Source organism: Mya arenaria, chromosome 5, assembly GCF_026914265.1.
Source record: "Mya arenaria isolate MELC-2E11 chromosome 5, ASM2691426v1".
NCBI lineage: Eukaryota > Metazoa > Mollusca > Bivalvia > Myida > Myidae > Mya > Mya arenaria.
Genome location: NC_069126.1, coordinates 59825084 through 59897172, shown reverse-complemented (window position 1 = coordinate 59897172; position 72089 = coordinate 59825084). Strand labels below are relative to the sequence as shown.

The window sequence follows — 72089 nt, the reverse complement described above, 5'->3', positions numbered from 1 at the left end:
TTGTTAGAACAAAACAAAACAGATAGAAAGTATGTAACACTTCGGAAAAACAGATACACACACAATCATATCAGCAAAGAACCCAGCCAGCTAAATCCAATATCATTTGTAAGACAACAATAAATTACAACATTTACGTGTTAAAAATTTACACAAAACAAACGTATTTTAGAATAGGACAGATACTTAATCCGTCTAGCAAAAGCTAGTTGTTTAAAATCCCTAAAAATGATTGTTATAATGCATACACATTTTCATGGGATGAGTCAGATTTCACACCAGATGATGTATCAAATAAAATGTCAGAGTACTCTGTCGGCTTGTCGTCATTGCACGCGTGATGTCCTACTCGGAATTTCTCCAAATGCTGACATCCACATCCGCGTACACAAGCTTATTGATGGAGCTTTGGGATCTGATAAGGTATTAATGAGATCGCATTATGAAGAACCTTTACAATTCAAGTCAATTAAAATAATCAATTTCATAATTTGATTTAATTTCAATATAGAACAATTTTCGAGCAAAAACAACATGATAGTAGCTTAAATTTAGCTTATTCCTGGTTTAGTTATTCATATCATATGGCCGCTGTGTTTCATGGACATTGATAATTATTTTAACGTAATTATTCTTGATGACATTACACATCTCATCAAACTAATTCGAGATGGATTTTTTTCCCAGTTGTTATTTCATGCATCCAAAATATCAATCGTGCAAGTGCTTCGAAAAACATAACTTGCCCTAGCCATTGTTGTGTCTGCGTTGATGATATGTTTCTGTTTAGAAACACCAGGGTCTTCTTCCTTGTCTGAAAATATTTAAATGAGTCCCTATCTGAGAATATCATAATAGTCGTGTAATAAATGTATTAAGATTACTAAAGATATCGGGAGAACAGGTGTGTCCATGTTTTATTTTTGTTTTTATTATGAAAACTTCTGATTGTTGTTAAAACGTAAGAATTCCTTTCTGATCGATTTTTTTTGTTCTAAATCAAAGTGAAATTACACGGTTATATTTATTTTCAAATGTCATAATTATTTAAAAAAATGACGGAAAACGGTTTATCATTCCTTCGATATAATACGGTACATGTTCAATAACAAATTAAATCAGGTATAAAACGTCATTTCCATATAAATACCACTATTTAACAATGGCTGCTAACGATCATTTCCTTGTAAATTAAGCAAATAATATATTAAACTATCTATAAATTTATAATTTCGGCTGATCAGCGGTGTCGCATTATGAGTTAATCGAGTTTATAATTTACTTTTAAGAAGAAAAAAAATCACAATACCTGTTGTATTTATATCTTCTTTGCTTTGACATCCACTGAAATATATTCATTGAGTTGATTTATTATTTATTTGTCACACATTCAACATATATTGTAATTATATTATAAAACAAACCTTTAAGTAAAAACATACTTATTTATTACGTCAAATCGTAGAGCGTCATTTGAAAGACTGTTATAGCAATAACCGTTTTGTAAAGCTAGACTGTACTCCATTGAAAACGTCGAAGTCTAGTACAAGACAGCCGACATGAATTTGACAGGTTTTTTTTAATTACTATACATTCCGTAATGAAAATGTTAAATGGCTCTTTAAGAACCTGTTACATATAGTTTTAAAGAGTTATTTTGGTGATAATAAATTAATTGTATGATACATCAACGACATTTACTATCACCCGTCATATACCTACCGAGCATCATGTTGTTTTGAAGATCCTCTTTCCGTTGAAATAATACCATCTTCGTTTGATGGTTGTTCTACGTGCACTAAACGTTCAGTTGCTGCCTCTTCTAAGCATTCTTTCGTGACATAACATGAATGCATGTTCTTAGACGGCTGTAAATATGAACGAAAAGGGCGTTCAGATACCGTGAACTTTCAAAATTTATATAAATCAAAACTGAGATTGGTTTCTGCCATTTTTGTTTACAAATTTATGTTTCACTTGATTTAGTCGATATACTTTACATATCGTTTATCAACCAAGTCAGATTTACACCCTTGGTCACAGAGAGTCCCAAAGACGACTAAGCAATGACCTTTCAATTATCTGGATGGATTTTCAATTTTAGCGACTAACGGGACTACCGGAATGTTAGCGAGAAATTACTTTCTTGTCTTAGATTGTTCGTGAAACCATCACCAGTTTGCAATGAAATGGTAAGTAAAGACAGACTAAGTTGTTTTGACAATTAATTCAATATACAGCTTTTGTGTTTAGTTCACTTAAAAGCGTCAAGAATAATGTTTTACCTTAGCAACGTTTTCCCGCTCTCTTCGAATCTTGTGGATGTCAGCATATCCAGCACCGTCAGTATCAGCATGTGTTACGTCTTTGTAATATTTCATAGAAAGTTAAATGAGTGTGATACATGTTACACGTTTCATAAATTACAAACAGAATGACCATGCAATCAAATCGAAATGAATCGTCATCAAGCATGAACTGTGAGTTTCAGCTTACATATACTATTTGAATGAGCTGAATACCACTAAACTACCAGCACAAAATTCAAATAAATCATTAAAACGAACAATATTTCCCCGTTATACTAAATATTTACCATCTCTATCTGGATTTGGCCTGAAAATAATACTGAGACATTAACAGTTTATCTATTTAAGCTCTATTCTAAACCATCTCATAAACATATGGTGTCATATTAATTATTTTATGAGGAAGTGCCGTGATAGAGCTCGAATTCACGACATTTTGTCTGTAAAGCAGAATCCTACACAACTATCATCCTTTGCTAAGACATATGCAACAGTCATTCAAAATGATCTGAAAGGACTATTGTCTTTCCTTTTATTAATTCGTAACATTTCGTTTTTACTTTGATTTTGAAATTGGTATACGTACGGAGGCTGAAGTTGGTCCAATTGAGTATCCTCTTTCCTTATTTTATGCCGCGCTAATGAAGGAATATAAATAAAAAGTGGAACAAGAATAACAAAATGCAATGTTAAATAACCTCCATCAATTCAAATACAGTTTGAAAATAATCACTGAAGTCATTTATAAATATTTGAAATATTAAGAATGAAACGTTTGTCATACCTTGGTTTCGACGTAGACGTAAACACATGACAACTATCACAATAAAAAGAAATGCAATTCCGCCCGAAACACCTATTGTTACGCCCAAGATGCCAGAAGCTTTTCCTGTCAGATCTAAAATTAAGGATATTCTGGCATAGGAAATATTTTATCAAATACGACATTCAAAACCTGGTTATTTGCGAGCGTTAAAAAATTAAATAACTACAATTTGTTTGATAAGATTGATTAAGAGTTCGATATTTGTTTCACTATTTAACATATAACCTGTTTAGAGGATCATTTTCGGATAAACGCACACGTAACAGGAGACACAACACATTTAACAAATAATTTACCTTCTTTATAGTTATGCTCATGAACAACTATAATTGACCCTTCGTCACTGCCATGTACGTTCTTTGCATAACAGGAATACACCTGTTCATCGTCAGATGTAATCATTTCATAAGCGCATGTTGATGCATTCGAACACTTCGAACACGTCTTTGTTTGTGGTGATATTGAATTAGACGATTTCTCCATCGTCCAAGTGATATTTCCAACAGGATAGGCATTTGCAGCGCATATCAGCACTATGGTGGTATTTGGAGGGACGGGTAAAACGGGGATTGAATAGACAACCACTGTCGGCTTTTCTGTACAGATTTAATTATAGAGTATAGGTACTTGTTTTATTGAAATGTGCATTAGTGGCACTTCATTAAACCGGCTAAACAACCGAGTCGTTGAGGCAACTCTTCATAAGATGTGTAACAAGTAATACAATTGAGCGAAAATTAATCACTAACTACCATTTCAAATGACAATTACTTTGGAATCATTTCAAATAAATAAATATTCACGCTATAACCCGATAAACTATGTGTGTGGAACCTTGCATTAGAGCATACCACAGGAAATAAGAATTCGAAATGTGGTGAAATGTGTCAGTCACATACTATAACATGTGATGCCCATCTTTTCCCATTTATTTCCGCACTTACTTGCGAATATGACATTTGTTGCGTTTACAAGAGCATTCTTGAAGTATTGACATTCAGTACTACATCTTATTTGTTTTCCATAATCTTCATTGGTAGCATTGAAACTAATTATTGACTCTGTAGCTTCCTTAAATGTACGATTTTCAATTGAAGTGTACTGAAAATGTTCAATTGTTGACTCCCATTTAATATCGCATGCTGGGTTTGCGAACATCGATGTACAAATTGCAGTTATAACTTTTGACAGTTTGCCTTGATCAATAACAAGATCGAGACGTGATGGGGGATCTAAAATAATTAAACCCAAAACATGAATCATTCCATAAGTATCCGTCAAAATAACACAAACACTACTACATTCAGTACGTTTGTCATCAAAATGACTTAACAAATCAATACATTTTGAAAGGCATATTTTACTAATGTTCATCGTCATCCAACGAATAACATCACCGGTTCCTGTTTGATTGAAACTTACCATTGTTGAAATGTTACTTAATAACACTAACACACATAAAACAAATTTTACATTTTTTTCATACACATACTGTTTTTATACATTTTGAACAATCATTATTTAGTTTAATAAGTTGAAAATCCCCTCTCGGTCATATTATTATTATATGTGCAGAATAACATCTATCTCGAAGTTAGCGTGTGTTTTTCGGTCGTTAATAAGTACATTACATAATTATGACTGTTAACCCTAGATATTTATAGAGCCCTTCAGAAGCAGAATTTTTTTTGTCCTCATATGCAGTGGCGTTTGCAAAAACAAGCTTAAAATACGGCGAGTTTTAAGATTAGAGGAAAAATAAAATCATTTTTACACTTACATTTGTATAATATGTATACACTGTTTGACACACTCTCATGATATAATCCAATCATCTCCGGAAACTGTTGACAAGACATGTTCTTGTTTCCCCATTCTCTCTTAAACGAATGCAGTGTGGATACAGATGTGTACAATCCGGTCGGGTCTTCAAGCATTGTTGATACATTGGTATTGATATCAGTTTCAATATCTTCGACAAGAAATCTCAGCAATGGTGGCGGCCTTGCGCTCGATGAAGTGCAAGTTATATCCATTGTTTCTCCCTCCAAAAGTTCTCCATTCACCGAGATATACGGTGGACCTTTGGGACGTACTTGATAACGGAAATTTCAAAAATAGGTCGGAATTAACAAAACGCCTAAAAATTAGATTAACTAGACTAAGTTCAGTTGTTTTAACCATAATAAAAAAAACGATACATTGGGTTTATATAGACAGTTTACATGCTTTCAATTTAAGAACAATGAAACGCATATTTCAATGACATTAACAATGGCACTGCTTTCCAATTCAATTTAGATGCAATGTCTGTGTAGAGTTAAAGACGGCACTGTAGCCGAGTCACATGCCATTTGATGCAGATGTCAAACGAAAGCGTTCGTTATATCTGAATTGATTTCTGTATTTCTGTTATGGAAGCTGTGTATGAAAGCGAAATAACGAAAACAATAAATGAAAAACCAACCCGATGTATGCTGTTAAGACAACTCCGATGTAAACATCAATTACAAGTCAAGCACCATTCATGTTACCACATTATATGCGAAAACTGAATAGTACATATAAATATAATGCAATACGCTTTTTAGCATATCTCAAAAATAGTATTATATTATTGATAGATTCATGTTAAAAAAACGTCTTATACACATTTTAGTAATATATTAATTACGAACGCCACAAAGCTCAATTATTGATTGATGGAAATCTTAAAAAGTGTTCTTGTAATGGCATAAACTAGGTTTTCTCAATAGAAGAGATTGAAATTATCTTTAGGTTATTTAAGTACTTGAACATTAATAATACAAAGCTCTACTTAATTGTTAACAATTGCCTTAAGGAAGCAGTTAATATTTTGTAACTTTGATAAACGAAGACAAGCTTTATCTTCATATTTAATGAGTACTAATTCGCTATATCAAAATGATGAGCCAAATGATAACTACATTTATTTAACTTAATCATCACTGGCAACAAATACTTCATAGATGTGAACGCGAAAAATATTTTATCTAAAGTAACCTCTTTTAAAAAAATTGAATGGCCTTCTCCTGACAAGATGGTGGGAATATTATACATAAACATTACATAAGTGCAAAAATAACAATCACAAACATGTGCTACATTACAACTGCCATATTTACCAAAGGGTTATAATTGTGAACCCATATTTATCCTCTTTAAATTGCGTTTAATAATAAATTCGAATTGTTATTTATGTTTAGGAAATTTAAATGTAAAGCAGCAAAATCCAAAAGTGTTCCGTTTGATTTTATAAAACTTTAAACCTAATTCATCATTTACCATGTTATTGGGTTTATACACCGGAGTAGACATGTATGACTGATGATGGAAAGCTTTTTGAATATCATGTATTGCATCCTCGCCCTCGTTAGATTAGGAACTATTTTCACATTATTCTACTGTTCTTGTTCATATAATATACAATAATGCTATATGATTGACTTTTGCAAACGTGGGAGGGGGGATAATTCGCAGTGTGATAAAGTAAATCATATATTTACAAGTACAAACACATATGTTAAAGAAGTAAAACTTTTCAGATCCTATTGAATTTTAAAAGAGTTTGTTTTTTTAAAACACATGCAGTAAATGCAATTGATTAAAGATATGCAATGAAAGCTTTCACTATGAGAATTTACGTTCGATTTAACAAAACTATATTTCAAGCAACTTTATAGTAAAACAGCATAGTCAAAGTATAATATCATGTACTTTATGTCTCTCCTTGATTAGTTTAAAGGCAATTTTTATTTATAAGGTAGAAATGGGTATGCATATTACGGATAATTTTTATTCAGCAATATTATGTCACTTTTTAACGCACTGGTCAGATTTGATCTACACTAAAGATGAAAGAGGTCGTTTCTAGTTTAAACATCTTAATAAAGAGATACAGGGTTGAATGTTTGCAGACGAATATACGTCAATTCCATCAGAGAAATGTACTTAATTAAGAACTATTGATAATGTTTTGCAACCATCTTCAAGCCAAGGTAATCCTAACATGATTTGGAGGCCACAACTATTATAGAAAAAATATAAAACGATTTACCGACAACAAATATTGAAGCTTTTACTGACATGTCACGGTGTACTCCAAAGACTGTACAAATAACATTCAGTTGATGTATTGCATCTGCTGGTTCGTCAGATGAATTCAAACCAAATCGATTCCTTGGCAAATTGCGTGAATCATACGGATTTATTCCTATTTCAAACTTGACATTGGTTTCATTATACTCTTCCACTGTTTCATCCATTTGGCAGTACACTTTTGCAAGTGTTTCGTTTGGCCTTAAAATAATACACTCTCTGCATGTAGAAATGTTGGCCAAGGGACCTATTATCGGCTTCCCTGAAAATATCATTAACATTTGTTTAAAACAGCAAGCATATCCATAGTGCAATATTAATGTATGGTTTTGAATAAAACTCACTGACCTTTAATTGACACAGTGATAATATTAGAGTTCTTTGCAGAAACTTCACTGTACCCACACTGTATCCAATACGTTCCACTGTCACTTTTCTTAACATTGAACATAGTAAAGATATACTCAGCGCCCTCCTGGTCAAGCTCTACGACTCCGTTTGCTAGTTGAATGGGCGTCAGGTCTTTATTATTGCCTTTGATGAGTTCTACAGAAAACTTGTTTGCATCTTTTTCTTTTGCAACTGCCGGTGACGAAACATATCCAAGATTTAAATTGTCTCCCGCAAAATACGGTCCCTTCGATAAAAAGTACAGTTCTCCACAGCTGTTCGCATTTGTGTAATCTGGAAAAATGCGCAATATATAATGAGATAAGCCATAAAGTTTATATTTTGTTATGTTATACCGTATAATTTGTTAAACTTTAAGACAAAATTAAAATACAAAAAAATAAAACAACTAAACTCAAACTAACCTTTTAAATTCAATTCGATTAATGACGATATTCCTTTATTGCCAACTGATGTGTATACAGAGGTACCATTGAAACTCCGATCTACGTCAGCTATGGTAAGTAAGGTAGAATTCACTTTACGTTGAACACGTAAATCATCCTCTTCAATTGCTTCTGCACGTGACCCTGGTTGTTTTATATAATACCACCTGACATCGCCTATTGAAGTCGGTGTAGTCGGTATGAATTCGAACGTCACGTTTCTCCCAACAAATGTTGGTTGAAATAATCTAAGCATTCCGACATCATTTTTAACAGTGATTGCAGGAGTACCTCAAATAAGATAAAAGTTCATTATAATTAATCTTTTATTTGGCCAACTACGTACGCTGGTACAATCTTAGCACATTGACATCATTTCAACAGTCAAGACAACATTGAAGAATAATTACGTTTTATTTGGTCATGTACATAGTTTTATTGGTGTTTGGAGAACGTATCGAAATATTATCACATTTATCCATTAAAATAGCAATGCACTGGTAGCTACAGGAAAAAGCCCGGTAGATTATGTTTATCGAAGCACGAAGCATTGAATCACAAGCTAAAGGCCTCACAGACGGTAATCGACTGACAGAGAACTTACAAAACAATATAGATATATTACACATGAAATAAACACTTTGATAAGTATAAACATTTTGCAAGCTAGTACAAAGATAAACACAATAAAGAATGATGCACAATTTTAAAGAAAACTGTAAATGCCATCAAAACAGACACTTACCTAATCCCTCACAATAGTGTGAAATACAAATAAGTATCCATAACACCATACTTTTACACGCGCAGGCTAATAAGAAAATCATAGCCTTATTGCGATGGTTAACGTGACTTCGGTCATTATAAATCAGGCACGTGCAAGTAAGAAATTCTTAAATGAATACACACTGTTTATATCCGTGTATATAATAGTGGGTTTTAGAAAAATAATAATTATCAAGCTTGGACTTGTGAGAAAATATACATATAAGCAAAAGTCAAGTGACTTTGCATTGAACTAATAATGATAAAATTGCCTGTAAAAACCACATGCGACGCGCGAAACATCTTAGTTGAATACACATCATCGAATGCAAACAATTTATGCATGAGCCATGAGGAATTAAAATAATGTAGCCATAGAAACACTGTTTTTATATTATTATTCTCAATACAACTAAACACTAGTTCGTCATATTGCAAGTTACTATGACAGTAATGAAAATTGAATTAATTCTATTGATTCTGGGGACAAATGCCATGTTTTGTAGACCATTGCTAACGGGCTTTTTATATTTCACAAGAATATGGCAATAACACGACGATGACCCTGATTTATTTTTGGTCACTTATTCTTGCATTTAAAAGTATCCATAGAATGGACACATTTTTATTCCATTAGCTTTAAGTTCGGTTAGGCCAAATAAAAAAAGGTCTGTTTCAGGTTACCCGACCGAACCTATTTTTTCCCGCCGACCCTAACCTATTTTTCCCTGAAAAAAAATGTGATTTGGGTACGAAAAGCATTTGTTACGAAATGTATGTACGTAAAGTTGACAATATTAGATTTAGGATTTCTGAATGTATTTACCGCTCTTCACCTTAGAGTTCGGACACCTTAAAATAATTAATTTTTCGCTCTACGAATTCATAGAAAATAACCAATTTACATTTTATTTACATGTATGGTAAACCTGCCTTTTTTCTTCATGTCTGCATTTTACCACTTATTAATTTATCCGTAGTTATCAATGGTTATTACGCCTATAAGTCACTGTAGCTCCTTCATCAAGATAATTAAAATCCCATTCAACACCATTTTATACATGCATTGAAATGAATAAACACCTTTTATCGGCTTCAGATCAAACAGTCACATTGTGTGACGTCACATAACTCAGTTATACCCACGAGGATCTCATGGAGAGCATGGATATTGTTATGCACGATTAATGTGTCTGGTGTCGTTTTATTGTAACTTAAGTATTGCATTTATAACTTTAATTCATCACATTTAATAGTTACCTGTATCATTGAATGTGTTGACTTTATTGTTTTCATGCCAAGAAATCCTATCCAATTTTCGATTAAGAAGGAAACCCCTGTATGCCAGCATATAACTGGATTTTAGCAGCATATGCATTATGTTCCATTCAGTGGTTTTGTGCTAAGGGTTAAAGGGCTGACTTGGTTCTCCATGAATTTTTTTATCAGTTATCTGCTGTTACAGCTAATTCATTTCATTTAATGGCCATTACGACCAGCATGAAATTCAGGGGAGCAATAATTTTGGTCATTTTTCGGAAAAATCTTTCTATAGTGCATGGTTCTTAGATTTAACGCTTCATCTCATTTTGTTTATTACGACACTTGTCAAAAAAAAAAATCAATAATAGTTTATTATTAAGTATTGACATGATTTTCTTAACTATAAAAAGTATAATTATCAATTAACTAAGCTAAGCATTACATCTTTGATATTGTTTATGAACAATCTCCTTCATAACAATATTTAACTATCTAAACCACACTCTTGTTATTATGTTTAATTATGTTTAAAGATTGAAATTTGATTGAAATAGCCTCTTATAGAACAATACCGTAATCAAGTCGTTTAATTTAACAACTTGAGTACGGTATTGTTCTATAAGAGGCTCTTAGGATTTGGCCGGCGTGAGGATGTTTTTTTGAAACAAATAGAATCACAAACCCCAGTCAAACTTATCAACTTCCGGCTCAAAATGTTATGACTCATGTATATTTAATAAAATGATACCGGGGAGTTGTTTATCTGTGGATGTCGAAAATCTGCTTAAAGGGGCTATACTCCGTATGATTAAATAGCGAAAAAAAGAGAATATTTTCGAAAACTGTAATACACTTGGCATCGATGTGTACAATGCATTGAAACTTACTAACTGAAGAACCCGGTCTCCGACACAGTTTTTTTTTTACATTTTGGTACTTTTTTTACAATTATGATAAAGCGTAACACAGTCCATTAGATAATTGTCCTGAGATTCGTTACAGAAGAAAACTTTTTTGGTGCGAATCTGGTGAACAGTCCCTTTAAGGGTTCATTGTACTTTGCGCTCATTATAAATAGATAAATGAAGGGTCTTCGCATAAAAGCTTAGTTTCTTCATTCACAGCAACATAGTTGATTAATGCAAGATTAGCAGCACCAGTAGAAGTTATATGATAGTTAGTAGAAGGAATAGTAGTAGCTGTTGTTGTAGAAGTGGCAACAACAACAACAACAATTCAGCAGGAGCGGCAGTAGTTTTAGGGGTATCATCATCATCATCATCATCATCATCATTATTAATTATACGTATTAAATGACCAACATAGTCGGTTCTGTTCGGTGGGGTTAAATACCTATTTACAGTAACGATCGTTTTGAGTCATGTTATTATATGGGATGGGGGGAGGGGGTCAATATTTTACAGAAAAGGAGTCACTCAAGGACAGCGACCATTGTCGTGAGTTTATGTCGGTCAAAATATGTTCTTTCACAGGTCACGGTATGAAGACAATGCCAGATGAACACAAAACTAAGCAATTTTTTAGATTGAAACATTGCAAAAACAAATCCCAGTTATACGAAAATGCATTTTAACCGCCTCAGAATGTGTTCATGATAATATGAACAAAATTGAAGTAAATTTAACATTCGGAGATTCAGTTTCGCCAATGTGATATATTTTTTCAAGTTTCGTTTGTATTTCCCATTTTCCATGGTGTATACGTATATTTACAAACTCAATAATTTTTACAGTAAAAAAAAACAACAAAGCTTTAAAAATAAACAATAAGAGTTTGTGTTTTTGTTAAAAAAATGTGAACTCAATAAATCTGACATTTTAAAATCAATATCCATACGCTTAGTAAAGCATACCCTTAAATGTAATTCGACCTATGAGACGGTCAGATTCATATATAATGTAATATAGGTTACATTTTCATTCCAAATAAAACGGTTGGTTAAGCATACCATTTTCATTAACATAATGTCATATGTCTAAAACGATAATGTTACTCATTAAAAACAACATATTTTGGTTTAAGAATAAGTAAATAATAAGGTTTACTAAATTAAGTACTCTGTAATTATGTCTAACACTTGATACTTCTTCACGTCTTTCTGGGCAAAATTAAATACATTCTTCCAAATCTTGACCCAAACTACAGCAACTCCCTAGATATGAAAACATGAATAAACACATGGTCAGATTCTCGGTCAATTAGGGGTTAATATGTAGCTGAAATTGGCTCTTGTTTAGAAATGAAAAGTGGAAAAATTGGCTGGTATTTCTTGGCATGATTGATGTTTCAATGAGTATTACTGTACGATTATTGCTTCATAAAGTCTATATTAAAAGTGTGATACAAGTTTCAAAGTTAATTGGCGGATCGTTTTACAAACATGTCATGTCTGTGTTTTCTTAATCTCTGCATTGCCCTTGTTGTTTCTTTAATCCTCCATTAAATATATCACACATCCTTTTCACCAGGCAATAAATCGTTTAGGATGGGTAGTAACCAACTAACTTATCACAGTGATGTATACGGTTAGGTAATCTAGCCAGGCATTGTAACGATAAAGATCAATAACTTTTGTCTGTGAGACTTAGTAACTGTAAATGTTCAGTCGATGTCCTTTGGGTGTCCGAAAATTAGGTACCTAAAATAAATTATTTTTGAAAATAATAATGGATGTCCGAATTTATAGAATGTCCGAACTCTTAAGGTGAATTACGTTTGTGCTTGTGTTTCAATTCTTGAACTATATTTTCTTGTCAGATACAAATGTGTCAGATACTGACTTTCGGATTGATATGTCAGACTTAAGTGTGCAATTTTGGCAATAAAACCTGCATGTTACTTGTTCTTCAAACCTGAACCCCCAGGTCCTCTTGACAGCATTGAGGATTTCTTGGCTGATGGCTTATATGGTAAATTTGCTGTCCAACTCTTTATGTAATTATGTTTCAGGGAGGTTAGTATTCTACAGAGGGTGACTGAAAGCAAACGGGTGCATAAAGAAAAGTAAAACCGTTCCTGGAAAGTCTTAAATAATAGCAGAGTGGTGTACCATAACTTAGTTGAAATCCAACCATCATTATCAAAAGTATTTAACCAGACAAATAAAGAATGTCTCCTTTGAAGCATGTAACATGTTTGAAAACTACTGATAAACCTGAAAATTGATGACTTTTATTTTTGTTACTTTCTGAGTCAACAGTTACTGAAATCAATATATCAAAAAAAATAAAAAAATAAAAAAAATATATATATATAGGCCACAACAAATTGATCATTTGTTCTACGGATTTTGCCCCAAAAAAGTAGGAGCGAGCGAGCGAAAAAAAAATAAAAATACTTTTTTTTGAATTTAAGGCAAATCAGAGGCGAGCGCAAGGCGAAAAATTTAAAAAAAATAAAAAGTATATTTGTTACCAAATTTATCATACAATTATGTCAAGAAATGCTTTTTAATTGCAAACATATGTTCAGTTATTAATGAAAAGGTTTTGATTGTATCACAGTGACATGCAAATCTCTCTCAATATTTAACAAATGGCAATAAGGTCCAGTGCTTTACTATTAACTTCAATTTAAACGTGGATTATTGTAAAGACAACATTCCTCATAGTAACATACAATTATTCGAAGACCAAAAAGAAAACTATTGTATTCAATCCGTAACTTACTATTACAAAAAAAAACATTTTAGACTTGTAAGAGTTATTCATGATTTGAGCATTTCTAAATATTGGGTCAGGTCTAAATTTGAACCTCTTGAAGCACATGATTAAATTGGTGTCAACTACTAGTGACTTTGACATTTCAGAAGATTGAAAATGTAAATAACACAGAGAACATTTCTAAAAGAGACACTGTGGATTAAATTGCGGGACAACATAAATGAAGCAGTATCAAACAAATCTGCAAATGTGGCACCAGTCATTATATTAGAGCAGGTGGTGGAATAAAGATATTTCCCTTTAAAGAACCCGCCTTTACCTCGAACCTATGGTTTATAGGTCCGTGCCTTGAAAAAGAATATCATGTCGGCCTCCATAGCTTCAATGCCCATAAGAGGGTGAGAGTGGTCTAGTGGTATAGGTGTCCACCTCTCACCTAAGAGGTTGTGGGTTCGATCCCCACCAGGGGTACTTTCTCATAGCTTCTCAAAAAAAGGACACAGTACTGGTTTCTGCCCAGGAAACGGACTCGAGAGTGATTCTATACGCTATCAGCTTTCGTCACAATCGAGCTAAAAAAATAGTATAAACCAATGCCCATAAGAAACAGGCCACTTTAATTACAGGCCATTTTATACAAATGGATCAAAGAAAACAAGTGGATAAAAACGAAGAATTGAGAAAATTAAAACAGTCATTTTACTTATAAAAGGTTTTATTTTCTGATTTTACTGATGTTTTTTTATACTGTCCATGTGTATGTAATGCACTAGTCAATTGTAACCACGCCCCAAGGTCCGGGGAATAGCGGGGACTTTGATTTTCAGTCCAGCCAACCCCGGGTATATCCACTGCATTCACCCAGCACTGTGGGGCCACCTGGAAGGTAAAAACTTGGCCCATTTCCCCGACTATCCCTGGTATACCCCAGGACCTGGGGGGGGGGGAAGGGGGCGTGGATTGACTGGTTCATAAATTCAATGTACAGGCTGTTTCTAAAACATTTACAAGTCCTACTATTTTTATCTGTTTATAACGATTATGATTATATGAAAACTGAGAAATGCATTTTAGAAAATTTAAAAAATAACTCACCAAAACATGTTCAATTGTGTTAAGTCGTGTGTCCGTGTATTTTAATATAAGTTTTGCACTCAAAATCCGATTAAGTTATTATTTAACACAAAATTTTGAGTACAAAACAATGAATTACTTAAAACACACATAGATAATTATTGACTTCGAAGCTGTGAAACTGTTGTTGTTTACTGAAGACTGTAATCCATTGACTTTGACACTGATTTTCATTTAAAACGTGTATTTTACATTACGAAAACTGAAAGTAACCCGAAAATTAATACCGGAAATAAATAACAACGGTGCGTCCTGCAAAATATTCCCGACAAAAAAGACTGTCAACAAATATCGGCTGTTTTGCGGTTACCCGGACCTGATTTTGTCCTGACACGAGGAAATTTTGCTCGCGAAGAATGTAAAGCATGGAAATACCTTCAAAAAAGGCGAAGTTGACGTTGAAGGATTAAATTCTTAGTAAAATAACTTCAGAAAATAGAGGAAATTCAGAAGTAAACAAAAAAATAATATGTGCGGCCAAATAGTAAGTGCGGGCGCAAAAAAAAAGTTTTTTTTATTTTTTTTTCGTTTTTCGGATTTTAGGTGCGGCAAATCCGACGAACAAATGATCAATTTGTTGTGGCCATATATATATTCCGACCTACCTTCCCTATTTTTTAGCAGTGTTTTATTTGGCCTTAAGAGAATCAGTGGTCGACTGTTTAACATATATTTGAAGTGGTTGATTTGTACAGTATGTGCGTGTTCTTTTAGCAATAACTGTTGAGAGGTCAGATGTGATTTGACATAAAATGAATACTAAAATTTCAGAAAATCCCACTCGATCTCCCGAATCCTTTTCATAACCATCTCATTTCAATAGTTGATACAAACTCAAGTATTCTTTATGACAAATCAATGCATTGTATTATTTATTATTTGGTTATCTCACTTGTGTTGACCTGTGTATATTGCAGCTTATACTAAGTTACCACACACAATACCTATGAATGAATCACCATTCAGTGTTCATTAGCTTAATGTTAAGTAAATGTCTATCAATCAGGTTATTCTTGTTTAAACCATTATATGAAGCATTCTTGCTTTGAGTATGCATTTGACAACTCCCCTAGGATACCGTGCCAACAAATTCGCCAGCATTTAAACGTATAATTTCGTTTTAGTTAACAAAAACTAGTTTGATGCATGTGTTTGTTTGCTTAATGTTGGTGTTGTTTGGTACGTCGTGCATCCCGTGTTATGCGTAAGTTGTGCTTTGGCATTGTACCATTGTTTTGTACGTCGTTTGTCCCTCGTTTTGTGTCTGCTTGGCTTTGACCTTGTGACCTTTATAATGATGATCGTTATTTGTAAGCATTGTTTTGTACGTCGTTTGTCCCTCGTTTTGTGTCTGCTTGGCTTTGACCTTGTGACCTTTATAATGATGATCGTTATTTGTAAGCATTGTTTTCAACGTCGATTGTCCCTCGTTTTGTGTCTGCTTGGCTTTGACCTTGTGCCCTTTAACATGATGATCGTTATTTGTAAGCATTGTTTTGTACGTCGTTTGTCCCTCGTTTTGTGTCTGCTTGGGTTTGGCCTTGAACCCTTTAACATGAGGATCGTCATTTGTAAGCATTGTTTTGTACGTCGTTTGTTCCTCGTCAAGTGTGTGTTGGGCTTTGACCATGTGCCCTTAAACATGTTCATCGTTAAGAGGCCACACGGCTCACCATTGTATACCTCACTTAACATTATTATTATGAATTTACTGTGTTTTTATATTAACATGAACTATACACTCACACACAAACATGCAGTACCAAGGTTGAACAGACAGAGAATTGTAAAATCTAGATACAAATGCATTATGACTGATTACCTCAAAAGCGACAATTGTATATGATTGTTTCTCAATGTTATTCTGAATTAGTCTATAGCGATTCGGGACAATGACCAGTGTATGTGTATTATGCTCATATTTATATACGTAAAAAATACCATGAGGACATCACAATATTTTTTTGTTTTAATAATAAATTACCCAGCTTTACAAACAGTGAACGTCCAGGATTCGCGACTTGCTTGTTGACAGAGATGTTCATGAACAGCTTAATTGTATTACGATTTAAACACAATTGTTCATTAGTATGATGATACTATACAAATGAAAACTTACTCAAGAATAAGAAAATATATTATTTTTTTCACAAGTGACTATTTGTTATACATTTCAGCTATAAACATTTATGTATGTATGTATATGTTCGTATGTTTGTGTGTGTTAAAATTCATGATTCTCTGATACAATGCTGGATATCACATTCTGAATTTAAACATGTATCTGCCGTCATTTCATTAATGTTTATTTTGTATACTTCATTTGCCATACATAGTGTGAGAGTAAAAAAGAGTTCTTTGACTTGCTTTTGACTTGACTTTATTTTGGATGATACAGTATTTATGTCGTCTTATTAGCAAATGATTATGGTGTATATAATGATGTCTTAGCCAACTATTCTGGATGATGTAATGTCTGTGACACTTAGCCAATTAACGTGGATGATAAAAATGTCTATGTAGTGTTAGCCATTACTGTTATGGATGTTGTATTGTTGGTGATAAAGTCATACGACCCAACTGCGGGTTTTCTCCTTTTGAAAAAGCTTGTCAAAAATGCATGAATCTTCTTTTATCTTACGTTTATTTACGATGAATAATTTATTATTGATAACCACCCGTATATTCAGACAGCTTAACGTGACACTATTTAAAATCAATACATTTGCATGTATGAAAAACGTTAATTTTGACTGATAAAACTTTTTCTACTAACTAAATGCATTTATGGAAAATATTAATTACTGAAAACAAGATTGTAACCGTGTATCTAATAGGTGAAAACGCACACATATCAAATTACCCGTGGGGCCTAAAAGATCTACAGTGATCAACTATCGACTAATCATGTAAACATACAGTGTTTCTGCATCAAATTTGGTATCCTTTATCAAAATAATTGTTTTCAATAATTAAATATTAAATATTTAATTTTCATTATTAAACAATTTGATATTTGTTTATGCAAAAAGCTCCGTTGACATACCTTTAATGTATTATTTTAAATGTTGAAAATGTGTACATCGGCTGAAAAGACTACCTGTATTTTCTATAAATGTGGAAAGAACCCGACATTTTCCTTCGATTATTTGTTGATTCAGAAAACAGTGAATCCAAAGTTAATGTGAACAAAACAGAAACAGTAATCCTAATTATGTTCTCCTATCTTTGCATTTGTGTCTACTTTCGTATAATTTGTATTATTTGCGAAAATATTATAAACTGAATCAACCTTATAAAGCTCTTGACTTGAGCCTGTTACGTTATCAGAATATTTACGTTACATTTATGAAATTAACTTTGAATTGAATGTATATTTGTCATACATGTTTTGATACTCAACACTTATTAATAGTAGGGCATATTTGATTGATATATTATTGTCAACTTATGCGTATGTGGTTAGCAGCAGATTGTATACAAATGTACAGTTATCAATAAGTTGTCATGTTTAATACAAATGGGTGTGGGCTTTGAGTTGTCACGTTGTCACATTGGCCCCTTAATCTGAGTTTATAGCTGGAACATTTCTCTGTGTTAGAGAGTCCGGTTGAGTCAAGAAGCTGAGATTGACTGAGATGTATTGAGTGGGGTTTTGGGAAGCAGACTTGTTACAATTATGTCCACTGAAAATATATCAAACTAATGAAATATGAACCTATACAGTATATATGAAATCGTTATGTTTTGTGTTTAAATTGAAAACTTGGAGAGTTTCGTAGCATGACGCTAGAAGTTGAAATTTTATAACGTACTTTAAGTGTTTAGACTGAAGCCCCCCGACCATTAGACTTAAGTACCGCGAATCGAAATCAAATATCGCCAGATTTTCTTTCTGACATTTCATGTTAAATTAAAAAATACACCGGGTTTTTTGGACGTATGGTGTTTTGCGGTTGAAAAAACTGCAAATTGAAACAAACATTATTTTATTCAAACACATTAATAACATTGCAACCGAAATGTGAATTTGAAAGCAAGCTAAAGAATCTTTAATATAGCTTGATGAAAAAGTTATGGATAATGGATATTAATACATAAAAACGTAGAAAATGGAAATGTGTTGACTAAAAGCTCTTTTCTTGCTTTACTTTACTTTGACTAACAGAAAAAACGTTCTCAAACAATGTCTGGTCTCATTTGATTAGCCTTACACAAGCCAAGTCAAGTGATGACATTTTCATATATTATTCTAATACACATTGGTTAATCCCTGCCTTTGGACACAGGTCAAGTTTGATATCTGAGACATGTGCTTATTAAAATAACGACAATAGGTGAAGGGGATGTTTTACATTAAAGTCACAAGGGCAAGTCAGGACAGCACTCTTGTCAGATCTTTATTTGACTGTGATAAAACACAAAGGCTTCTAATAAGAAAGGGTTACATACATATGTTATTTATTCTTCAAGTTAATATAGGGCGACACCTTATAGCCAAAGATTAACTGTCATCCTGTTTAAAGACCCACGTATAAGGCCTTACGTATTCTTATGTGACACATTAGTTTATGACTCAGTTTAAAATCATTTTTCACATGCATTGGAAGAACGTAATTTATATTGTTCCTACTCATATATAAAATATATGAATGAAGATTGAACGACTGATAATGGCATAACGCATATAAAGTGTGACCCAGCACGAACAAAGAGGTCGCTGCAGACACCGTCGGCGTGAGTCGGTCCTTCTGTCAGCTTGAGGTGGTACACTCATGTGGTCGTAGGGATTAGTCCAGATTATTATTCCGTATAAGGTATCGTCGTCAGATACATCACCCGGCTTATCAGTCTTAAAGCGGTAGGAATTGTACTACTCTGATTTTCATGGTTTTATCCACGTGTTATAGATTGAGACATGACAATATTTATATCGTGTATGTCAACCCGCTTTAAGCAATAGCAGAGACATTCAAATGTAAGCGAATACCGCCTTAACTGAAAATGTTTTTTTTAAGTGTAACATCCGCCCCCTCAAAAGTAAATGTGCACAATGGACAATCAGAACGAAAGCTCTCTTGGTTAGAACGTAGTTTTGTTAATGTTCAAACAGCCAGGTGACACTAAAAAAGAACCGAATTTGCATGGCTATACGTTTGCGTCTGTGCCGATCATTTAAATGTTTGTCTTATTTACTAAATACTAGCTATTTACTAAATACCCTTTGTAGCTAATATTATAAAAATGAGCGTTTGGGTGTGTTGCTATGGAGGTTAAACCGAAATCAGTCATTAGTATGGAAGCTTTACTGTTAATGGTATGAAGGCTATGGGGGATAACTCGAATTAGCCAAATACTAAAGATGCTAAATGTTTATGGTATGGAATTGAACTCGAACAAGCCAAATGTATAAATGTTATCATGTTTATGCTATAGAGGTAAACTCGAACTAGCAACCTATTATGGTTACTACTATTATAACTAGGGAGGCTAACTCTTACCCGTCAATTTTATGGAAGGGTAACTCATACTTGTCATTCAGTTTGAGTTCTGTTTTGTTAATGTTATGGAGGTGAACTCAAACTTGCCAATTACGGTATATATACCTGTTAAAGTTGCTTACCGTACTTGTGTTTATATTCAAACATTTACTACCACCCTTATTTTTACTAAAGCTTATCATAGAAATATTTATATATCCAAGCATCGTCATAAATATTACAATAGTTATTTTCTATATGGATGAAAGTGTACATTGTCAGCAGGGGACTGTCCGCATTATGTAAAAATATAAAAACAACGACGATTCCCTTTGGAAATTTATTGATAATATTACAATGAATCCACAAAAAAACAAGACATCTTTTTTTTTTTCAAATTATGTTTTTCTTCATTGCATTGGTGTTTTTTATTGATGGAAATATAATAGTATTAATCAAGAAAGTGTAGTTCCTCATTGGATGTTTGAAAAATAATCCTACGATGTTAAAACCAGGCTGTATAACTTAAATCTGAAAAAAAAAAAAAAAACTACACTGTTGTAAACGTTAAAGTAATGTTTTACAGATAAAATAAACTCCAATAAATTTCTTGATAGAGAAGATTTATTTACAGATGAGAGTATTGAAAACATGTCAGGAGTTTTATATACATTTTAATGTATTAAAATAATGTAGATAGGACCAGGAGTTGCATTTACATATGGATTTTAAAACATTGTTTGTACAAATAGAATCATGATAAGTGTCCCGAGGATTAAGGAGTGTTATCTACTTACATTTTTATTTGCCAACTTTAGTCTTACACCGTTTCTGAAAAGAAACTTTTATTTTAACCTCCGCCCGAAATCGGCCATTACTGTCAAACCGTAGACAGGGTACACAAAAAAATGTCCATGGCGCAAGTAATTTATTTTAAGTTTGGACATCCAAACATTAGCAAGGTTTGCGTTTGTGTTAAAATATGAATATATATATTGAAAATGCATTGAAGCAAACAACAATCACATTAAAAGAAGTCAGGCGAAAACTTCAAGTAACACGTGTTGGCTTATCTCTTCTTTTAAAGAGGTTCCGAATTAAAATATTAATGATACCATTAAACCATTTAAATGCGTGGGATTAACTCACCAAAGGCATCATTGTCCCGTCGTTTCCACCCACGCAGCCACATTCTATCCCACACACGTCACAAATATTTGAGTATTTTGCTAACAGAGGAGCGTAAAACACTGTCATCTCGTTACCTGAAACAAACCATATTCAGATGACTATGTGGTACCACTGACAGAAAAAAACACTTTTCTGACTTCATTCTTATAGTCCGTTTACTTGAAGAAAACGTCATGTTATTTTAATGTTGTTATCATCGCTGCTTTGAAATTAGTTTTTTTTTATATTTGTAGTGTTATTGTAGGTTTGGGTTACTTCTAAAAATTCATAGCGTGTATAATACCGGCGAAGTGTTAAGTAAATGAAAAGAGTAATATGACATCAGGAAGTTATTTTTTCACGCTGTTGTCTAAATAACGCATACATAATCGACATCATTTTATAAATGAACAAAAGAACAAAAGGATAAACAAAATTGTAACGCAACATGTTATAAAACAATTTCAATCTTCCTGGATGATTCATCAAATATTCCTCATATCACTGTAACCGATATGGTACAATTACAGTGTCTAACTAAAACACTGCGTTTGGTAGAACTTCCTAATGTTTTTTTTCATTATAGCTAATATTTTTTACTTCACAGTTCTTTACTTCAAATAAATGTACGCATTATTATATGAATATCAATATCTTAAAGTCAGAGTCAAAATCTTGAGACGAAAATAAAATAACAATTTTTATTTGCATTCAAAATAAAATAGATTTTGACAAAAAATGAAATTAGGTGTTTTCATAAATTATTGTTTCACCATCGTCGGATACCCCCGGAACACACACTACGCTATGCTTTAATGTGTACCATGGGAAATTTGGCTAAGAAAATTTCGTAATGATTAATAGTTTGTGAGACAGTTTCATTGGTTCCGCAAAGTACCAGATGCTTTACGGTTGAAAAAATATTCTGGCGATTGCCGGAGTAGAATTTGGTCCGCCATCTCAGTACAATAATATTTGGCAGTAGTCAAGACCTCATAGCCACGGGGGCTACTGACAATGTTATGTTATTGAACGATATTTGCGTGTAAAATGCGAAATTATTGGAAATAGTGTTGTCTTTCCTGCTACATGCATATTCATCAAAACGAGATTTTGTCAGTCAATTGTCCCACGGAATGTATGAAGTGTAACGGAAGAAAGTACCGTGAATGCCGACGATGTTGTTTTTCACAAGCACCTCATATTGTCATTTAGAAAATGAATACAATAGCATCAAGGCTCTTAGCTCCAATATTCCTGTATATAATATGCTTTATGATCTTTAGTGACTTATTGCTGTCTCACTCTCTTCGAAAATCATGTATATATTTGCTTCATGCGAAAGGTATAAATTGCCTTTGCGACTTACCTACACTGTTTTTAACAATCGTTCTAAGAACTCAACACAAAGAACGTTAGACAAATGATAACTAACTTGGTTCGTAGTATTCATACACTTTGCATGGGACCTTCTTCACTGAGGCCACCATGGTGTCTCGGACCATGCTTATATCCACACATACCTTCGCTTGGGTAATCTATAGTATTTAAATAATAAATAAACAAAATGAAATATATTAAGAACGTTATGTAAATGTACATATAAGTGATACAATACAAACTGTTGGGACAAGCCAAAGAGACTAACAAATGATGAACAAACCTTTTTATGCACACGGTCCAAACAATACACGCTTGCTACTTAAACGAATAAACACCACATACTCAACCTTAGTTAGAACAATCACATGAATCAATATAGTGTACTGGTACACGAGTCAACTGGGGACTTTGACACGATAGTATAACACAACTATGAAAAAAACTAAAATGATACAAAACATGGAATAAAATAATAATGATGAAGACAATCAATAGTTGAATCGTATTCAAAATATTACAGACACATGTAATATATCACTTAGTTTACCTCATCAAAATACAGTACAACTTTTTTCTCTTCAATTTCTGACCGCATAAGCAGCTCATGCCCCGCTATTCCGTATTTAAATGCTTGAAATCCTGAAGAAATTCCTATCTCAGCAACAACCATACCGCTAATGTCTTCTTCCAACCAACTGTAAAGTATCATCAAAATATTGCTTGTACCATATAAATCGGAACGCTCGGGACAAAATCAATTATAAAGTTAGTTATATTATTTGACCTGTCAACAATCACAGATTTTATCAATATGAGTTTACGTATCCACCAGTTATTTCACGAATTCAAGTCCTTGTAGGTCTAGCTTACTAACATGCTTTCATCGCCTGTTCAAATGAACGTTTCACTTGCATCATCAGCCTAAATGTAAATAACAGCCTAAATGAATACATATCCTCTTTTAGACGATATCGCTTTCGCTGGCAATAAATCAACACCGAAAATCTGGTTTAACTAAAGTGCACGGTTAACCTTGTGGACAACATCGTGTTTTTTTCTTCATAAAACTACCTGCACTTTAAAACGCAATTATTAAAGCATTCATTTGCTGAGTATAAGTCAGCTCTTTTGAAATGTTTTCAAAATCATTATGATGCGTTTTAAACTGTTCTTAAATGTTTCACGACATTTCTCATCTCACTTATAATGATATAAGGTCTTTAAATTCGTGATGTCAAATGAATTTTCTTTCTTTTCAGTAATTCTCAATTTCAGTGTTATAGGGAAATATTCTAAAGAATCCCTTCCACTAATTTCAAGATGACCAGTATAGTTTAAAAGCGGTATGGAGTTAGTATATAGTCTACTTCACTTTTCCCGCCATTCAAAGTGCATGTGTTCTCGCCCATTTTATCATCGCACAATCGCATGTTCCGCATAGGTATATCATAAACACAACAAAGTTTAGCAAGAGCGATACCAAACCTATTTATGTTTAAGTCCTTATTGTTTCTCTATGTACAAAACACGTTTATAGGGTAAGTGAATTCACAAAATATGAAATTGACGTCACCATTAGATATATAGTATAGTTAATTACTGGTTCTTGCATTGAGATCACCTGTAAATAACATATACGCCGAGGGAACATTTCGAGGCAATTGCAAGCAATTTTCATGTAGAATTTTAAAACCTTTTACATTGACATCATCGTAAATCGGAGACATACCCGGGGCTAAGTATGTGAAAAACATAATTTAATTCTGAGAAAAACCAGAAATTTTCTTTTGAACAAGTAAAACTACACATTCATCAAAATTGTCATAGATTTGTCTGAAATGATAGCTTATTTTCATTAACATTTACCATGACGCCACCAGAGCCGCTATTGTTTTTAAAATTCCGTATTTTCAAAAGACATGAGTATCCACTTAAAAATATTGAATTGACCACAAGCTTCTTTCCCAAATTGCGTATAAACCAATTATATCAAATGTTTTAAGGAGTGAAAAATTTCCATATTTCTTTAATATCTAATTTATAAATGAGCTAATGTTTATATAAATATCTTTAAAACTATGTACATTATTTGAAGTTTGACCTAGCACCTAATTTGGAATTAATACTGCCTTTTTTGTTCAAGCCTTGATGCATGACCGTCAACTGCCAGTTTGTCGAACTAAAACCAAGCAGTTTTCTCTTCTGCTATGCAATGTTGTTAAAATGGATAAAGTCCGGTCTGGGATTTTACTTCATTCATACATTTACATGTAATTGCTTCCGCTTTTGCCGGAAAGCATAAATGATTGCATCACGACTCCTAAGTGTGAAGAATAGCGTCAAAATAACGCTTCCTGTCTGTTCACCAGCCAATAAGGGAAATCGATTTGCAAATCTTACTAATTTAAGTTTAATTCCTGTAAGAAAAAATCGCGTACCTTTTGATCAGTCTGAATTGAGTTTTCTTTGTCCGAAAACGGTATACAATAAAGTTTAGGTTATTCTTTCTAACAGCCATATCCAAATTATCCTGTTGTTTTTCTGAATTGCTATTTTTTCTTCATAAAATATCATTTTCTCTGTTAGCTAATTTTTAGAGCCATTGAGCTGTTCATTCTCTTTTCTTTTATCATTATTTTCGTTTTTCAATGAGTTTACTAGCTGTTCGAAACCTTTTGTTTACTTTTTTGACATAAGTTCAAACTTCAAGTAATATGGAGGCACATTTATTTCCGCGGTCGCACAGTCCGAGTCAGACCTGTCCGAAAATACCAATCTCGATCCGAGGGTCCGAGCTGCTGTGCAGTACGCAGGGTGTGGTTTGTGTTCTGTGAGGGTTAAATTATTGTCGTCTGTCCGGCGTCATACTCGAACACTGTCGCAGACTTCCCTTTGACAGCCGAGGTTCACCTTTTCGAACCGTTTCCGACGTTGTGCCCGTTCACGCAGATCGGGACCTGTGTTCATCTCTTTGCATTGTGCCGCGAACAGAAGAATCAGCAGTTTGCGAATACAAAGTGATCCCTTTTTTATTTTGTGTGTATGCAAATGTAATTTTGTTTTATTGGGCAGAAAAAAGGATAACTTTCTTAGTGGAATTTTCCATTGTTTATGTTTGAGATTGGACGATTCATTGTGGAGAAGTTACAAATGTTAAATGTTATTAGAAACCGCTTTTCGAAAAACATGTCCAACTTTCGCACCGCAGCCACACTTTATCAAGTAATAATTAATGGTTGTCGGTAATTGGCCAACACATATCACTCCGCATGAACTCGACAAGCAAATATTCGGTGATTATATTCCCTCCATTAGACTTGAACGATGCAAAGAGTTGAATTATTAAATATCTGAATTTAAAGTCCACATTTCACGTTGAAATTCATCATATGCACAACGTTTAGCAATTGTACTCACAAAATGTGAATTAAATTGCACTTCACACAAATAACTATTTTAAATAACCTCATTTACACATAGCAACCAAATGTTCGTGTGGTTGCCATGCAACGGTAAAAACGCCATTGTCAATCCACATCCATTGTCACTGTACAAACCGATGTGGTATACATAAAAGGCGAAAATACATCAGAAGGGTCGCATGTAAAGTTCTGAGGCATTTCAGTGGAAATACCCTTCGTATGTATTGCTATATGCCCCTATTTGTATTCATTCAATAGCTTCCAAATACCTTTAAAAACGGCTACTTAAATGTTATTCTTTTTCGGAATGTATTATAATGATTTAAACGATCTCATCAAGTTCGTTTGTATAGCTTTAGTTGGATTACATACCGATAACCCTCGTATGGAACATCTGAAGCGATACAACAAACAATTCGACGTCAACTTGAACATGTTCTGTCTATGTAGTGTTATGTTCTATAAAACTTACCTTACACAAGAACGAACCGTAAAACCGTTTATCGACTCTTTTACAACATCAACATCCAGACGGAGATCTTTGTCTTCAAGGTCCATGAATATATTGTAAAACAGCGATACCTGTAAACCATAAATCTGCATAAATTGCGTAATATTTTCGAGAAAAAAATAATCATCTCTGAGATTTCTGAATTGAATATAAGTTTTGAATTCCAAGTCCAATTATTACCTTGCATAATTTCAGGTTAAAGAACAATCATTCTCCCGAACACCAAAGTTGTAGGCATTATTCAGATTCAACTTGTACTCTTTGAACTTGTCCCAAATCTATTGCGGAACATAAAAGTGGATAGGTAGTAGAAAGACCGACCGACCTACGGGCACACGCACAGGGATGGTCAGACGGATAGACAGTCAGACAGACTTACAGATGCAAAAATATATGGAATAAATTAGATACACTTGTTCATATGTATTTACTATATTGACGTTGAACTCTATTTTATATAGTAGCGCTAGTTTGTTGACATTGCATTGGATAACCCGTTTAGCATTTGAACACGTGCAATTGCTTATCCACATCGGGTCTGGAACGTTTTGATAAAACCTTATTCTTTGATACCAAACGTTGTTTACAGTAATTTGTTCAGTTTTGTTCTGAAAATACTTCAAAGGGGTATGGCCCTTTGTTTATTTCAACACTAGAATGTATATAGAAATATTGTGCGCTCTTCATATTTAAAACCTCCGTTCGGATTTGGTCCAAATTTCAATGGTGTTACAAGCATCAAACGTGTCGGGCGTGCTGTCGGAAAAATTCGATTTAATTTCTTAACAAATTTAAGGCTCTGTTTTTACCATATAAGTTTTGACAATATTTCATCTTGTTTGCTTCATGTCCAAGATGAATTGCTTGATCTAAAACAAATCATTCATAAATGATTTATGTCTGGCCTATAATAAAATGCGTAAGCTTGGTTTTTTCGGAGTATTTTTTTTGTGTTGAGATTTTTCAACAAAAAAGCGTTATCTCCATAAAACCGTACCGGATCTGGAGTTGCGGTCCGTTGACAGTGTCCATGGACTATTTATAAAAGAGTAATATCCTTTTTTATAAAAAAATAACTATATAGCGATTATTTCGAGTGCTTCATCTGAAAATCCCCTGGCCTTCTATGCATTAAACCTAGTAGTAGCAGAGATTCATATCAAACCCAGTAGTGCATGCCTTCACCAGTGTTTTGTCGGGTTACTTGTAAGTAAAAGTGACTCTGTTCAGTCCTAGCAAATACTTTTTTATATCGTGTCAAGGCGCTGTGAAGGGATTGGTGTAGCCATATCATTCCTGTGACAGCTCCAGTTTTAACGCTTCTGACAAAAGTCACGGGGAAACAAGATGGTACATGTGGTATAAATTATAAACAGCGAGGCCTACCGTAATTATGGCTTTCGAATGCCCAACTGCATGCACGTTGAGTTCGCTGGTATCTGCCGAAAGCTGAAAACATTGAAAAGTGAAAAAAGAGGTTCCAAATAAACATGTAGGTCTTTACAACATAAAAATTACTCTAGCAGATTGTAAAAACAACAACAATTCATTTAATGTTGAACATAAACATTTATAAGACTAAACACCAAGTCAAAATGTTATTGACAAAGAGGCCGGACAACGTCATCCATAAGATAATGCAATCTTCTAAGAAAAACTATAAAAGTTAATGCAATCTTACAGTAGCTGTCTGCAGCACCATTTCATTTTCCGGCGTTATTCGGAATTGCAGTTTATTTTTACGCTCGGCCTTCGAGACCAAGATAGTCATGTTAGCTGACGATGACATAAGTGCACCAAAAGCAGCGAGTGCCTCTAGTCCAATCACTGTATCCTTTGAGTAAAAACATAGATTCTACGTTTGAATAATTGTCGAAATTGCTCTGATAACATTATATAATATATGTTTAAAATGCGCGCCATATGGTATGAAGGTATGAAGCGGACTGTCGCTATAATTGAGCATTCGCAAAGAAAGATATGGTGCAATGTATATAGCTTTTCGGAACAACCTCGGATGTATATCGACGGTTTACAGTGTCAGAATCGGTACACTTTAACTACGTTACAAGTAGATCGCGTATAATTTCAATTTAGCAGTTAAACTTAATGACTTACATAATGCAAATCTTAATTATGTTTGTACTGTTATTCTTCACTGGCAATCAATTACAGCTTAGATCTACAAAAACAAGCTTAAATACTACAATTAATTGATGATTAGTTAAAATTTTAAGATTTTTTTTCTACAGATGTATAGGATACATCCGAGGCTGTTTTCGATTTAAGGGTTAAAGAGTTGCGAATGGTATATAGCAAGGCCATATTGTTGGCGATGTTTTATTACAAAATCTATCGTAATTAAGTTTTATTTAAACCTGAGTAAAAATGAATCCACCGTATGAACTGCGTTGGCTTATTAGCCATTTGTTGACACGTGTTCCGTCCACCATGTCACCGGCCTTTGAAATTGCTAGAAGAGCGTAAGCTGTCATTTCAATAGATACTGCCGTAGTAGATGGTCCATAGTGGTATTTTGAGGGGACAGGCGCCGTCTCTTCCCAGTAGAGCATGTCTGATTTGCATATATAATATATAGCGTTCAATAAATGAAATGATTTGTTCATTTATAGCACGGAAAATGTATTTGACACACATGGGGAAAATAAACTGAAGGAGAAATAACAGGGCAAATCAGTGGTTGTCTATGAAGTGATTTAACATCATCTTTATATAGTATAAACTTTTAGACGGAAGCGAAATTTTAACAGTGTCAAAAGAAAAAAATACTACCGCCCGAGGACTTTCCTCGGCTCTTTAAAATCTGTAAAGCATCAGAGGCTATTTCAGACTCTCCAAGTCCAAGTGCATACGTGGTAATGGCGAGCGAGAAGTCGGATCTTATCTTTTCTATATTTCTTTCAAGAAACCGTAGTCCATTTGCTATTCCTTTTTCTAATTTCCGTTTCTGATCTGTGTCAAACTGTAAACATACATTTTCAACGGTTGTAAATAGTATGAAATATCTAAACTAAACAAATTTATAATTGCGAATTGCATCATTCTGTTTTTCCCTAAATTAAAACTGGTTTATATTTTAATATCTATCCATTTATTAAAAATAAAATACTTCTCTCTTGGCTAAATATTTCAATTTGAATTTATCCATCAGTTTTTAACTAGACATCGCTTGGCATTCAACTTGTCGTACCTTTTCCTCTGTTTTCATTTAATGAATGTGTGATATAAAGAGAAAATGTCATTGTCACAAATATTGGTTTATAAATTGTGGAAAGTGTGTTATTTATGCTTTTGCTTTGTGTACCTGAATATTGTCTTCTCCGGCTTGCTTGGCTTCCAGCAAAGCGATCAAAACGTACGCCGTCATTCTTTCTATAGATCCATGTGATCCTCCCTGATCAAGAATGCCATTTTTAGTGAAACGGACTTGTTTGAAAGAACTATTCTCTATTTGTATCCTTCTTACGCCTTTATTGATAATACCAAATTGAACAAAACATGCGTTGCTTGTTTTTCGTCTTTTTTCAACCCATACATACAATAATTAGGCATTGGCTTCTTATTTAAAAACGAATACCTGCATATTTCGATTCATCATTTATCCAAGTTCTGGAAAACTTCCGTCATCGTTTTGAATTGAAAGTAGATACGCGCTCGGTAACGTTATTACGCGGTCTTCGACGTCCACGTAAAATGTCGCCATTGAGAAAACCTTCAGAACAATGAAGTTAACCTAAAAAAAGAGAATTAGAGTAAACGTTGAATTAATTTAAGTGTGGTCTAATATTTTTAAACAGTAAACAAATACAAAATGATATTTAAAACAGTAAACAAATACAAAATGATATTTAAAACAGTAAACAAATACAAAATGATATTGAGGTTTATGAAACAGTGAAATATTATAAGTATCACTTATATATTTATATCTTTATTTCACACGAAGCATATGGTAAATAGCATTTAATGTTTCACTAACAGCACGAAATGCGATAAAATGTTGCTTATGTTATATAAATGTACACGAACAATTTACATATATCGAATATGTCAAATACTACATATCAAGGACTGGTTTGACTATGTCAATTGTTGAATGACCTATTCGAGAATCAATATGTGTCTTTAGTGCAGTTACCATGAACTTCCTGATGTGGACCCACCCCAAGCACTGAAAGACCAGTCTGGGTGTTTGTACTTCATTTCACGCTGTATTCCTGCGACAGAGACGTCAAATAATCGCTTCATAAATATCAGCTTTGATCAAAAGGTAAGGAATAGAAGAAACCTCAACTTAAATATATGCATTGCATTTTTGTACGGACTGTTTTATGAGGACAATATAACTCTGTGTGATCTCTGTACCGATTTATTGCGAATGATTTCCAGTTTAAGCTGAGTAGTCCATTTACTTTGACCAAACTTCATGGGTTTGTCAGACGATTTCACAATAAAGTACATTGAATGTTTGAATGACAAAAGTTACCTATTCTTATATAGTTTTCTGCCAGTTTCTCAAGATTAGCATCAGAGCGGCCGACAGCAGTTAGGTATTCTAAAACGAACACAGACGGTGCTGTGTTGATCATGATCTGCTCTCCGCAGCCGTGAGGCTGTCTTACAAGCCTGTCTAGGTTGTCGATTGTAGGCCCCATAATATCACCTTTTTAATATAAACACCAAATTTCTATACTTTCAGCAACCTTTATTCCGTTAATGCCCGCTACATGAGAAAGTGTAACACCGTATGTAAAGAATTTGTATTACCATCATTATTTGTACTCTGATATCGAAATATAATTTATTGTGTATGCACTTAGATCCTTCGACGTTTAAGGAGTATCTAAGTTTAGTAAAAAGGATTTTATAAAATTCACTCGCCATTCAATGTAAGTTGCATGCGCTGGGAACCTTCAACTACATTTGGAGGATATGCCAGCTGAAAACTGTAGTCAAACGTGTTTGTTTGGGTCAGGTCAATAAGGACAGGATACGCCACACTTTGTTCCAATCCTTCCGGCTAGGATAGAAAAATAACCTGTTTGGTTATATTCATGTAAAATGCTGTTACGGTTTGAACGATCAATATTAGCATTGGACCAAACACACCTTTCCGTTATTTGGTTGCTACTACCGGTAGAGTATGCTTTATGAATCAAGAAAACTACTGACAAAAGTATCTAATGAATGACAATCTCGATAATATCATTATGGCTAAACGATTTTGGAACTTACTTCCACTCGCAGATTCTTTACCACAGTGTCTTTTGCTATTTTTGAATCGACCGTAATTTTCAATTTGATGTCACCGATTTCTAAAGGAACTATCGGAAAAAATGCAGAGGTTGCCCTTCCTGATTTCGCCCGAAAATATATTTGGCATACTCTGATAGTTCAATAACATTGTATCAAACATTTCTGATATACGATAAATTATTTGGGCTCGACACATATGTTTTATATATATTTAGACCCTTAAGCGGAGGGAAAAAAGTGGGGTTGCATTAGTAATAGTAACGATTTTCAAAAGCATAACATCTACTCACATAATAAATGTTGAATCACCATTTATCGAGAAAATTGAATCAGTTTTATAAGTATGCAAAAACCGAAATATATCGTAGTTATCTATGTACATAAATGTGGTTTTTTTTACCAAAATACACCTAACAATGTTTCCGCATTTTTCTTTCAGTTTCAAACTCTTCCCACGTTTAGAAACAGCAAGTCCCCTAAACGAGTCGCTTTTCTTTAATGTGATGAGAATCTGTTAACATAAAAAAGTGTAAGAATTGAATGTTTCAAAGGACGAAGACATCTAGTTGACAAACATAAGGAAATACACGTGCATACAAACACGTTGTAATGTTATTAGCATATACATATGTAGCGAAACCGCCTTGATATACCTTGTAAGAAATTCATCCTAATTGAACATTGATTTGAAGCAAAAAATAAAAGGTATATTAATACGTCAAACACAATAAAATATGAATACACAGACTACTACTACACAAAGAAAAGTACTTACATAAAGATCTTCTGAGTGATAGTTGAACACATTTGCTTGTATTGCAACTTGCTCATTGCGAATAACGGAAAAGGGAAGCTGAACACTAACAAAGAATGGCAGGAACACCCGCAACTGAAGCAAAATATCTATATGAGGACTTGTATTTAAATAGTATTAAAATAGTATGTCATTCTGAACATTACAATACATTATATTTGAAAGACATTATGGATGTGCATCGTTCAATCAGGGAGTTTTTTTTTATCTTACTTAAGTTGCTCTGAATATCACTTTTCTATGAAAATATTCTATAAAACATATTTTCAGGGTGAATACGTTCGAACTTGTACAAACAGAAATGATTCACAATATTTTGTCCAACTTGTTAAAACAAAGCAAATTCGGACTGAGTAACCTCAAAATAATTGTCTCTGTTTATAGAAAAAGATATTCTAAAATCGCAGCAAAAGTTTATCATGAAATTTCCTGTTTTCTGTAACCAAATTCCTATACATTGAATAACGCAATCTAAAGACTCAAGCCGGACAATATTGAATTTTAACTCAAAACAGGCTTATTACACTTCCATTTAGGACATGAAACTGGTAAACTAAGTATGAAAGTTGTCAAAAAAATGTCTCACATTCAGTCAAAATGTGTGATGATAAAGCTGTACTCAAACGAACGGAGATAAATATTTGCTCCGTTATTTTTCAATAATTTTGGTTATAATTTCTTGATAATTTTATTCTTTTTATTCCAGAAACCTTTTAGCGCATTGTCAAAATATGCACGTACATCGGGGATGGCTTTCAAAAATACGATATACAGTGAACTTTATAATGCATTAATTTTGTTACACATGGACCAACATGCTCAGGACACCATGTTAGAATTTCTCAGAATACCGATCGTGATTCGCTGCAAGTACCAAGTGAGTTGCCACGTTTCTGAATAACGTTATGCAACAAGAAAAGAAGAATCATTCGACGAAATATTTGTTCTGATCCATAATTTTAAAAGAAACATTTCAGGATTCGGAACAAAACATGCAAACACCATTACTTTTAAATAATTCAATTGACATTCAGTATTATAAGAGGCACCTCTTTCGAACATCTTGACTTAAAATAAAAACGTGTTTATATATTCATAGCTCGTTTTATTTACAACATTTAATTGGTCATATTAACTTTGGTCAAATTCCTAAACACATTAAACAATTTTCACACAAAAAATATATATCATATAATACTTTTAATGGGTATGTGTGAAATTGAGAAGAGTACCTCTGCTCGGGAAACTGCTACAGATAAGCGTGATTTTCCGTCAATAGCAAAGCATGTAGACACCCAAGTGGTGACTGTATCAGGAGCTGATGCAGTAAAGTCAGCAATTCCCGTTGCGCTGTAAAATGTTGTTGTTTTTTTAAATAAAAAATATATAGTAGAAAAAGGTTTAATCGTTCAAGTATTAGAGCAAATATATTGATCGAAAACAATGAAACGTTGATGATTCCTCACTAATATGGTGATAGAAATAAAATACTGTCAATCATACCCTGAAGAAACATTGTTGAATAGCCACGTGTCGGGAAACTTCTTGCGAAGGGTCACTTGCTTTTCCGGGGGTCGTGTGGAGGTAGGCGTGGAAGTTTCAAATGCCGTCGATGTTGGGTTATTCAATGGAGAAGTTTTTGAGGCAAAAACCGTACTGGTACTTTCTTCATACATTGATAATCCTATAGAAGATGTTGTTGAGCTTGTGGTCATCTCTGAAGGAAGATTCGTCGATTTCAAAAAATGCATAGTATGAAAACAGAAGTATTTGGTAATCAAAACCGTTCATTGGTGGTATTTAAACCTTTATCTTCAACTACCAGTTGCATTTAAGCCGTATTCCAAATTAAGAACGACAAGTCATTTTTAATGAGGTGGGCCTGAAAACTATCTGATTTTTCGTAGTATGTTTTCATTAGGATACTGTCGATCTTCTGTTGAATTATCGTTTATGATTATTTGTTTATCTGTACTTACCTGTTCCTTCTCTTATTGAAATTCCATTGTAATAAAGCCCTACAGACTGCAACAGATCAATCAATGTTTCATTTCTAATGATAGTAAAAAATAGTTCAGTTTAAAATTGTGTAAGACTCTGGTTTTTTTCTTAACAAAAGCACTATGATAAGACGTACTCATAATAAGATCAACTCTAAGTATATCTCACCTCAATTATGTCGATAAACGACGAATTATCAAGTGTTATACACTTTTTCACATCGTCTGATAAAGGCAGGATTCCCTGCAATAATTAAAAGACAAATATAAATTATCACTTTGTCGGAGGTCCTTTGTGTTTGAAGTATGTTTAGAATATCGACTTTAGTTGGGTATACGGCATTGAAAAGGTGTCTAAACATTACAAATATAAAAACAGGTGAATGTAGAGTCAACTCAAAGGTGATCTTTATATGAATAAACACGAGCATATAAGACAAGTTTTTCGTACCATCGTGATATCATTGCCTGTGTCGAGAATCAGAATGCTCATGTCCACTGTTAACAGGTAGAAGTTAGAACCCGCGTTTCCTTCAAGATGAATATTGACATTTTCACCAGGCCGCACCTCTCTTTTATCGAAGGATATACGTGGTACCACCTAGAGAAGTTTTAAAGGATGACAAAGCATTTTGACGTTACAAATACTTGAACGATTAGAACTATATTCAATTACATTATGTAATGTTTGCAATAATGTTCAGACATATCAAATGAAACCAACTGCATTGATCAAAGAACGTATTGAAACAACCACCCCAGTTGATTCATCCTGTTTAATATCCACTAGAAGCGCATCAACTCCTCCATCGATTTCTTTACGAAAAGAAACAAAGTCACTTTATTGTTGTTGATTTCTTATTCGATATTATGATATATATATTGGATAATAAATGTACAGTACAAAACATCCCATTAAAAGCTTTTTATCTAATTCACAATGACATGTTATCTATATAACGCTACATGTTTAATTCACAATTATAGCCTTAAACAAATTAACACACCAGCTCTGTAATAATTCTTTTTTGCGCTCAATGACCACGCCATGACGACAAAGTTTGGTCTCATCTCCTTCGTTGCAGTGACAGTAATGTCCTTTGGTTGACCTTCAGAAAGTTCAAACCATTCCCCCTCATCAATATACCATCCGTTTGAAACAACCTATATTCGCAATATTAAACTTTGCAGCTATTAAGTTACTCATTTAAGATGCTATTTGTTACTGGATTTATTTTGGAATCTGTCAAAGTTAAGATTAAATAAAAATAAAAATATTTGGTCATGAAAGTTATTTTTCTCTTAATGATCGAAAGTAATGGATTAGTTTTTGTCTGCCTCACATGAATATGCATATATATAAAAAGTTAATGGACAATGAATAAAAAAAAAACATGTGAAAGAGTCATTTCTGATAGTATTAGTAAAAATAACAGTTTTTTTAGAAACACTAAATATATACGAAAAAATCCGACAATACCTTGTAAGTTGCTGTCAGCATGCCGCCGGTCACTGCAATCCTAAATATGGCTTTGTCGCCGACATTCTTCATGAAAAAATAACACCAAGGGTTTGTAAAAAATATTTACTTGTTATTATCGTTTGTATGATGTTTATATAAGTATCTTCTATGGCCGAGTGTTAAAGATAGGTTCATTATGACCCGAGCGTAGGGTGTTTCAAAACACTCTGAGCGAGGATTGGGATTAACCTTTCTTACACGAGCGGCTATGGAAGATGCTTTTTCTCCCACCCAAGGTAAACAAACTTAAGTATTTTTTTTTTGCTGGAATTCTTTTAGGCGAAGTGAAAAAAAATGCGTAAAGATATGTGATTATTGAAGGTTGTAATGGATATGTGCGCAGTGATTCGGATTATGTTAATAGTCAAATCGGATTTTAAATAGTTTTGAGGACAGCGAAGAATTATTTCTTAAAAGGTGCTTGAATTTTTTTTATGTTGACATTTGAAGCGAGAAATAATTAATCAGCATTCTAAATATTGCCACAAGACAAGGTTTCTATGATGCTACAGACGACAGTCTTTAACAAAGGAGATAATTACAATGTGATGACCATTGAAAAGGAGTTCCATACGGGTAATTGTTTTATCTTTGCCCTCGGACAAGATAAGAATTTCTAGCATGGTTATTTTTTTGGATCTGAGGTGGGAGAAAATCGTTATCTTACATTATGTTTTATTGGGCAATATATATATTTATATATATATCGAGCTATATTTCTAAGTCATATTATTTCCCGTTTTACATCTGTACTTTAATAACTTAAAATTATTTTTACCATTTCAACTTACTAGGAAAATCAAGCATGTGTTCAGTGCCTTAAAGTTTAGAAAATGATTTAAAGTGTGAATAAAGTGTGACCAAAAGTTTTCGATTGACGATACAGAATGTAAACAGAAATTTGTCCGTAAGAATATAATGGACTTCACTTATGCCATGAACACATAACATAAAAGAGGTAAACAAGTTACAATTTTACCAATTCCTTTGGTCCTGATACTTGTTTCAATGTCAAAGAAGTGTTGGCCAGTAGGTTGGCGGACCGGTGAATCCTGTATCCATGGGAACGAATATCATTGGAAGTTCCGGCTTTTCGTAACACAGCCTTATCAAAGATACATACAGTTTTGAAAAACCGTTTAAGGTATTATGCTGTTTTTTTCTAAGTCTAAGGCAGAATATTTGATACATTTTGTGAACATTTTGTTATGCAAACATGTTTAACACGACCTCCAAGTACTGCTTTTATGTACAAACGTATTTATATTAAAAATATATTAAAAATGACAGATTGATTAGTTGAATGCTTCAATAATAAGATGGATGCTATCGCGATATAGTGTGAACATCTAACAAAACAGTTTTAACGAACAGTAATTTACAGAGGCGTATTAAGGGTATTCCACTGTTGACTTTTCGATTCTGTTGCATGTTGGGGTAGTTTCTTCTAAAATATTGCACATTCCTTTTTCTATTTCTACTTTTGTGAATTGTTTTGTCTCGATATAAAATGGTATAATAGTAATTGCAACTTGAATATTTCCCATGATTACAAAATAGGTGTTTAGTGTCCGATACTACACTGAGTATTAATCGTTTGGCGAAAGGGATGATTTTTATTAGGCTTTAGTTTCATCATTGAAAAATATGCAGTATAAAGCCTAAATGTTGTTTAAAGAACATATTAAAATACACACTAAAATGTTTTATTCGTTCTATTTTTATGTATCGAACGAAATACAGAAACTGTATAGAAGGCGGATATTTCGTTTGTTGAGTCGGATAACCTCAACCAGGATTTTTTCAAGGCCCTATCAGCAAAATACGAGGTGCAAGAGAAGCTCATTACCGTTTGAACTTTTGTGCACCTAATTGCACTTTAATCGATGGTTGTGGATGCTCAATCACTTTCGCGAAACGCATGATATTAATGGAAGCAATTCACCGTCTGTAAAACGTTTCCTATTCAAAATATAATACTGTTTTTTTGCTTAAGACGAAGTGTATCGCAGCTCATCAAGGAAATCTAGGCTAAGCTTTTTTGTAATTATTTTTCAATTATGCAAACATTATTTCATCCATGTCCGTTTTATTTGCATCTTTCATAGAAATGACCACATATTATTATACATCAATACACTATTATTGTTATAATCAATTTATCAATTTATTTTTATAACACCATTAATCTAAGAAGGTTTACGCAAAACAGGCAGTCAAGACACTATTTCCTTGGAGAACATCAGAGTTTTTTTCTAAATTCTGTCTGGTTTATTTTCTAAATGTGAATGTGCACATTCCAAAAAAACCTGACTCTAATGAGCCTGTTGAACACAGCTCAAATATTCACATATATATGTTTTTTAGATTAACACGTATTCACTCAATTGGATTTACATTTGATCCAGAGTAAACAAGTGACGTCATTGATATTAACGCTTTTCAAACAGTCCAACCTGCAATTATGTTTTAGCGTTATCTTCTAGTGTTCTTGTTGAATTTGTCCAATGAAAGTTTGCTAATAATGTGTGTTATTATATCCATTGAATATTTTTGAAATATGTCAATAAAACAGTATGAAACCATAATCTCAGTTTAGTGATAATCGTTTAATGATTTGGCTTTTCCTAGCCGTGCAAGGAGTATAAGTTTTCGGACGCCGAAAAAAAAGAAAAAATACAACATTCAATTCTTATTTAGACATTCGCAGCAAATTATTTTCAAACAGAGTTTAATCTTCAGCTTACGACATATTGACGGACATATTCGACAGTCTGTAGCTAATACAGTTCTTACCTTTATTTCGATATATGACACATTTAATTGTAAATCACGCCCTTCAACAGTGTATCCAATTTTGTTGCCTTCGCCAATATCAAACTTTGTAAAATTGCGAATAACGACCCATCTACCATATAAAACGTAAAGCTTCACTTCAACCCACAGATCTATATCTGCCGACGCCATGCCTTGGTAGGGGTTGCCCGAATATCTAGTAATCTCCCCCTGAATTAAACGAAAATCAAATACAAATGTCTTTAAGCTAGGTAGTCGGATTATAATATAAGAGTTGTCATCTACATATAAGTCAACCAATAGTTGACTTTTCAAAAACCTAGTTTGACTCTTCGATAAGTGACACCCAGTCATTCTTAAATCAAATTTAAAGTATCTCATATAGTTATAGTTTATTTGTCCTAATAGTTAATTCCCTCTGGAGCCGGTTAAGGACGATCCGTTACCAGACCGATATACATTTATTAGGCAAAACAAATCTAGTGCCGCCCAGTTTCGTTGAGCACAGCCCTAAAGTGCAGCGCCAATAACAATACTCAGGGAAATTGACACTAAGCTAAGTCATCGGACTATACAACAGGGGCTGGTCAGCTGGGGATAACCAAGCCAGATGATGTGTAAACGAATCCTTGAAAGAAACAGCTTATGGTCATCAAATTAATATTATATTTTAAATTATTTATTTTTCATTAAAGAAGGTGCTAAATTTGATTAAGCATGACCAGGTTGATATTCGAGAATCTCATATCAATAAAATATTTTATAAAAAGAATGAATTGATACCGAAATATCTACGTCTTGTCCAACGTGAAAACTTTTCTTGAACGTAAGTTGTAGGGCAACGTCGTAGACTTTGACGTTAAGGTTGGATTCTGTGGAGATAATTACTCCCGTTATATCTTCCACAACATTGGCATGGGTGGTTAAACGTCTTCAAACGCAGAAAAATACATAAATGGAATAGCATGAAGATTATCATTAAATCATTAAATAATATGGAGTTATAAATACAAAAAAAATAAGGTTGTAGTGTTTCGTTTTTTTTAAAAACAAGTAGCCATTAAATGGTATTGCCAGATGTCAACGTAACTTGCAACGCTGTGTTGTCACAGTGATATAAGTAGAGAATTCGACTGTCATCTAATGTTTACCGCGTAAGCTATCTTCAATTGCAATTCACTCCTTGTCATTTACAAAGTAGGCCTCACAGGAGGTGGCAGCATTTTAAGAAAAAAACTACAATAAAGCGATTATGAAAATTGCAAACAAAACGTTCATGGACAAATGTTTCCGTATTTTACCCCAATACTAGTTATTGTTATGATACTTGAAGCTTTTTCTGTGCTCAGTAGTCGCCATTTTATATAAATGACGTCATCTTATTCCTTTATGTAAACATACACAGTTCAGTTGAAATTGCTCTGAAAAAGAACTTATATGAGTTTGAAATATCTGCTAAAACTGGGGTTAACGTGCTTTCATGAAAAGTGCTTTACCCTACAAGCCTTGATTACCTGTAATAGCTTAAGATAAGGCCATTTTGGAGAGAATGGTGTCCATTAAAATGCCAGTGATGCCCGATAAGGGCCTAGAATCTGTTCGGTTTCAAAAAGCAAATGTAGGACCTATTACCCCCGGACAAAACACCTCCTGCTTTTTTGTGTAGAGGTGTACACAACTTCCGTTATTCTGTTAACAAGGCGGTAAAAACATACCGATAAGGGTTTCAAAATGGAAGTAAAGCAGCATTGAATCAAAACACCCAACACATTTGTACAGAGTTATGTAAAAGGATTCTTATGTACAGTATCGTCGTTTTAGTAATCAATTAATCATTCGTCAAAGCGGTATCAGGTTTATCCAAATAAATGTTTTCAATATTCTATTGAACATCTGTACAAAAGGCTAGCCATTAATAGTTATAATTATAATTTTACGTAAATAAATACTAATTAATTGCAAACAATGCATAACCGTAAAAACTGGGGAAATGAATGGGTAAGATATGACTATCCTAATCTCTTATATACACGACTTAATTAAGTACTTACAGTTCGTTGTTGTAATATCCATTAGAATTAAAAATCCGCCGAGCAATATATGATTTTCTGAAGTCTGAGGCTAGTTCTGTAAATGGCAAGTCTATATCAACGGAGCCATCTTTTACCTGAAAAAATATAATATCTATCTTATCAAAGACTTAAAACGTTATTTCAAGATATATAACACAGGATAATGGAATATTTCATGCATAACTGAAATTGACAGTCACTTAATTTGCACATAGGTTTTTTTCATTGCATAATTATAAACAATTTATTAGATTAAAAAATGTCCTTTTTAGCATCTTATATGACCTTTTTTGTTAATAAATAGAGGCTATCTTGTGGGGTTCAGGGATAATTCAAAGATTATAAAATACAGGGGGCGCAACTGTTGAGAGAAAGTGATAGATTGATAGATAGATATGTTTACCTTTTGAACATGCGTTCGGATACTTGCCCAATTAATTCGGCCACATTTTGGTCCATCCTATTGATTTCTGATGTATTACATGCATTTTTTATTTATTCTTTACTTCATTTTAAGTTTACGTTGAAATTAAAGGAGGTATGGGCGCAATATACACACTCTTGAATTTGAAGCTCTTCGGTTTATTGTTTACCTCCTCCCCATTGAACTCATATTGTGCAGCGTTTGAAGTTTGTGTTATAACTTTGCGATGTTGTGTTTTTCTCGGGTGTGTCAATGTAGTTTTCAATATTCGTATGTTATGCATTTTAATCCTCGACATTTATTTTAACATATATTTGATGGAAGTGTATTTTGTTTTTGATGCTGTATGTGTCTCGACAATATACTATTAGACATTACCTTTTGCCTCTTTACTCGTTAAACACTTTGATACAGGGTGTGTCAATATAACGTAATTGTACTTTCTACATATAGATATGTATTACTGCTCAGTAACTCTAGTTTAAAACAAAGCATAGGCAAATCTCTTCAAATACTATTTTGATTTTAAATTTGTCGGGATTGTTCATAACTTTAACCTATAATTTAGGTTATAAAGTTCAAAAATCCTGTTTCTTTGAAACTTGGATGTTATCATGAGAAGTTTGTTTTGAAGACAACGATAATGCTTTAAAAAACGTGTTCTTTAATTGTTCTTAAAATTATGCTTCGAGGATCTGAAGAATGTTTACATTAGGTTAATTTCCTGTTGCAAAACGAAACATAATGCATCATAAAACAGGTTGGATACCTTTACCAATCCTCCTTATTCGATTGTGCTTCATAAACGGATAAACAGTATTTCCGAAAAAGGTGCGTAGGTAAGAAGTATTATTATTGATGTATGTACGTATTTGTGTAAGAAGTGATCAGAGTATATTTTCAACAGTGTTTATAGAAATATATTCACTCTAAAAACCTACTACCTTATACTTAAGCACACTCCTTTTCTACACTGTTTATGAAGAGAGTTATAAACTTGTCATAGCAAGCGTATTGTATTATCGTGAACTGTATATAGTGTACAATTGGTTTACATTATGATGAGTAAAACATTTTACTGATTCACTACACTGTACGTATAGAGAGCGTTAAACTTGTTAAAGAACGGGTATTACCTTGTATTGTTTCACTGCACTGTATATATAGAGTGCATCAAATTGTTATAGAAAGAGTATTACCTTGTACTGTCCACGTCACTGTTATATAGAGAGCGTTAAACTTGTTATAGAAAGAGTCTTACCTTGTACTGTTTCACTGCACTGTATATATAGAGTGCATCAAACTTGTTATAGAAAGAGTATTACCTAGTACTGTTTCACAGCACTGAAGCCCGTGTATTTTAATGTTAGTTCCAGGTCACCAGAAACACCTTTTCCAAACGTGTACCTTCAAAGCAAATTTGTAGAACTTTTTTAAACCGAAAATGACGCATATTTAAACTATGCCCATGTGTATTTCTTCTACTAGAGCACTTCTTCGAAAAAGAGCGTATAAAAGTGTATTGTTTTTATCTAATTATGCAATGTCCTCCTCTTACCACTTATTTCCCTCGTAATGTCATTTTCACTCATCTTTTACCGTGTATAAATCGCCTGCTACTATCATCATTCCGCCACATACAATCCTGATAAATCAGTATATCCTCTTATAACATATTGAATCACCCGCTATCATATATTATCATCCAGATACCATTTAATATTATCAAGCTTCCATCTAGTCCTCCTGATATTGCATTCATTTTGTACTGATAACATGCACTTTTGTCATTCTCTCAGGCAATATTCTCCTCATCTTTTCTCTTTCTCATATCAAATACATTTTTCCTACATCTATGCATGATCCATCTTATACTTTTTGCAAACGATTTTTCTTCTTCAGACAATGATAGTTCTGATGGCACGTTATTTAAGGGGCTGTTCAAAATGGGTGGAGTCCGAAGGACTCCACCAACATTTTGAACTGCGCCATTGCATACCATACCCCGATAAAATGCAACATGTCGAATTTTAATACTTATATTTACATTCATTTAAATCTACATTTCTGCTAAAATAAATTGATTATTCAAGAGCATTTACTCTTTTCTTTCTCTTGTTGTTCTCAACGGTGGGTAAATTAGAACAGCTGCTGTTCAACCGAATGTCATAAAACAATGAATGCGCAGATAAAATAGTTCCTTATTTATAGGTTCAGATTATATATTTTCAAGGACAAGTATATTATAAATACACATTATAACTGTTTAACAACTAGGAAAATACAACTGGAGTTGGGAACATTTACAATAACAAGAAAACAACAAAAATATCGTCACATGCAAAGTTCACATCATATCTCGCGATATGTTGAAATATGGTGTTAGACAAATCTGCAAGTGTATTTTTATTTCTTTGGACTTTAACATCGGATGAAACGACTGTGGCGGTGGGTGGGGTAACGTATTTATCAATGGGAGCTTTTGCGGAAGTACAGCCAGAGGACGCGAGAAGACTCAGTGTTGAACTGAGCTCTTTCTTCTGGACGTTGCTGGGTGCCCTGCAATACGACTTTAATGATGCCTCATTCCTGTGCCCGGACATGAACATAATATGACGAGCTTCAAAGCCACTGTCGTTCATTGCTTGGATAGCTGTGGCCCTGACACTGTGCGCGGTGTACCAACCTGTTGTTTTGCTTGCTTTGCAAATGTCAGCCATGAAACTGCTGTACGACCGCTTTGACAGTGGCGCATTGGTGAACCAAATGTCATTTGCCTCAGGTCTTGCGATGGCATCCTTGATGCAGGCATTAAACAGCATAGGCGCCGATTTGTCGGTTTTATTGATGAGTAACTTTAACATTGCTACTGGACAACATGGGCCACCTGTCGTATACATTCTGCGGTCTGATGGAGCCTCATCCTTGGTAAGCCCACCCTGGAATTTTTTTTGCTGCGTCTCGTGCTTCAGGGTGACATACTCAATTCCATCATGGTCTTCAGTAAACTCAAAGGAGTCGATTTGAAGCTGGTGATGAAATTCAAGGCCGCGTGACACGAAGTGGAGAGCAAGTTGGAACCATACACACTGTCGAAGAATAATTGGAGAGCATGGAGCATTGGCGAAGAACCTGGAAATGGTTTCAAGGTCGCTTTGCTCGATGATAGGCTTGTGGTGTGTGGGTCGGGAAAGTCCGGCCTTAGTTTGTTCCTTCATGAAGCCATCAAGTGTGCGATTTGCAGCCTTAAATGATGTGCCATGAACAATGTCCATGTTGCGGCCAAGGTCGGTCAGATGTCTGTTCAGACCAGATCGTATGTTCTTCATACTATTCTTGTGGTACACCTTAGACCCAGCTCCGAAAGCCTTTGAGCGCCTTTCTGATGGCTGCGGGGTGACTTCGCAGTAGAACTTGCGCAAAATCTGGCCAAGTGACTCTTCTGAGACAGTAGACGTGTTTAGAGGCTCAGCATACCTAGATCTATGCCAATCTGGAGTTAGAAAAAGCATTTGTTCATTTAAGTATTGAATTAGTGTTAAAAATGTTTTATAATAGTTGTTTATAATTATGTTTTCCTGTTAAATGAGTTTTGTATATATTTTCACTATATTGTTAAAAATATATTTTCATAATATTGTTAAAATATCTTTTTATTGTAAATATTAAAATTTTAAACACTGTTTTTGTACATTTTTAAGTGTTAAATTAAGTTGATTTATCTTTTCACCAATTGGAGAATCAAAATGAAATAATTAACACTCATTTTTCACAAAAGATGACGAAAAAAACACTTTCATACCTTGAAATACCTTTACTGCCCATTTTGTGTTTTCTCTTGTTCTCTTTGACTGGTGAGACTCTTCAAAAACCTTTATGTCTTCCTCGCCTACCCTTCTAAACCTGTTACAATCTTCTTGTTCTTCCTTCCGTTCTCCTTCTTCCTTCTGTTCTTGTTTCAATTCCTTGATTTCATGTTTTGTTGAATTGTCAGATGCTTTACAATCACTAAATGTTAATTCCAAATCCCGAAATAAGTCATCATCATTGTCATTAAATAGTTCTTCAAATGTTCCATCCATCATGAAATCAAAATCTAGATTAAAATCAATTAAATTATCGTTGCTCATTTTGTTTTCTCTTCTTAAATGAAGTTTTCGTCGTCTGCATTATTTTGACAGGTTGCCAATAATTTTACTACGATTTCATTGAAAAAAATAGTTCCGTAGTAAATAAGCTCCGCCCATTTGTATTATTGCGCCCAATGACAGGACAGAGGTATCGAACAAACGCACGCGATATCCATGGGAAATGCCATTGCACTTTATACAGAAATAAAGTGCAATTGATAAACAACAACCATCGTTAAGGAATGAAGTGTGAATGTAAATATATAATCCTTAAAACGCAATTGATTTAACTTCCATTTAAAGTCATCGTTACTGCCGTATGCTATAGACATAATTTATCATCATCGTGTAACCATTTATAATCCATCTAATCACTTCGCATTATCATGCTACCAATTATATTCATCCATCTTCAATGTCGATTGCTCAATAATCTTCCCGCTAGCATCTATTACTATCATGCTGATATATAATAATTCCCTCTAACCATATGTTATCCTCCTGTGACTGTTTAATAGTCCATCTCCTCAAGTGGCGTTTTTATCTTTCCTTCTACAATGTACTTCTCTCAACATATAAGATTATTTCCTTCTTATACTAACATTCATCCGTCTGACGCGTTGCCACCGCCGAAGACATCGCGTCATCGCGGAAAGAAGCGGCGATGTATTCTGCGGTAGCCAACGCGGTTGAGCGCTAAATCGACGCGTATATCTGCTGCTATCACGTCCGACTTCCGAAAACAGACACGCGGCGAATCACCTAGATGTGGTTTACCGAGATATGCAGGTATTTAACTTGTAAAGGTAATACAAATAGAAAAACAACAACATGTAAATTGAGCCGTGCTCGCAGAATTGATTTTACCCGATTACGAGGTTAAACAATCTCACCCCACAAACTGGCAATTGATAATAATGTCGCTCGTATATTGAGTGTGTTTTTTTAATATATTTAATAAGTAAATTGACTCAATATAGTATTATTCATAATCACACAAGCTTAACGAGGGCATTCAAAATTCGAATCTTTGGAACAATACTTATGTGAAAAATCAGAATCAAGCTCAGCAGCCAAAAGTTTAAACATAAACCCCGTTTAATGGCGCAGGGTAAACACCAAAGACATAGAACCCATCAACCAAAAATCACAAACAAGAAACATGGAACAACAACACAAAACTCCACAAACAGCACAGTGCATATATACTATATAAAAAACTAGGTATGTTTATCAAGGATTGTTAGGTACCGCCTTGGAACGGTCAGTAAAATGAAAAATTACTGGGGGTCTAAACTAGTTTATGTGCACAGACCTCACTCTTAGCCCAAAAATCCTGAATAAAGAACAACCATTAAAGATAAATCTTATCAACGTATGCATTAACTTAAGAAGAAACTTAATGATAAGACAAATAACAATAAACTAATAGGTAAACCCCAAGTACTTCAATCTTTCCAACCTTTTAGGAAGCTATTAATTTCCAATCAGAAGCAATAGCCTTTCTTCCTGACTGCAAGCATATTTTGTATGCAAAAAGTTTTCCAAAGCATCGTTTAAGAAAAGAGACAGTAAGTAAATTATTAAACTTACAGGACCAAAATCTTTCCTTTTAAGGAGTCATCGGAAGCTGTGTGAACTGTTTCTGGGAAATCTAACTCCACATAAAACTTAGGAAGTTCTGAAATAACATAAACCTTATCACATAACTACAATGAACCATCAGCAATATCAATATTTTCAAATGTATACCATTTTAAAACACTATATCATTTTAATGATTTAACACAATTTTAGTGCTATAAAAATGAAATCTAACCTGTTGATTTAAAGCAAATGGTACGTATGTCCTAAAATCTGCAATAAACCATAAAAATAATAATTACTCTTTTATGCTTTCAAATAATGTTTGCTGCAGGTAAATTAAATGTAACTTTAATAGAATTGATAAACATTTGAAACGACTTTAACAGATTTGGCTCTTTTATTCTTTTCATTCATACAACGTGCAATTTATAGATAAATGCCAAAAGTGACCTGTTACTAAAACAATATAAAGCATAATGATTACATATTCGGGCATTTTTAGCATAGGCATATGTACTAGAACTCAAAGTTAAAATAAGAAATAATAGGGGCTGCGACTCTTAACCTTAACCTATAGAAACCAAAAACACCGGGATGATTTGTAAAAAAAACATTACAATAAAGGGGAGGTGATGTATTATATAAAGCACTACCGAATTCTCCAACATCGAAATGTGTTGTTTGGGTAAATTTCTGAAAAAAGGGCACTTTTACTACTCTTATAGTTAGCTACCAATCAAAATATATATATATATATATAACTTATTTAACGAGCCTGATTATGATGTAACATGTCCTTGTTATTATATAATTAAAAATAAGTAGTCTTTATCTGCGCTCGTTTATTCCCTTCCCTATTTGACATCCACTTAATACTCAAGATTTATGCGTGTATATCAATATTCAAAACTCCTTCAGACACTATCGTAACAATATACAGAAGAAATTGTATATCTTGTACCATTGCACAACGAAATAAATCATTACATGTTCTATACTAATTTATTTGTATCAAATTCAAAATCAGTCGCAATCCACTTCCATCCCGTGATTCCAAAGGCAATCTGCTGACAACGCATGTAATGTACGTGAAGATATTTTGTTGATGCAAACGAAGGGGGATTACGGTACATCTAAAAAAATTACAGCTGCCAAAGTCATGTTTATAGTTATGTCAATAGTGTGGTTGTGATATCAGATTCTGAAGTTGGATTACAGGGAGGCCCGTTATTACCTGCAAAATATTGTAGCAGATGGACGTGAATTGTCATTTCACAGAAAGGAGAGAAACGTATGTTTCAAAATGGATGAAGATTGAGAAGAAATTTGAAATATGTATACAAAGGTCAATAATTAGATATTGCTGACAATTCATATCTTCGGATTTTGACCGGAAAGCTATTTGACTAAAACGTTTGATACATTATCTGGTCAGGCTATATAGTCTTTCGTTAAACTAAAGCAGTGCAGTCCTTTAATTTCCTTCATTGTTTAACACAGATACGATAGTTTTACAACTATTATACCTTGTCTTAAGCTACGGCTCTGAAGAATGGGGTTCTTAACCTTTCCATTTATGGAAAAAAAACATTTAAGTTTTTGTAAAGAATTACTAGGGCTCAGAACTCTAACCCAGACCAATTTGTACATGGTGAGCTAGGTAGAACAATGTTAATGTTTATGTGCTGTATATGTTATTAGACTTTAATTGATATTGAATTGACAAAAGTGAATTTGTAAACTATCTAGTAATTAATATATTAGGTTTGTGTATGATAAAATGTGTATATAATTAGATCTTCGATAAAAAAAACTGTTTTGAAAGATATATCTATGAACCAAGGTGTTGACAATGTTGATTTATTTCTACATGATTTAAGCAGTGAATTACAGATATATTTAAATAAAACTGCAGCTCCAATTAGCAGAATCTTGTAGAAATAGAAGATATGGGCTTCTATCTTAAGTTCAAGTCCTAACAATGTAAATATTACAAAATATTGGATTGCTTTATCGAGAAAAATTGCACAGCTTAAAAGCAAAGGCAGGTAGATGGCATAAACTAGTAGCTATTCCATATACAGAAAGAAAATGCCAGTTGTTTAATGTGCTCGATGATGTCTATAATTTTGTTTTTCTATGTAAACTCTATAATGATATAAGAAAACATACATAGTTACTGTAAGATTTACTTTGTACGACCAAAGATAAAGATTAAGGAAACATATATTATAATAACTATAACGCATAAACATTAATAAGATACCTTAATCTTTCCACATGCATTTGTTTTTAATGTACAATGAAATATTATTAACATAAAATTGTTATATTATTATTATTCAACTTGATGTCTGTATGACTACTGACTATAAAAAATTCCATATATACTTAACTGCTTAAGTACGCAGAGTCATATTGCCTAATTTATTTGAAATAATCTCCGAACTCTATACTACTAATAGGCATTTACCTTTAACATAGCTGTTTAGTGAGACACAACGTTTTTTAAGCCTGTGAAAACCAAAACATGTGGTCTAGCCTTTTAAATAACATCTACAACTATACATATTGTACATGTATATTTAATGGTTTCAATGATACGCCTATACCTCTTAACATTCTTATTTGCTTCAAAGTGAATATTATCATAAAAATGTCATACGTCCAAAAAAACAGTACTGTTAATTGCTTATCTTTCGGGAAGGTTTAATATTTTCGTCTTTTAATAATACTATTTTCACCTTTTCCAAACACTTTTATAGTGTTTTCGCTGACGTTTCACCGCGTACCATTGACCATTTATAACAAAACCAAGAAAAAAGATTGAGAAACCAAATAAAAAAAGTTAATCAATTACCTCATTCGAAACTTGAATTGTCCATTCCCCAAGAACAGGATAATTGGACATTTCCATTCTACCAACGTAAACCCCGCTACTATCAGTGACGTTAGCCCAGCGTCGCACGCGATTTGAATCCGCGTCCTTGAAAGAAGAAACAATTTTTTGTCATTATTATTATTATAATTATTGTTATTATTATTGTAATTATTATTATTATTATTATTATTATTATTATTATTATTATTATTTTTATCATCATCATTATTACTATTATTATTACTATTATTATCATTATTATAATTATTATTATTACTATTTTTATTATTATTATTATTATTATTATTATTATTAATTATTATTATTATTATTATTATTATTATTATTATTATTAATTATTATTATTATTATTCCCAACTGTGAAGAAAAGAAGACTTTAGGTGATATCACGAACAAGTTTCTTTAAGCCGCCATGGCAAGTTTTATATCAATGAAATATCAATTGAAAAAAAAAATGTTTTAAAAGGCAGGGGAAATTCATTTAATTCGGATAAAACAGGAGACTTACAAAAACACGATGTTATGCTTGAATTCAAATCAAATGTTAATTGATCCAAATTGAGCAGATCTGTGTGACGCAATGTGAGTGTTGTGCTAAGACCTCTCCAAACAAGATCGAAGGTGCTTCCAGGTTGCCGGAACTATCCCAGTTTTTTCCATTAGATGTAAAAACCAGTGTTTGTTCCAAGGCCAAAAAAGTAATGGCATGTCAATTTTTCCTTAATAGGTAAAACTATTATGCCTCGTTTGTACGTTTTGGTATCTCCGTTAGTGTAATTTGGGACCTTAACTTGTGCTTTACATAGGTAATATTTGCGTGCAGTTGAGCGTATAGCCTCTGAAAGGAACTCCTCAAAATGTCTTTAAAAAGAAACCAAAGTATCGATCAAATTAGTATGCCGTCAGTAACTAATTAAGGGTCACATACAACACATAGGGCTATTCCAGAAAATGAGAAAATGATAACCGTTTAATTCTCCAGAACCGCTTCGCTTATTTTGATTTATTCAGATAAAAAAAACGCATGAACAAATGACTATCAAATTTCATTTTTTGACATAAATTGGTTAAACTGACACTCTTATTCAAAATCAATACATTTACATATATAAACATCAATTTTGTGTGATAAATCTTTAACTTCTGACTAAACAATGTATTGATAGGAACTATAACGTACTGATAACAAGATTGTAACTGTGTGTTTAATAGCAGAAAGCGCAAAAATATTAAATAATTGGTGAATGTTAAAAGATTTTCTGTGGTCTACTATAGTCTCATATGGTAGAAATACCGTGTACTAGGCTTATTTCTTTCAGATTTAACTCGGTTTCCTTCGTTAGAACCATTTAGTTTCGACATTTATTCGTTTTGGAAAATTAAAACAATATTATTATTTGTGTTTGTGGTAAATCCTATTTAGAGTAAGAGTGCATCTTTAAATTAAAGTAAGCAATATAAACCGATCGTGTCTAACAACAGTTATAATATATCATCACAACAAGAAGAATTTACATGAATTAAACGTATTTTTTTCCTTTCATACAACAAACCAAAATTAAAAGAAACAGAACACTTACAAATATGTCTATGGTGAATGTGTCCTGTACCACTATCCGTTGTTTGTTTATGACCAGAATTCGGAACTGAACTAAAAAGCGATTTCATGGTTTAAATTTCTGATCATGTTTTTACATCGTGTGTTCAACTACTACACATTAACAGCACATCAACAAAATATACCACGACCTCTTGTTAGGTTAAATCCTCTATACCTGTTTGTCCAGCCTTGTAGATGCCTTTGTCCGTCTGTACTAGAGGTAGTAGGCTGTCCTCGGAATCGCTTTGTACATAAGCGAAGATAGAAATACCACCAACCCTTATTCCATTTTTTGTCACAGTAAGATCCCCGCTGTAGCTTCCCGATTTTAAATTTTCCGGAAACTGTCAAACGAATGGTAAGGCAGGTTTAAGATATTCATTTTCTAAATGTCAGTAGAGTTCGAAATTCATTAAATTCTTCATAAATGCAAGACAATCATTTTTTCTTGGTACTGCTTTTATTATGTATTTCAAAACGTCTTAGTTTGTCAGTTTTATGCTAGAATTAAGACCTTTATAAGTGCATAAACAGTACTGTTTATTGGTACAAAGAAACGTGTGCAGTCATAGTTGTTTACTAGTCACGTTATAATTACATAGTAACTCCCTCACCTTAATACTTAGAAGTACCCTTGGGTTATCTTAAAAAGAGAACGCATGCAATTTATGTCATACTCACAGTGTATATTTCTATATAAATTCGAGGAATATTTGACAGAAGATATTGGTGTTGTTTTTACAATATATTAAACAAACTATACTCTATATGTTTTCTTTAAAGAGAAAGGAATTAATGAATTGCATTTTTTTGCAGTGGTTAACCTTTATCCACCATTACGTTGACATTGTCAGGTTCAAACCTATTCGGCATTCTAGGGGCCAAAAACAAGCTGATCCTGTAACTGCCGTTCATTGGGTATATGACGTCATTATAAGCCGCTGCCAAGTCGCAGAAAACGGCAAATTTATGGCCTGGGAAGATGCGTTCGGGAATTATCGTATCCATGATCCTAAAAAAGAGAATCTTTGTAAAGGATCGGTGTCCGTTTTTATGAAGAATAAAGTTGGTTCAAAACGGTAAGAAAATGCTACAAATGAATAAAGACAGCTCGTGGTTCAATTATAAAACACGAACCATTAAATAAGGAAATGCGCTGTTATTTATAGCTGGTAAAAGTCATTATTGAGGCATTCAGTACTGGTATCCTTTCAAACGTCATAACACAAACATTATCCCAATGAGAATCAATCCTTGGACTTTTTTGTGAGGCGGATACCTTTACCTCAAGGCCACTTCTACAATCATCTTGATACTGGAGATATTAAGGTCGTAACTACCAAAACCTACAATGTTAGGAATGCCACGGATGCCAATAGTTATCTTATTACTAACTTCTAATTTAAGCTTATAAACATGTCGCAAACAAACGAAACAATCTGACATCATTGATAGAAAATTGAAATAGAAAATGGACAGATACGTCATCACTTATAAGTGTGTGTGAGGGGCGTCCCACGGTTAGAGGCGTACATAACAATATTTTCAAAAAGGGGGTAATTAAAAAAACAACATTGAATACTACTAATACTAGTGTTCATAGAAAAACTACATTTTCACTCATGGTTTCGCCACTCGTGAAAATATGTTTTTTTTAAGATGTTTCTGAAATAAAATAAGATCTTACACTGAAAATACAAGGAAACACGGATGCTACAACTGAAAAACAATCAGACAGCATACACATGAAACATTGACTAAAGACACTAATATAAATTATACTCGAGGTGCGTTATATGCATACCAATAGGTGTATTCGGCCTCTACAGACCAGGTCAGGCAAACCAGCCAACACACCGCTAACAAGCCTCCACCTTTAAACAGTACATAGAATATAAACGGGATTATTAAATGCCTTCATTTAAATAGATCTGTGTTTATCTCTGTTATTTACAAAGTTACACTTGAAGTTAGCATAGTACATGCGTAATGATAAATTTATGTTTCTGTAACTATAAAATGATGTGTATTGATATTAATATATATGTTCAGATCATACTTACCTATTGATAACATAAATAGGACAAATTGTTTTCATTTTTCGTGTTTGCTAGAAGACAACAATTAATTCATACAATATATATATATATATATATATATATATATATATATATGCGTTAGCTTTTAATTGACATTCCGGAACAGAATATGATACAACACATTAAAGAAAGCTATATTGGTAATGTATATAATGTTATGTCACATATGTTTAAATGAGAATATTTTAACAAACGTTTTATCATCCAAAGGAAAAGGACCACGATAGGCCTTATTGAAAGAAGGTTAAATCATACTATTATAATACTACGCAATGTTGGCAACTGTCAAAGATATCGTCAGAATTAGTCATGATAACAAGTAAAGCATTAGTGAAAGGCAACACACACGTATAAAGCAAAAACAAATGACTGAAAATCATAACCTGATTTTATAGCTTCCATAAACGCTTTCGAATAAAGTAACGTAAAAAGAGAAAAAACAATAAACTTGACTTAACCGTACGTAAGCCCCATTTTTATTCAGTCAACCACCAGAGGACATCTGATTTATAGCATCTACGGATCAATACGAGCATGTGTTAAGCCTTAGGGCTGTAAGGCGACAGCTGGATGGATTTATTTGCATGTGACGAGTTAAGTATGTTGAGGACTTCAATAAGTTGATCCGTTTATGGTAAAATAAATCTAGATTGTTTTATAGGTCCAGTTTGCTGTTAAGAGACTTAAGTTTTTATTAGTTTTTTAAGTTAGTATTGATAGGTGTTAAGACAAGTGTAAAGTTGAATACTAATCCATAGTAAACTCTTGTTTTGATGACCGGCGGTAACCCCAACATATAATAATCGTTATACTTTGATGATTGTGAAGTCTCTTCGGTAATGTAATCAGTCATTGCCTCTCGTCTAGTCTCTGCTAGGACTAACCCTAAAGATAAGTTTTTTTATACTTGTTTGTGCCCATGTAGTGCCTTTTTTAGTTCAAAGCAGACAACTATAAAAGATAACTATGTGTACGGAATATTCCTGTTGTTAATTGCCTTATTAGCAAATTTGTCTGAATAATGTTATTTTGGAAGTAAATTGTACCGACTATTTAGTCGAAAACCTCGGCTCGATCACAGACAGTATATCCTTGTTACAAACTATATTGTGCTTGATCAATTAGGGTTATTTTGGAATATTTCCCAAACACATGTTTATAATGACATCAGCAGTATCAGGTATCTGGTATTAGCTGTTCTACCACCAGAAATATTTCATCTTTGATATAGGGATTTTAAACAATGAAATCAATTTAGCCAAAAATCTGTATATTGAGGCTTCAAATGCCTGTTTGTAAATAACATTATGGTTTAAACCTTTCAAATGTTCACACAAATAAAAATTGTCCAGGTGTTTTTTTGTCTTAAAAGGAAGGCAAATTATTGTTAGCGCCATATTGTCGTTGTCAAAGTCGGTATGCAAAAACTTTAACCCAAACATAAACTTAAAATCCATTTTTAAGATTTAAGCTCGCAATTTTGTACACAAATTATCAATGACAGTTCACGCACTCACGGGCATTTGCTCTATTTTGTGTTTGTTTGTGTTTATAATCAAAATACAGTATGTAAGATATATATATAAATATTTATATATACTTCTAAATATATTTACCACAATTAATAATGTTGTTTTAATATTCCAAAATGGATGAATAAATGTCAAACACAATGGATCTTATGAAGGATTCCGAGCTTAATTGAAAGAAAGGTACATAACACACAGTATTTCTACCTTATGAGACTATAGAAGACCACCGGCAATCTTTTTAACATTCACCAATCATTTAATATTTTTGCGCTCTCTGCTATTAAATACATCTTGTAAAATAACTTACAGTCGACCGAAGTCGTTCAAGATATTTATTTCACTTATCGCACTTTTGTCTGTAGTTTTGATTATTTAAAATGGTTGAACAAAATCCTAATGCATTTTCCAAAAATATCGTTTTCATCAATTTGTAAGCAGGTGCTTCCAGGATATATATAAGTGGTGACGAACCGTTTGAATGCAGTGGGTCTTTTTTGTATAAGACTGCGTTTTAAAATAAAATCCTGTATAATTCCGCTGACTGCATACGATAAAATAGAGTGTTGACTAGCGTTTCCTTTTTCTGCATCCTGGAATACGCAACTGATCGGCATGTGGACGGGAACACACAGTGAACAATTTTCGACCAAAGCAAGGCGGTGCTTTGATTATTTAATTAGTCATTGCACTGACATGCTGCGACAGCTGAGGAAGCTTACGTTAATAACACCTTGTAATCTTCTAAAACGGCTTTGTCTACTAAACTGGAACATGCCAGAAAATCAAGCCAAACCGATATTGCACTTATTTATATTAAAGATATGTTATTGATATGAGACTTTGTAATGTCAGCAAGATCGCGTTCGTTTCTTATATGTACACTCCTCGCTTCAAGGTGTGACTTATTTAAGCGATGTTTTAATGTTATTAATGTTATGTTTACCATTCTTGTATCTGTTCCTGTATACAGATATACATTAAAATCTTATTGATATTATGATTATGATTTGATTAGAAAATAATACAGATCATTTTTTTTACAAACGAATCCATATAATCAGTAACTTCCTGAGTATAAAACATTGAAATAACAATTTATAAATGCAAACTATTCATCACGCTGAGCGTATCTTTATTTCTTGTTTGTGGTCATGCGAGATCATAACAAGGGTTTATTGTGATAAATATTTGAATTATTCGAACAATTACATAATTGCACGTGGTTAATTTAACGATACTTTTTCAAAAATAAATTATATTCGTAACTCGTCGATATTCAAACAACACACAGGTAGCAGAACGGTCAACGTTGGATTTAAGGTGATTGTACGGTCATAGTTTACAATTGCTATATGTTAGAAGAATAATGCCGCAAGACCTACGTTATCGAAGACACAGCTTAGGACGCGCATAAAACAATATTTAGTTTGTAAAAATACAAGAACAAACAAATGTTTTTTTAGATAATCTTTTTTTTTAATTTGTTAGACTTGTTATTATTTTAAATATATATATTTTTAAAGACCACAGTTGATGTTGAACGTCATCGCATTTCGGAAAATTAAGTAACTGCTGTGTAGAGCTTGTCCTTTTAACATTGTTCCACTATTTTGCCTCAGTAACAACCAAAGACACCCACGAATTGAGATATTGACCATCATTACATGACATGCGTCGTAACATGGACTACTTTACGACACTGGAAGTAACTGCTGTATAGAGATTGTCCTTGGATGTCAGTTGTTCTCGCTCGGTTGTCACGGTAGCAACCGAAGGACCCCCAAGGATTGAGAAATTGACCATCATTACATGACATGCGTCGTGACAGGGACTACTTTACGACACTGGAAGTAACTGCTGTATAGAGTTTTTCCTTTTATATCTTGTTCCACTATGTTGCCTTAGTAACAACCACGGGACCCATTCCAATTAAGTACTGTTTACTTGTAAGGGCAGAATATTATGTGTGCACACATTCAGCAATAGAGTCCCACTTAGCATTATTTAGAATTTAATATAACGATATATTATACATAATAATGAGCATATAAAATAATTTAATTTCAAAACAACTTATCTGATGAATTGTGTTTTTAAACAATTACTTTCATTACTTTTATTTCAAACACCACGATCGATATATCAATTAAAACCCCTTAAAATTACCTTTTTCGAATGAGTTTTGCAAATGTCCATGGTAAATGGCATTATAAGGTATAATCTGTACATATTGCGTCGGAACATCGGGTGGTTGGACACATAGGAATTATCGTGTCTCATGTTTTCAGACTATTAATAACTATTTTATTATGGATAAGAGCATAATCAGATTGCTTTGATGTTTTTACCGTTTGGTAGGTTAGTTGACAAAGCAGTTTCAGGAGATTACAAGGTGTTATTCACACAACCCGCTACAGCCTTAACAGCCTGTCGGTACATAATTTACAACATAATACAAATCTTACCATAAATACTGGAAGAAAATTATTCTGGTATAAAAACAACAATAAATATTAGCGTTGTAGGAACTGACAGTTTGAATAAAGAGAGCGTGACAAAGGTGGAGTCGAGGAGTTCCCTTGTTTATTTTAATTGTCTAACCATTCGGTGCTTTTTACCTTCAAAATATCACCCTTCACGAAGAAAGCACGATAATGATTTAATGACTGGTATTAATAAGGTGTTTAGCAACCAAATAAGAGTGTTTGCTTAAATAATACAATAGAAGCCACAAAAATATCAAAGACTATCGTATGGTGACACTAAAGGAAGAACACACATTGACACAAACAGCATTAAAATAATACACCAACATCAAATTTAATCTTTATTACCTCTGTTGGGGTCGCTTCCATCTGATGGTCAGCGGTGTTCATTGGAGATAAGTACCCACACTCACACTTTTACAAGCACAAATCAGTACAAGGTACATTGAAGAAATAAGAATATTTGAAGGCATCTCTAATTTGAAGATAATAAAGATGAGATGTAAAACAAATCATAGTATAAAATGATAAACTTACACAACATATAACATGCACAAGAGTTAATCCAGTTGTCAGAAAAGCCCATACTTAGATGGCAGAATGGCAGTCTAATTGGTAACGCATGCGCGTATAGATCCATAATTGCTTTAAAACGAGACGTGAACTGTTTTCCAACTGAACGAAAATAGAGCTAAGGTACGGATAAGTCGGGCTGATGAATTAGTTTTTATGCTGGAATGTGTAAACATTAAGGAAGTAATACAAGCATCTTATTTTTTGCGTTATAGCTTATTCTATTAATCATGTAAATGGCGGGTAATAATTATGCTTTTTTCGTATTATTTTAAATGAGATTAATGAACACTGTGAATGTTGTTAAGCTGTTGCAATGTTCATAATAATTTGTTATTAAGTTCTTTGTTTAACTATTTTCATATCATTTTGTCACTTACCTGAATATGATATAGAATTCGGGAACACCTTTGATAAGCACAAGTCATGGCGCTGTTTTATTATAAAATGTTAAATCATGATATCTGTGCATCTAAAATAAATTATTTTATCTATGACTTTACAACTTATAGCATAAATGTTCTTATTTAGTATGCTGTATGTTTTTTAAATACATTGTCAATTGTTGATGCGTTGTTATCTTATTGCCTGTGAATACATTGTATCTTGTCGATCTTACCACAATGTATACTATAATTGTAACAAATGCTCGACATACGTATATATCAATAATTTATCGCATTTTGTAATAACGTATACCGCATTACTATCAGTGCACAAAACGTATACCATATTTCTATCAGTGCACAAATCCTGAACTAACTGTCCTTTCATTATTTGATTAACAACTTTGAAACCCTCAGATTCCATAGGAAACAATAGACGTAAAACTCTGGTTCGTTTTATATGCATTGCGTTTAAAGGGGATGCTTGAGGGCGGTTTGTTTGCTTGGTTTACTGACCTGGTCAGTGTAGGCTGGGTTCTTATATTGGTACGCTTATAATTGACTCACGGTCCATCTCGCGGCCTGAAAGCGGTAATTTCAGTAGTTGCAATATGCTGTTTACAATTAACAGATCAACATTATCTCAAATGATAAAGTAAGCTTATTAAAAATTTTAACTTCCACGATTAATAACGCGTGTATGTGTGAAATAGTCTCGTCTATATGCTACAAATTTGAAATGATTTATCTTAAGACATTAAAAGAGAAGTGAGAGTAGTTAAAAGCGTATTTGGTGTTACTACATATTAATAATCTTATTGAATAACGACACATATCATCGTAATAAAATGGAATTTTGGTTAATAAATTAGTAAAAGTAAGAATAGTCTAGAGTTATAGATGTCTGTCTCTAACCAATGAGACTTTGTGTTTAGAACCGTTACAGGCATGTTGGAACCGTGGCCTTCCAAATAGGATACCGGTACTGATTGTGTCGAAAGCTTAATTATAAGTTTTTTTCACACTGTACCATTAAACGTCTTAGTTAAGTATGTCATGTTACACATGTGAAATGTAGTTAATCTTTATCAATACAGTTTTAACCATCCTTACCCGAATCGGAATTACCCTTTAGGCGGATACTTACATATGTTCAACTATTTAGGAAAATGGATAACGATTATTCCCCGTCATATCACCCCAGGTCACAGATTTGTCGTTTTCTGCGATTTGGCACCGCCTTACAATGACGTAAACATCCCTATGAACGGCAGTCATGTGATCAGCTTGTCCCTGACACCTACTTCGCCTATTACGTTTGTACCCGACAAAGTAAGAATATTGGCTGATAAATGTTGACTTCTTCGGATAATTTGATATCCATGCTTTATTTGACTTTAAAAAAAGCACATTGATGAAAGTTGAAATATGTTAAAAATAAACCAATGGCTATAATCATACATCCCCGAGACCTATACAAAATAATTGATATGCATAGGATATTTAATGCATTTGTTCTTTCTTGAAGATAACCAAAGACAAATATTAAGTGTTAAGTTGAGTTATTGTTTGTTTTTAACATTTTTTCGAAACGTGAATATTTAACAACAAATGTTTCAATACAGTTTTGTATGCCCAAAGGTAGCATTGTCTTACATCTCAAACTTTCAATCCAAAATGATTATGTACAGACGAAGTACTTTTGGAACACCTACTTTTAGCAATAGCAGTGATATTACCAAGGAATTAAAGACGCATACCATAACAGACATAATGACGAATTTCTACCGACTTTACAAATACCCTAATAATACGGATACTGAATATCCACATTTTCTTTGGCATGTTTTTTAATGGAATGCATTTTTTTCTTTTAAAACCCGAATATTCGGCGAATGATACATACTGTTTTAGTGTAATATCACAATATATAAACATAATCATAGTGAACACAAACAGTAAATATTCTGAAATATAGTTGTTTTTCTCTGATTCAGTGAAATATATTCCGATTATGAGTAATCAATAATCCTCAAATACATCATATTTCAACAGTGTTCAACGATTTTCATGAAAAATATAAAAATAATTAAATAACAGTTACTTCATCTTGCATATTAACTTTAATTATATCTTCGTCTTGCACAATCAATGGGCAAACAAAATTGGTTCAATAATTAACAGAATGGTGTTGCTGTTTTAACTTAAAAATACAGATTACGCTATTGAAATTGCATAATGCGGTGCGACCTAAAACTACGATAAGGCCTCTAACGTCGCTGCGAACAGTGTAACTTTTATAAAGCATATATGTTTGAATATAGCAAATTTCACCAAATACTTTTTACATCGATATACCTCTATATAGTATATATTACCAATTGCAATTCACCATTTACCACTTGGATGTCAAGAGCAATTTTACTTTCAGTTCAAAGTATGACACCTACCCTAGAAGGTAGTTATGGAATGTTTATTATTTCCAATTTGAAAAGTATTTATGACCATTTTGAATAAAACATTGATGACGAATGATAATGAATTGTATGTACATAAATATCAAAACATTATCAGAGGTTGTTGCTTGACGCTTTCAACTATTTATAGGTGTAATAGATCTATTTCGTACATAGCTGCAAGTTGACAAACACAAACGGCATCTTCAAGGTCAAGGTCATTATAAAATTGGAATGAAAGGCTATTTTTGATGAACAAAGAAGATCACTATTTATATTCTATTTCTGTTAGAGTAAATTCCTTTAGTTATAAAGAAACACTAATAAAACATGAGGTTCAACCTTAACTATACCTCAATATTCGAAACAAGTTTGCTTTACTAAGGCCGGTTTTCAGATTAAATGGTGTCACTTTACATATTAATTTAGCTTACCCGCTTCTAAATTAGCGGGAAATTGATGGATAATTCAGTTAGTTTTCTGTCATATATGATTGCTAAAAAGTTCTATACAACCGAATGCATTTCCTCATAGATGTATAATTTAACAGGTGTTTGTAATTTAAACATCAGGCCATTTAAGTTGAATTTGATTAAGCAACGGTACACATTATCACCATGATATATAGTAGTGCTAGGCCTCACCTACTGACAATTCATCTTAGAGTTATGAACAGGATTTGTATGTCTACTCGTTTTTTGTCTATGTTGGTCTTTCTTGAGTAAAACTCTCCCAACACCTAATAATTGGTACAAACTACTTCAATGATCCGAAGTACTCTTATGCCGGGCGTAATTTTGGGCCTAAGTGCCCTTAAAGATCGACATATTTTCTTAACTTTATGACAATTTGCTCTAAGAGTACAACTTAAAAGAAACAACATCTGATCAATTTAATGACAACATGAATACAAGTTGTGTCCCTTTATCATAGTTGCAGCAATAAGAAAATAAACATCTAAAGAATATTATGCTTGTCGTGAGATTGTCGCAATAACCGAACGTATGAATCCAAAACATGCCATTTTTTATAAGAATGTTATTTGTTGCAATGCCTCATTTGTCGACGCATGAAAACTATCTATTCATGCAACTGTACAACATTGCAATACAAGCCAAAACATCCCCCAAAGGTTCGTCGTGACCCAGCTCATTCCTGTAGTTCCATCGTGACCTATATGTGGAGGCGATATATTAATTGGGTGAATAGCGGACACATGTACCACTAGATTACTATCAGCATCTTTGTTATATTACTCAATACAAGGCTGGATTTTTTTGTGTGATCTTTATACTATTCTGTATGTATAGTGTACCAGGATGTCACTATAGATAAGACGATCGCCATTCGGCCCAAGTCATTAAAGTCCCACCTTCAAATATGCCTCTTGATGCTTACTTTCTGTTTGATATATATTGTATTTAGAATTTAGATACTGAATTCTTTTGGTACATAAATACGTTTTTTATACATAAGTACCTAGTTTTGAAAGGAAATTCGCTTTACATTTTGTAGGTTTCTTCATGCATCATTCAAAACAAGAAAGTGTCCAACATTTTATGTATTTATGAGATGCATATATCGAACTCAATTTTTATCATCGCCCAAAGCTTAATACAATTTATTTCAGTACTTTACTCAACTTATGCTTTGAGCCAAAAAATGTTTTATTGTGATAATTGTGATTTTACTATAGATGCTGAACGTTTCATTTAATTCCTTTGAAATTTTCCAGGTAACGTCATGTACCAATTCTGCTAAGAAGCAAAATTAGGGAGAGTAAGCTATGCAGGAATAAATTGCCATCGAGTTGTATTTGTATTTGCAGTGTGCATTAGTTTATATTTCAAACAAAAATGGAGATAACTTTGTAAGAAAGTGACAAGAAGTGAACATTCCTGTGCTGCCATTCTGGTAACTTTGATGTGTTGTCTGCTACAATACGAATAGAGCATAAACTATTGCACATTCGTATAAGATATCAACAATTAAGGAGTATTAATTTCAAGCCATATTGATCTATAAATTGCTTTTGTTAACTATGGCCTACAAGCTCAGAAATATCCAAATTTGCCACTAAATGTAGGATCCCCGGGTTTGGGTAAAACAATTATATCTAGAACTGTCTCATAGTTTGAATGTATAAACGCAAACAATATACGCGTAAGCAAAGTATATTCAAAATAAAAAAAAATGTTGCATAATAGTTTTACTTGATCCGTCCAATATTTGAGAGTTGTTCTAATGTTAATGTTTTAGATGATTCATGATAGGTCCAACGAAATGACCAGGACCATTCAAACAAATATTCTTGTAAAACAGTTCCAAGTATAGATCGACCATGCTCAAACATACTCTATGACTCAGCCGTAGATATTTGTACGATCACAGTACACGTGTTTGTCGGACATCGGCATACATGCAGATTGATACAGACGTGTTTTTATTGTTCCAGGGCGAGTTTGCAGCACAATATTGAGAGTTATTGACTTAAACTAATCATATCTATGACTCCGTAACATATATGCATGCATTGTAAGACAGTTTAATTGTGCTCTTTCCGTTCTTAAGTACCTCACAATTGCAAGTTATTATATCACTAATGAACACCACTTTAAATATAATTGTTCAACAAGATGTCTCTCTGGATACTTGTTTATTTCATAATAAATCAATGCAAAGGGCTTGGTAAGTTTGTTTATTTTTCTTTAAAATAATCTCATTGTTTCCTATATAAGAATAATTATTTACGATAATATAGGTCAATATGAATGCTTATGTACATTTCTCCTTTTTAACTAGTTTGACAAATTTATGTTTTTCGTTGTTGTGAACTTGTTTCTATAACGCTGAAAATATCATCTGATAACGGTAGAACATTTGAAAACGTATGCCACATACGTAGTAATATTGGTTTTTCACTAATTAAAATGATCATGAATATCACTCTAGATATTTGTTTTTATTTCATAATATTATATAAGATTTGAAGTTTTTGGTAAGCTTCATTCGTTTAAGCACCCGTATCGTTTCTTGTACATGCACAATATTTTAGATTTTAAATAAGGTTTTCGTACACTCATACTACCATTTTATTAAAAACAAATACAAACGAAGACAAAGATTCCTTTGAAGCATTTATGAGTCAAATCATTTAAGTTTTTAAAATTCATTGAAAGAACCATCTTATCTGTCTCCTGAAGTTGCACAAGGAAAAAATACAAGTGTGCTGAAGAACCCATCAATGGCAGGAATGGGGATAAAACGTTCATTGTACAAGCAAAAGGTGTTTTAGAGCTTCACCAGCTAGGCCATGAGTATATCGTTACATTGCTTAACATAAAGAAGAGTGCATGTTTAAACGTCTATTTGGGGCAGTGTGCCGATGGACGCATTCCAAAAGTCTCCAACCTCTGTCTGTCATAGGTTAAAGGGTCGTATATACAAATTGTCAGTGGTCTTAAATGTAGAAAAACATTCCTGTTTTGAATTGCCAAACGAAGGTTTTATCGGTTCTTTCAGGCATGCCAGTAATAGGTCCGTTGACCACTACATCAACATGCAGAGAATGCATCCTTTTCAAGACAGAAGAAACACTTGCAAAAGTGTATTGCATTACCGACGGAGAATACAACGATGCTAATGTGACGTTTAAAATCGGATTTATTGCGTTCACTTTAGTCCGTCAGTCGCCGACAAATTTTGGGTTACAGTCAAGAGAAAGGCCGTCCGATGATATGCATGGACTGAATGCAGTTTGTACAGTTTCTGGGATATCCCGGAATATGTCAGTGGAAGCACAAATTTTTGTTGTCGGTAAAACACTTGCAATATTCTTTATTTGATGCGTGGGTAATTTCATGATCAGCGTGGCAAAATTAGTTATCATTAAAGTAAATACACAGAATAAAGCAATAATTATTATACAGAAAAAAAATCAGTTTTTGTGTTTCAACATTTTATCAATATATTAAAAACATGATATTACATTTATGTTCGAGCATTTGTTTCTATTTATGATTATGTCCGCAATCATATGATCAATCATTATTTTGTTTGTCTTTATGTGTCTGTCTGCAAGCATATGTTCGAGCTATCAGTTTGAAGAAAGTGTAAGAAATGAGAATAAACATTTCCCTAACGAACAGTTAGGTATGTTTATTTCCCAAAATAACATTATTTTATTGTATGGAATCTTTTGTTTAGTGAAATTATTATGTTTGACATAATTTGCTGTTTCAAAAGGGTAGAATTCGAAAGTACTGTTGATTAGTTTTCAGTGAAAATAAATATTTAAATGATATTGTTGAAAATATCTAATTGATATTTTAACTTTTTGTCATTCAACTTCAAAAACATTCAATGTTGTGGCGTTGTACTCACTGATTGTACAATCAATGGACTATATTGTGCATATGAACCGTTGCCTGCATCATATTCTGATTCAATTTTTAGATGATTGAAATCTGAATTAAATTGTTTCTTTAAATTTTTGCTATCAAGAAATCCCTGAGGGCCCACCATTTCTTTCGGCGAGTCCAGTGCTTCTGGAAGGAGAAGAAGTCGATATAACTTGCACATCATCGAAAGCAAGACCGACACCACGGCTGAAATTGTTTGTTGAGAAATCTGAAATTGATACTAATGTATCGTCTGAATTTGACAACAAAACAGGGTTTAACTTATTCAAATCTGTTTTGAAATTGCATACCTTTCAAAAGGAGTGGGGAAATAAGAAAATGTGGTGTCAACAGCTTCCTGATGTCGATAACTTATATACAAACACATATATGTCGAACATTTTACGTGTGGAATACAAATGTAAGTATGAATCTTAATATCCTGTACAATTCAAGAACTAAACTACCTTATTGCGTGATTGTTATGCTCCCCGAAGGGAGTGCATATACAGTCGCCGTTTTTTTCTGTCCGTTAGTCGTACCCTTGTCCGGACAATAAATTCTAAAATAACGATAGGATCGGTCATATTTCATTAAGTTATCTCTCCTTAACATTTTTTTCACAATTTGTATTTGAATATTTCCGGAGAAAAAACTCTAAAACTACAGATGGGATTGTAATAAAAATTGAAATATAGATAGATGGCAATGAGAGGAAGTGCTGTTCATAAGAACCATAATCATATCATGCATATTCATGGAGTCATCTCCATTTTGTTCTAAAAGTTAGTGCTTGTTCGATAGTTTGTCCGGGCCAAATATTTTAAGATACTTAGATTGAATGAAGCCTCAAATATAGTTAGATACCTTCAGTATTACATGTTTCATGATATTTATTATTTGCACCATTTATATGTTTCATTGTACATTTAATTTGCTTTAACTACAAGTATGATGATATATATTCTTTGCATGATATTTATTATATACACTTTCTACGTGTTTCATGACTTTTCTTGAAAACATACAACCATTATATCGTGGGTCAAATAAAGAAGGTATAATTATAATTTATGATTTACTGTGACACCTCTCGTATACCCTTTTTCCAGATCCCCCATCGCGACTGAATCTTAACATTATTGATCAAGGCAACCCATCAAAAGAATTAGCTGTCCGTTGTTCTGCGTTAGACTCTTATCCCGGGTGTAATATAGCATGGGAATCAAGTATTGAAAACTTCAAGTATTCTTTACATCAATACTTTACGTTTAAGCACACATCGATTTCAACGATCCATTTCAACGTTACTGATGCCGATTTTGGAAAGCAAATAACATGTTGGACTGAATGTCCAGATTTTTTAAACTCTTTATCAAACTCAACAAGTGTAAAATTTGCAAGTAAGTTCTGTTACAATTTGTTGTAACATTTATAAGTGAATGAATGATTTGACGTTTTATTCACTTCGTGTTTTTCCCCTATTTTATTATATGAAGTATTCTAACATTCTGTTATTTGTATACGTGTTTTACCGAAATAATCTATGGAATACATACCATATATAAACAACTATTAATTTAAATTATGTAACTCTACATGAAAAAGCCTTTCGCGAAAATCGTTCAGTAACCGTCTCAATCAGTTAGTTACGTTTACCCTACTAGTTTACTTTAAAATATGTAATAAGTAATAAATTATTTTCAGAAATGCCGAAAATTGTAGTCTATTCATCGTCTGTTTTACCCGTTCCAACTAACACCCACTTAGCTCTCACCTGTGCTGCAAATGCCTTTCCTTATGGAAATATCACCTGGTCTACTACTCTATTGTCGAATGAAAAGCTGTGCTTTGATTCATCAACATGCACTTATGAAATGACTACATCTGACGTTGAACAGGAGTATTTGTGCATTGCGGAGAACAAGCATGGCAGTGACAGAGGGTCCATAATTGTCACTATTGATAAGGGAGGTAAATAACGTTGTTGTAGTTGTTTACATATTTACATCCTGAACACTATTGAGTTTTAGGCTTATAATCAGTTACCACCTTGTTGAATAATTATATCTTTGCAATTGAATTGAATTTCATTTTGAATAAAATTCTGTTTAAATCATGCTTCTTCAAATTTCAAAGATCTGTAGAACAAACATTTATAAAATTGTGTATGTATTACGTTTTGAAAGTAATTAATTAAAAAAGAATGTGATTTAAACCTTTAAACCCACTTTAATTCGGATATTCTTTAAGCCTCAAAAAGTAAAATATTATATTTTTCTTTACTTATTTAGCTAGTCGTTTCCATTGATGACGATAGTATTTATGTAGATAACTTGTATGGTGCAGAGAGTTGTTTGGATATTTTGCACAACAATCCCCGGAGTCTTGCATTCGTAATATAAATGAATCCCAGGGTGGCATCTGTTTAATCTTTAAACAAATATTAAAGTCAATATGCACTGTATTTATTTGCTTTACAGAACCAAGACAAAGCGGAAGAGGAAGTTTTCTGTGGATACTGCTATCTGGAATAATCGTTGTCGCTCTAGGAATTATTGTTCTGGTTGTGTGCGTCTTTCGTAAGCGCTGGTGTCGAGGAAATACATGTATAATTCTTTCTTATAAATTGATTAATATTTATTTCCCCTTTAGCTTTAACGTAGGTAGTAAAGCTATAAAATCTAACTGTAAAAGTACGCGTTTTATTAACCGAAGTTGTGTTTTTGGTTATAAACGAGAACAACGTTCTTGTGAAAAGAAATATTGTTTTGTGTTATAAATTCTTCTTGCAATGTTGTCCTGTCTGGAAAATGCTTTTAATGTTTTCGAAAGTAAAAAAAAACAACATTCATTTCATTCGACACATTCATGTGAACAATGCTTTCACGCAACTGCTATCTTTAAGATTCGGCATTGAATTTAACTTGATATGTTTTTCTTGAATTGAATTGCTTTGAAGTGGCTGTTGCGGAAACATTAAATCAGACTTGATTTATGTTTACACTTTTTGCTACTGAGCTTGTTTCTGTACCGTTTTGCATAAATATTGGTAGAGTTTATACAGAGTGGAAATGTGATGCCCCGCCGTTGACTGATGATCAACTATATATCGAGCGGCACCGAACAATGTAATAGATAAACAAAATAAACAACTTGTAACACAAACACTTAAATTATGAAACGGAAAAATATTTTTCTAAAATTAAAAAAAATAAAATTTCAGTGGTATTTATGTATAGGTGTCCGCCTCACTACCAGGATGTTGTAAGTCCGATTCCCACCAGCGTTATCTTTCTATGGCCTCTCAAAATAAACACCAGTACTGGTTTCTACCAAAGACATGAACTCGAAAGTTATTCTATAAGCTAACGTTACAATCGAGATAAAGAAAGTAGCATAAACTTTACTTATTACAAATACAAACGTTAATATTCAAATAAATTGGAAATTAAATATCTTTGCAAGTCATACATAAATGCTCAGTCTAATATTGCATTTTCGATACTAATTGATACATTAACTTGAGTCTTTTATAGAAGTGCCTCTCTACTATCTATACCGACGATTACTGCGGGCACCAATTACCAGCCTATCTTTCAAAGGCATTCACAAAAAGCAACACTTTGCTTTAAGATTATCTCTTGGCAAATTATAGTTCGAAAGTGGGAAAACATATATTTACATACATAGCGATAATGAGCTAAGACTTTTAAAATTAGCAAAGAAAAGTTTCATACTTTTTATATTATAAAAGTGGCTAAAAGTAGGTTTATGCTAAAGTATGCTTATCTTTAATACTCACTCATATTTGCAGTGTACGAGGATGTTAATATTCGTCAAGATGGCAACCATACGTACCAAGACATTGCAGTCCCTTCTCCGAATAGGCCTCATGAGGTGTGGTTACTATGCTATTAATATTGTCTTGTAGAAAAATGACAATATTGTTATTCAGTAAAAACAAATATTAGTTGTATACAAACTTACGTCCGTTGGAGAACAAAAATTGTGTAATTGAGGTCATTAAGAGCATCCGTTACTGCCAATGTAAGACTCATTGCGTGTAAGAATTACCGTGACTGTCAATGTAGTGTGTCAATTAAATCGATACTTTATTTAAAGACTGGCAAGGGAGATCGTGTCCTATAACAATACATACAATGTTCACTTTATTGAACGCATTTGGTTTCAATTCGGATTTAAGATGCTTACTCATAAGTTTCAATATAGTAAATAATAAAAAGGAATGTTTAAGCATTTCTCATAGATCGCATGTTATCTGTGTTTATAAACCACATGTTCAATAGTTCACCAGCGCAGTAGCGGGTGTATAGTTATTCAATTTGATGGTACGTTTGTTATCGCAGGTAGACGCAACGTTGTCTCCTGGAATTTATAATGAGATTGATGAAAACATCCCGTCTACAGTACAGGCGGGAACTAATCTGACAACAAGTGCGACTGAAAATAGGCAATGCCTGATCGAAAGTAGTAACCCGTACTCTAATATAAGCCAAAGAATCCCAACAGGGTCACAGGTGACTGAAATGACACGTTACTTCTCAGAGTCAAACAATCCAGGAAGTGTTATGGGGGATTCAAACTCAGAAGGAGGTGAAGGTTACTTACATGTGATTTATAGGTTACATCTTAAGTAAATGAAGGGCTAGTTTTTTATTCTTTGGAAAACATAAATTAATTCAACACATGAAGTTGGCGTTACTAACTATAGAGCTATTACAATTTATATAGTATGATAAGATTACCGAAACAATTCCGACAACGACATAGATAACGAGTAACTTTTCATAGCCAAACAATCCAGACAATGTCATGGAGAAACACACGCAGAAGGGGGAAATGTAACGTAGATGTCTTTCATAGAACAAGAAAATGGTCGGTATGAGAGTGTGATTTTATAAAAAGAAACTTGAAGCCAAGCAATTTGTCAACACAAACTGTTTTGTTCGATTAGATAAAAACCGTTGAATAACAATACCATATCTGCCTTGTTTACGAACAATGAAGCATACAATATATCGACGAGTCGGCATTTAATGTTAAGTATTTGTCTCCGAAGCAGTTGTCCAGTTGTAGTATTAAACACTTTTATGGTGATGGCTATTGTTATTGTAGAAACCTGGAGTGTTGACAAAACAAACTCGTTGCTTAAAACTTGTTCTTCTGCTTTTTTATGTAAACTGTAACAATATGACATTGCAATGTGTCTGTTTTATATTCGTTTTTGTATCATATTGTAAATATATATTCCAGAAATAAAACAATTTTAATCAGACTAAAACGTCTTTCAGGAAAATATTTCTTGTCCTTTCATGTTAGAATAGAACTTAAAATTTTGATTAAGCTAGAATGCTCTAAACTTATGCACCCTAGTCATCACCGCCAAGATGGCAGTCGCGCTAATCTAAAATATTTACCGAACGAGAAGATTCCATACCCTTTAAGGCGAGTTGACCTTAGCGCATTCAGGCCAGAAATTTTGCAAAAATATCCGTTTGGCAAGACGCAAATTCAAATTCAGGATGCGCACTATATTTGTAGAGCTGAGTAATTTATCCTTAATATCAAAATGGTCAGATGTCCTATTGGTATAGTTTACCTTAGTGGATATGAGAAAAATAAAAATAAAAGTGTCATTGCCCTATATAATCGTAGACTTATTCAGACTAGCATGGGATACAGATACATCAGTCGCTTTTCATAGGTTATCAGTCATAGTACAATTTTTCTAGATTTGACAATATTCTGTCTATTTAATCTAGATAAAATAATTGGGAGTGTGTGTGTGTCTATGTATGTGCGCGCGTGTGCGTGTGTGCGTGTGTGCGTGTGTGCGTGCGTGCGTGCGTGTGTGTGTGTGTGTGTGTGTGTGTGTGTGTGAGTGTGTGTGTGTGTGTGTGTGTGTGTGTGTGTGTGTGTGTGTGTGTGTGTGTGTGTGTGTGTGATACATGTTAAAAGAAGATTTATGGCAAATAAATGAAGGCAATACAATCCACTACTAATGTTCTTAACCGAACTGCAACCTTATTTAGACGTATTAAAAATAAGCTTTGTTACAAATTGTTTCACGTGCTCAACTGCTTCCTACTATTTCAGCAACAGTCCTCG

The 72089-nt window shown here is 33.3% G+C and overlaps 1 protein-coding gene and 1 pseudogene across 1 annotated transcript; one reads left to right on the top strand and one right to left on the bottom strand.

The window, feature by feature from the left end:
* Window positions 1-20940: 20940 nt before the first annotated feature.
* On the bottom strand, window positions 20941-53333 carry LOC128235840 (CD109 antigen-like; annotated as a pseudogene).
* Window positions 53334-64173: 10840 nt separating this feature from the next.
* On the top strand, window positions 64174-71133 carry LOC128234583 (uncharacterized). The gene is made up of 8 exons (XM_052948883.1): window positions 64174-64245; window positions 65080-65373; window positions 66061-66378; window positions 67070-67360; window positions 67665-67931; window positions 68441-68566; window positions 69775-69857; window positions 70328-71133. Exons 1-8 carry the CDS (start codon window positions 64194-64196, stop codon window positions 70616-70618), a joined length of 1722 nt encoding a protein of 573 aa, XP_052804843.1. The 5' UTR covers window positions 64174-64193; the 3' UTR covers window positions 70619-71133.
* The last annotated feature ends 956 nt before the right edge of the window (window positions 71134-72089 follow it).

Bases quoted from the DNA above. Each gene is read 5' to 3' on its own strand.
- LOC128234583 (XM_052948883.1), top strand. From the start codon at position 64,194: ATGTCTCTCTGGATACTTGTTTATTTCATAATAAATCAATGCAAAGGG. The intron at 65,374-66,060 runs GTAAAACACTTG...TTTGCTATCAAG, and splicing joins AGCACAAATTTTTGTTGTCG to AAATCCCTGAGGGCCCACCA. The intron at 67,361-67,664 runs GTAAGTTCTGTT...AATTATTTTCAG, and splicing joins AACAAGTGTAAAATTTGCAA to AAATGCCGAAAATTGTAGTC.